General features: G+C 43.4%; 2 protein-coding genes across 8 annotated transcripts; both read left to right on the plus strand.

Moving 5' to 3' along the window:
• Positions 1–870: 870 nt before the first annotated feature.
• Positions 871–22,016, plus strand: LOC135537551 (CD276 antigen homolog). The gene is made up of 8 exons (XM_064963688.1): positions 871–995; positions 8,410–8,492; positions 8,703–9,050; positions 9,721–10,041; positions 16,313–16,438; positions 16,980–17,012; positions 18,189–18,227; positions 19,763–22,016. The coding sequence occupies exons 2-8, from the start codon at positions 8,420–8,422 to the stop codon at positions 19,783–19,785; spliced, it is 963 nt and encodes a 320-aa protein (XP_064819760.1). The 5' UTR covers positions 871–995; positions 8,410–8,419; the 3' UTR covers positions 19,786–22,016.
• Positions 22,017–22,969: 953 nt separating this feature from the next.
• Positions 22,970–53,197, plus strand: LOC135537512 (nectin-4-like). 7 transcript variants are annotated; one of them, XM_064963650.1, is made up of 9 exons: positions 22,970–23,910; positions 27,311–27,393; positions 27,629–27,958; positions 30,274–30,594; positions 31,659–31,781; positions 33,141–33,173; positions 38,007–38,039; positions 49,657–49,721; positions 50,006–53,197. In XM_064963650.1, the coding sequence occupies exons 2-9, from the start codon at positions 27,321–27,323 to the stop codon at positions 50,009–50,011; spliced, it is 984 nt and encodes a 327-aa protein (XP_064819722.1). In that variant the 5' UTR covers positions 22,970–23,910; positions 27,311–27,320; the 3' UTR covers positions 50,012–53,197. The 7 variants fall into 7 exon arrangements, 5 of the variants coding, with proteins under 5 accessions (XP_064819722.1, XP_064819735.1, XP_064819729.1 ...); XR_010455248.1 differs by lacking the exons at positions 33,141–33,173; positions 38,007–38,039 and adding an exon at positions 48,734–49,004 and having other exon boundaries at positions 50,006–50,030; XM_064963663.1 differs by lacking the exon at positions 38,007–38,039.
• The last annotated feature ends 18,892 nt before the right edge of the window (positions 53,198–72,089 follow it).

Raw genomic sequence — 72,089 nt, forward strand, 5'->3', positions numbered from 1 at the left:
AGCCTGGGCGCAAACCACCCTTAACCACTGCGCCACCCGGGAGGCCCGTGAAGGGATGATTGAGGGGGAACCAATTATCTCTTGGCTCCACAATGTCTGTGTGCGAGTCACTGTGTCTCCGTGAGCTTGTCAAGAATGGGAGTGTCTAAAATGAAAATTGATATATATCCTAATGTCTTGGTTCTATGTTGTACCAAGAACGAGAAGTAGAACCTCGTTTTAGGAGAGCAAACTGAACAATAATTTATAGCTAATGCTGTCTGGCTATGGAATACTCCTCTCTCAAGTAAAGTCTTCCTTTGTAATGTTCCTAAGATCTGTTATTCATCATGGGAGTTGTAATGGGTGTGTCTTGGCTATAAATGATACCAAGAACTGTTTTGTAAGGACTCTCAGAGAGTTCATTTATAGACACTGAATTGATCTGAGAGTCACAGGGTTGTGATGGAGCTCATATAATTAAAGATGGACTTGATGATAACTCTGACTTGTGTGTGGTTTGCTCTCATGATTTGGTAAATACAGGAAATTTCTACTACATGGCTAAGTCGCTTTATTTTTTTGCTGGGAATAAGGCAGTTGGCTGTGTAGTTAGTTGAAAACACAATACTTTACAATGACTATTTAATAATACTATGTATTAACCTTGTACTGCATTGGGCTAAATCAGGGTCACAGAGTGTTTATTGGTATTATTAAACAAATCCATGTCAGATATAGAGTTGAAATGTATTCCATTTTTAGTTTGCATCCCAATATTACACTTTACAGCGCATTCTAAACGTATTCAGACGGTGTTCTGGCGCCAGGCAGGTATTAACCATGCCGAAAGGAAAATAGTAGAATACTTTCTGAAGTCATGTACAATAACAGAGACGTCACCCTCGTAATAGCGAAACCGAAAGTAGCCAAACAGCCTGTTGCCGGACGATTTTGCGATCGTTATCAGATCTTTCGACACCTTCTAAACGTCTACAGCCTGTACTGTTTGCGAGGTAAGATTTTTACGTTTTCCGTGTCTGTAGACTATGTTATGTTTTTCTGAATAAATATTCTTAATTGTTGCTCATTGATCTTGTTTTATACATTTGAAAAATAAATGTTAGTGTCTTCGAGACACAATTATTTGTATGTGCAACATTTTAAAAGTTGACCCTGAGAAAAACTAGGTTGCCTGCATGCGGGTTGTTGTGTTATATGCAACTGACAGTGGCTACTCAAAACCATTATGGGTAACGTTAGGCTATGTTTCACGAGGGGTAGATTTGTGAGGTACCGTTACCAGTAATGTTTCTTTGCTTAGGGCTACCCTCAAAATACATGGTGGACTTTCCCTAGTCGAACAGGTTACACCACCTCTTATCTATTTGGATAGTAAAAGAGAAAGTTCGGAGTCCTTTTGTGTTATCATACATTTTAGCGCTTTCTCCACATGTCAAGTATACTATATGGAATTGCTTGTTCGTTTTTGTCCCCAAACCACAACCAGGTGAAATGCCGAGTCCATAAACTGAATTATAGTTATATAACCTCCTTTTCCTTTACTTCCCCTTTATCCGAGCTCTACTTCCCCTTTATCCGATTCTACTGCTAAATGTATTCATTAACTGGTTGATTTACTCCAGATAAAACATGTTTTCTATTAACATTACACCCATACAATGTCTCATTTATTAAAAAAGAAATTGATAATTGCATCACAACCATCTGGGAACGCAAAGGTGCAAGGCGGTACACTCTATATATATTTTTAAAATATATATACTATCAAAGACCAGGTGGAGTACAACGACTGCTAAAACAAAAAATTGAAGAGGAGGGTACTGCACATTTGTTTCTCGATTATTGCATACATTTTTAGCATCCGTAGGCCTATTTTATGCATTTTTCTGTGAAAGGTCCCTCCAGTAGCCCTCACTACGGCGAAAAGAAAATCCCCTATTCTCCCATTGCAGCTGTTTATCCCTATTCTTCAGCTGCATTGGCTCTAGAAGCAATGAGGATATTGTGGGGGACAATAATTCCAACAGCTTTAGTGGCAACTTTAATTAATTCTCCCACACATTGTTTCCTTAATAATATAATGTGTTTCCTTCAGTGAGTGTTATGCTCTTTTGTCTATTTGTATAATGTTCACATTTTATTGCATTTGTCTGTCGAAGAAATAGTTGAAACAGGCATGTTGACAATCCAGGTGGTAGGTGACAAATAGATAGCTTAATAGGGGACAGTTGTCTATGTGAGGCTCTTATTCACACTGAACTTAGTTAAGAGCAATGGTTAACTTGGGATGGGAGAAGTGCAGGAGCTGTCTTTTTACAAGTCGGTCCATTAGACTATGTTCACTGAAATTCACAAATTACATTATGCGATAGAGACCTCTGATCATTCACTGTTAACGGTTTATACACATTTCCCATGATTTCTCCATGACCTTTAACCACATTTCCAAGACTATTATTATAGCCTACATAAAAAAACAAGAAATATTGACACTGGAAAGCTGCTGTGTCTGATCCCATGTAGACCTACCACCTCCTGCCGTTGTGCCCTTGATCAAGGCACTTAGACCCCACATAGAACTGCACTGTCAATCACATGTCAACATGTGGTTAACCCTCCATCTGGAGAGCTCCTAGCTTTTTCAACATTACAACCAAATACTTTTGTCTTTATAAAATAATTCCCTCATTCAATAAATCAGGGATCAAATGGATAAGGTAGGCTACTTCAAAGGTATCTAACTAGACATGTTTATATATATGGCATAAATATTCATGTTTCGGGGGAGATCTATGCACAGCAAGTTATTCGTCAATTAGGCTATTCTTCAAATATTGTTTTACGTTGTCGCAATTACATGGCTACTGTTTAATAGAGGAGAATTCCCATTTTCCAACAGTGCAGATCTATTTAGGCTCTTTAGTGCGGGTGGAAAGGCAACAATGGAATTAATGCTTAGATAGTTATAGTTAACTAGCAAGATAACTGCTACAAGTTCTGTTTTAAATTGGTGATCTAGTTCATCTGTCATTATGTTATACCTGCTGCTGAAATGCTCTCTCTCCTCGGGCAATGGACCACTCACACTGGCACACACACAGCACCACAGACATGCACTGTAGGGTCAATCCGATAATGGATGATGTGTTGTTTTATAATTGATTGATCATATTTAAATGTGTGCTTTCATGAATTACGTTAACAACAATTATGAAACAAATTTCCATGACTTTTCATTTCCTTACAAACGGTTCTACATGGTGTGGCCAAGGCGGCTTCAGGAGGTCCATAGACCATGACAGAAAATGCGTGTGTAACCACAACCTGGCGTCAAAGGAGCATGAATGAATCCTATGATTTCTGGTTAGAGGTAGAAGTGATAATTCACTTCACCCAGAGTTCTTCAATGTGGCAGATAGTGTGGTCCAAAAGGGTTACTTCACTAGAATTCTTTAACATACTATGAATAGTCAGTGTCTCTACCTCAGAACTACAGCTCAATTTCTCTCTCTCTCTCTCTCTCTCTCTCTCTCTCTCTCTCTCTCTCTCTCTCTCTCTCTCTCTCTCTCCACACACTGTACTGTACTCACATGCTGGAGAGACTTGGGCCACTCTGTTTTCATTAATATATAATCTGGGCTTATAAGTGTTAAAACCTCTTAGAGCTACCCCATACTTTTTTCAATTTTCCGCCTGAATCTAACTTCCTGGAGCTTAGGCACAGAACCAAGGATATGCATATTCTTGGTACCATTTGAAAGAAAACACTGAAGTTTGTCTAAATGTGAATTGAATGTAGGATAATATAACACAATAGATCTGGTTTAGATAAAACATGTGTTTTTTTCATTGTATTTTCTTTTTATTGTTGTATCATAATCTTTAAAATGAACAAGACAAAACAAACATTCAGATAGGATGATGGGGACAATTTCAGTGAAAAACATAAGAGGGCAACAGTACTTGTGCAAAGTTTCAGAATGATAAGTTCCAAAATGAGTGTGCAACATGACATTTATCATGAAGTCACCCAGGTGTCCCACACAAGTAGCCCAAATGTACCCAAGTGGCCAAATTGGTGAAGTTATACATTTGAATGGAATAACTATATACATGTTACTGTAATTTAATTATACCAATGTGTTTTCATTAATTGAATTTGATTTGTTCAGTCATTTAATCATAATTTTCCTAACAATACAAAATACCAAAATGGTATTCCCCCCCCCCACACACACACAAAATGGAGAAAAAACATGGGGGAAAAATACACATTTACAAAATAACACTTTCAATATTTGGAAGACCCTCAGTCCTCTACACAATATTATGCTGCTGATGCCAGGTGCCATAGCACATCCATGCCTGAAGAAATACATTTGGGCAGATGAACACCACTTGTGGCAGGAGCTTAATGAACCAGCTTCAGTGGGGCATGGACACCTTGGCACTGGGGGCTCCCATTCGGAGTCAGTGTCACTGTGAAAGAAAATGTTAATTTAGAATAGTTTCACATATGAGCCCTGTATCAACAGGTATAATAAACAGATATATGTAGAGTACAGGGAACATAAGGTCAATCAACGAATCAGTCAATCAACGAAACAGCGGGCAAATCATTGGTGCACAATGATGTCATTACTTGTTGTCTTCAAATCGGTTTCTTTCAGTCAATACGTCCCGCGAAATGACCCATCACGTTTGATTGTGTTACAAACAAACCAGTTGATTGCAATGAAACCAAACATGACTGGAAAAGTCACGTTCTGTGTGTGTATTTACCTCGAATGTGTCTTCGAAAATTGAATGAGACGGAATTCACAACACAAGCGGTTCACAAAATGTTTCGTGTTAGGCTATAAAAATTGATTTTATCAAACAAAAAAACATTCATTGTGTAACAATGAGCATTGGGATTGCAAACAGAGGAAGATCGTCAAAGGTAAACTATTTATTTTATTGCAGTTTGTGATTTTGTTACGCCTGTGCTGGTTGAAATAGTCGTTTTTTTATGGGGCTCTATCCTCAGATAATCACATCGTATTCTTTCGCAGTAAATCCTTTTTTAAATCTGACAACGTTGGATTAGCAAGATTCTAGGCTTTCGAAACATGTGAGACACTTATATTTTCATGAATGTTTAATATGACTATTTATGTAGCGATCATCGTATTTTGTCGAATTTCATCCCGCTACCGGGTTCCGTGCGCAGAGAGGTTAAACATCCAAAATATTTTCAGAAAATAAAGCACCAAGGAGATAAGATAGCATTTGTGTTAAATAAATTGCATAGTTTATTTACAAAAAAAGGAAATTTATGAAAAAACACACTGCAATTTGACATACCAGGTATCAAGCAGAAATGGACTTGAAAAATGAAAATAATTTTGGTTTCCATCAATATTACAAACGTGCAGTATCATATTTATGCTAATATATATTATGTTAACTAATATCAAAGACACGTTTTGGAATTGGCCTAATCAGGACCAAATGATATCTCTGTGACATGATACCCTTTGGATTTATCATTTTAGAATGTCAGTATACTAGCCAGTACACAGTGCAGGTTTTAATCATGACCAGAGGGACCGCCTAAGTGCAAAATTATCCTAGGTAGATTTAAAACAGCATCATTTTGCGGTTCTGGTGAGAACTTGCAAAATGTTTCACAAACTTATCCATGTTGAGGGAGCGTGCCCTCCTTGACTCAACACTGAGAATTCCCGAGGTGACTTAACCTGTCATCAACCATTGTTGTCCCAAGGTGGGTTTTAATCCATTTTAAAGCTGAGAACCTTCTCTCGCAAGAAGCACTGCTGACTGGTGTAATAACAGAAATCTTACAAAGTCGAAATAGCTCATAGAAGGTTCTAGAAGGTTCTAGAAACACAACAAAGTCAAGGAGAGTAGACGGTCTCTCTCTTCCACTTTTCTCTCTCCTATCAAGAAGCCGCTTGGTTTGATGAACCTCATGTTTGAAGTCCTCTAAATCTGACTCAAAGGCAAACCGAGGCTCCTCATTCAGGAATGTTGTACTCTTTGGGTTGAGAGACTGGACCCCTTGCATTATCTTGCAATTCTTCTTTGAAAAACGCCTCTGCAGTTCAGCTGTGAGACTGTCGAGCACCTGATAAAAGATAGCCCTTTGGAAGCTCTCGCCATCACTTTGGTCACTATTGTCCTGTCATACGGTGCTCATCATCAATGAGTCGTGAAATCGTAAGCTTGTTTTAGGCTGTAGTTTATACACTGTTTGTACACTTATTTTGCAGTGCTCTGCAATCTCTTCAACCTCTTTCCATAGTTCTCCAAAATAACCCTCACTTCTGTAGTCCTGTAATGTGTCTGTAAGGGCACCTACTAGATCCACAGCCCTTGCTGGGTCAGGAGAGCTTGATTGGAGCATGTCAGAAAGACATTTGGCATCACCAAGCACTTTACAAAAGGAAACCAAAAGCTCTATGACATGTAAATCAATCTGAGAAAGAAGGCCCCTTGCCTCCAGTGATCTACCACCACTATTTTCAAGTGTGATATCCTGTAGCACTCTCAGAACTGCTGGAAGCCTGTCCCTCAGATTACGGCATGCCATGTATCTGCATGCCCACCTTACATCTGTAATTATCTGTAGTTCCTTGGGCTGCTGCTGTGGATAAAGCTCTTTCTGAACTGCAAGCCACTTGAGATGAACGTACGAGCCAAATACAAAGTTCTAAAGCTTCTGTAGGAGAGCAAAAACTAACTGCCTCAGGCACTGATTTTACAGCATTTACAAGAACCAAATGTAAACAATGTGCATTACAATGCACACAAAATGCAAATCTTGCACTGTTTCTAATCCGTGCAGACACACCAGAATGCTTTCCGCTCGTGACGGATGCACCGTCGTAGCCTTGCCCCACAAGATCATTTCTGTAGTCCAAACCATGTTTTTCAAGGCAATCAATGATCATTTCTGTAAGACCTGCTGCATCTAAGCTGTCAGCTGACTGAAAGTGTAAAGAGCTTTTGTGGATGGCCCCGTTGTAATAGAAAAATACATTTTTTTAATTTTTTTATTCAAATCTTTGATTTCATCTGCAGTTACACTAAAAACGTCACTTTCTTTTACTTCTCTTATTACTTCCCTTTGTACCATCTCAGCTCAGCCCCCAGGAACTTCCTTCTGGATTTGGTGGCTTGTGTACTTAGCATTGCCACATGCATTCATCCTTTTCTCTATGAGAGGGTCATGCTTTGCTATTTCTTCTAAGATTGTCAAAACATGACCCTTGTTGTGAGAGTCATCAGACTCTCGGTGACCTCTCTGCGCTATGTTTTGACTGGCAGTTAATAGGAGCACATCTGCAGTTGTTTTAATGTAAGTACAGTTTTCCTCCACTTTCTTTTTCCGGCCCTCATTTATGACATCTAGCATTGATGAGTTGCTGTCAATAGCCCTTTTATGCTGATTCCAAGCATACATAGCATTGATATGATGCTCTGCCTTCGAATGGAGCTTAAACCCAGGATCTTTAAACAGGGCCTTTTTCCAGTTACAAAGACCAGACTGTGATGTGAAGCCAGATTCAGGTGCATTGGGCAAAGAAAGACTGCCTACAGGCGAAACAATAAATAAAATCTTGATTTACAGAATATTCAATCCATGAATTGTCCTAAAACCAGGAGCTGTTGAAAGCCCTTTTCCTAGTACCATGCTGAGTTCTGGGAAATGTTTTCAAACACTGTACAGGACCCTCTTCTCTGGATCTTGAAATGTCTGAAATACACATGAAATAATGTCTCATGTCTCTATGGAAATGTATAATTAAGGGAGCCACAAGATGAGATACTAACAGCTGCTAGCTAAAATGCATAGTTTAAAGTATAGGCCTGGTCTACCGTTGGATCCTTTTTTGGAACAACATATCTGGTGTTTAATGCAGTAGGGAGGGGCTCGATACAGTAGGGAGGGGCTCGATGACACCTCCTGGCAGCTCTGGCTCACTGTCCTGCTCAGAGCCAGAGGTCTCTGTGTCCTTGATACATCTATTACATTAAAAGAACACAAGAACCATTAGTGTGTAATCACAATAAAAATGCCACAGCCATCAAAACAAGAACACATATGAATCAACAACCAACATTTTAAAGTCAGGCTTAATCTGACAAAATGATCTATTACAAGCTGAATTTAAACTTACATTCTGATGACTGACTGCCTGGTAGATGCTCTGCCCAGGTGGTGGTAGACTGGGTCCTTGTGAAGACTCTGACTAACCTCAGCTAGGGAGCTACTTTTTTTGCAGTCCGGAGTCATTTTGTGTGACAGACAGTGTATAAAGCTACCTCATGCGGTCTATAGACTTACCCCATACTGTTGTGACAAGTGTTGTCATTGTACATTTCTCTCTTCCTACTCAGGAATCCAAAGATGACTTCAGCTACCTCCTTGCTGTTTTTTGCGATCCATTTAGCCTATATCAGCACTGGAAATTCCTCTGAGTGTAAGTAGTGCCATGAATGCCATAATAATGGTTATATACAAAAATAGCTTTCAGCTGGTTACCTTTCTCTGTGGTTTGGGAGAACTGTATATTGTTTTTTTTTGTTTTTTACCAAAAGTTCAATAAGATTGGCCACATGATAAAATTGACTACTATAACATTAATTCTCTCTTGTATTAATGTCAATTTTTTTCTCTGGTATTTTACTAGCAGCATTTGTCAAACTGGAGTGTAAATCAGAATACCATGGGGTTTATGGTCAGCAGTTAATTCTAGGGTGCATTGTCAAACCTGTGGTTGTGGATGTGACCATCATAACGGTGACCTGGAAGAGAATGGGAGCTGCTGCTAAAGCTGATGCTAATTTGTTGGAATACCATAAAGGGAAAAGGGAGCTAACCCCTGGGTTTAAATTTGCTGAGCCATCCTGGAACAAGACGAATATGAATGTGTCCTTGTTGTTGACAAATACCAAGATGGCCGACAAGGGGGTGTATGAATGCATGGTGACCACAGATGTTGGGATTGCCACAGCTACAATCAGCCTCAGTGTCACAGGTGAGTCGTAGACTGTCAACAGTTCAACCAAGTGTGATTTTAGGAAAATATACACATTTGTCAACACAGATTCATGAAAGGAGCAAACTAAATATGTGAGATATTCAGCCAAGCTTGGAGGGCAATAGAAGAATAGACAACATGTTTTTTTAAATGTGTCTCGGCTCATAGGTTATGATGCCCATACGCTGAAAATGCTTTGGAAGGAAGTTTTATTCAACTTTCAATGATGTCACACACACACACACACACACACGCACAAACAAACAAACAAACAAACAGGAAAGAATGTACTAGAGGAGTTCAGATCAATTTGTAAGTGTGTGATTGGACAGCACAGCAGGATATTTGTTAACTTTTTGTTTCAGAATGACAGTGCTCAAATGGCAGCAGTGGAAATTTCCACAACTAGCCTCCACATTTTCTTTCTGCCCATGGTATGCAATCACAGTGTACACAGACCAAATTAGAACATGTCATAGAGATAGAAGAAAGGTAATTCCAGTTTATTAAAATCACTCCTACGGTAATCTCATTCCAAGTTAAAACCATTGGATTGACGTTGAAAAGGTGCAAAGTCCGTCTAGACAATGTTTACCCACTGAAGTTGTTTAACTAACTACTACTCAACCGCATGTATAATATATTGTTCCCTTCCTCCCTCTTCCAGCTAAGTACAAGACTCCAACCATGAGCTCCCTCCCTGAGACCAACATCAAAGAGAACACAGATGTGACCATTTTCTGCAACTCTACAGGCGGGCACCAGACAGGGCTGATCTGGTGGTTTGACGAGTTCGGCAGCAATTGGACGCGCAGTGCTGAACTGGTGGCCAAAGAGACGGATGATGGACTGTTCAGCCTCTCCAGTAAATTCACAGTGCTGAAGGCTACATCCAGTTACACAAACTACACGTGCAAAGTGCTCAATGTTAACGGTGCCGAGGAGGGGATGGCATCATTTGTGATCCAGTTTGCGTCGCGAGACTTAGGTACGTGCTGCCGTGCCTGCTACCTATGGGTATGAATATGTTGGTGATGTCATCCTTTGTAAAAGCAGGATCAAGTCCAAAACCTGCCAGTCTCTCGTAATTCCCTCATCCTGACCCTGATAATTGTAAAACAATTCAGCCTTAATCTAGTCTACTTTATTAACATAGGCCTTTTAACGGCATCTTTATCACATTTCTGAACGCAATAAAAGTCAGCCTTATAATGAGAGAACAACATGTCACTGAGGAGTGGAGTAGATCAGGCCATAACATGCTCCCATATCTGACTGAACATCTTCCTTGAAACTGGAAAAAATAAAAATGCTTGTCTTGATTTGTGTAAGAAAATATAGATAGCAATAGTAATGGCATCTTTTTGTAGTCACTAACTCCCCCAATGGTTTGTTGGACGAAGCCTATGGGGAAATGAATGGAGTTTTTGTAGAGTTTTTGGATAAACGCCAAAAATAAGGTCTGTGATAAGCATAGGCTTAGGAGATCTTATATGTTTTGTTCTACGAGAGAATCTTCATCAGTTAGCATAACTTTTTGTGAATTTTGAAGCCTTTATGTAATTTAATAAAGCACATAAAGGCTTCATAAATCACAAAGGCCATGTTAACTGACTGATAGTATCTCATAGAACAAAATGTATAAAATCTCCAAAACCTTTGTTAACCTCTGACCTTATTTTCGGCATTTATCTCAAAACCATATTCTTTCCCCATTCTTTTTCAACATAGGAATGGCTGAACGAACCAAGAGTAACTCCTTTTACGGTCCTCCAGCTGTTGTTCTTGTATCTAATGCCAAAACAAATTGTTCTTAGCAATGGCAAGTAAAGTAGCCCAGTCAATGACCAAAAGGGACCTCTGGTCTCATGGGTGGAATGTTATTTTCCTTTCTTTCTTTAAAAACAAACAAACCCAGTGTCTCTATGTCAAAAGGGTTTTGTTATATTTCAGTCTTCAAGATTTGTTTAAGACTAATAATCTCTCTGTGTGACCTTGATTTAGCCCACTGCAGTAAAAGGTTATTAAGATGCATGCAGATTTGAACAGAGCTCAAGTCTGTGTGTGTGAAATGCCCTGATACTGACATTGACCCAAGCACAACTAACCTTTTTGTCAGCGATTGGGTGCAGAGTGAAAGCGGAGTCAGGCGCAGGACACAGGTATGGAGCAATCCAACTGAATTTACTCAAAGAATAAAGCAAAATTCCAAAATGGAACATACAACAAAACTCTAACACGAACACAACCACTAATGACATAAACAATCACGGACAGAACAGAAATGTATGTCAGATGGTAAAACAGGGAATGTAATGAGCGAATGTAAAACCGGTGTGTATGTAATCAGACAAAACAAAACGAAACAGAAAAATGGATTGGTAGTGACTAGAAAGCCGGTGACGTCGACCACTGAACACCACCCGAACAAGGAGAAGGGCCGACAGTAACCCCCCCTTGATGCACGGCTCCAGCAGCGTGCCGACACCGGCCTCGGGGACGACCAGGAGGACGGGACGCAGGGCGATCAGGGTGGAGACGGTGAAACTCCTGTAGTAATGAGGGATCTAGGATGTCATCCACCGGTACCCATCATCTCTCCTCCGGGCCGTACCCCTACCACTCCACGAGGTACTGAGGCCCCTCGCCCGACGCCTTGAGTCCATGATGGCTCGCACGGTATATGCCGGGAACCCCTCGATGTCCAGAGGGGGCGTAGGAACCTCCCGCACCTCAGACTGCTGGAGCGGACCAGCCTCCACCGGCCTGAGGAGAGACATATGGAACGAGGGGTTAATGTGATAATCAGGGGGGGAGTTGTAACCTATAACAAACCTCGTTCAGTCTCCTCAGGACTTTAAATGGCCCCACAAACCACGGACCCAGAATCCGGCAGGGCAGGTGAAGGGGCAGGTTTCAGGTCGAGAGCCAGACCCGATCCTCCGGTGCATACACCGGGGCCTCACTGCGGTAGCGGTCAGCACTCGCCTTTTGCCTCCTGACGGTCCGTTGTAGCCGCACATGAGTGCCGAAACCATTCATCCACCGCAGGAGCCTCGATCTGGCTCTGATGCCATGGTGCCAGGACCGGCTGATAACCCAGCACACATTGAAATGGTGATAGGTTGGCGGAGGGAGTTTTGGGCCATCTCCGCCCAGGGGATGTAAACCGCCCACTCCCTCGGCCGGTCCCGGCAATAGGACCGCAGAAACCCACAACGACCAGAATCGTGGTGTTACCTCGCGACGGGGGAAGATCCATCACGAAATCCACCGATAGGTGTGACCATGGTTGTTGTTGTTACGGGAAGGGGTTGTAATTTCCCTCTGGGCAGGTGTCTAGGTGGCCTGCACTGTGCGCATACCGAACAGGAGGAAACATACACCCTCACGTCCTTAGCTAAAGTGGGCCACCAGTACTTCCCAGCAAGGCAGCGCACCGTCCGACCGATGCCAGGATGACCAGAGGAGGGTGACGTGTGAGCCCAACAGATCAAATGATCGCGGACATCAAACGGAAATGTATAGACGCCCAGCTGGACACTCGGGGGAGTGGGCTCTGCACGTGACGCCCGCTCGTTGTCCGCATCCACCTCCCATACCACCGGTGCCACCAGGTGAGAAGCTGGAATTATGGGAGTGGGATCCGTGGACCGCTCCTCTGTTTCATACATCTGGGGCAGTGCGTCTGCCTTAACGTTCTGGGATCCTGGTTTGTAGGAAAGGGTGTAAACAAAACGGGTGAAAAACATGCCTGACGAGGGTTCAGTCTCCTCGCTGCTCCAGATTGCGGTGGTCAGCCCAAATGAGAAAAGGGTGTCTAGCCCCCTCAAGCCAATGTCTCCACGCTTTCAGAGCCATGACAACAGCTAACAACTCCAGGTCCCCCCCATCATAGTTTCGCTCCGCCGGGCTGAGCTTCTTAGAAAATAATGCACAGGAGCTTTAGTGGCGTACCCGAACGCTGAGACAGCACAGTCCCTATCCCTGCCTCGGACGCGTCCACCTCAACTATGAACACTAAGGAGGAATCAGGATGAGCCAACACGGGAGCCGAGGTAAACAGAGCCTTCAGGTGACCAAAAGCCCTGTCCGCCCCAGCTGTCCACTGCAGTCACACCGGTCCCCCCTTCAGCAGTGAGGTAATGGGAGCCGCTACCTGACCAAAACCCCGGATAAATCTCCGGTAGTAGTTGGCAAACCCTAAAAACCGCTGCACCTCCTTTACCGTGGTTGGAGTCGGCCAATTACGCACGGCTGAAATGGGGTCATTCTCCATCTCCACCCCTGACGCTGAAAAGCGGTACCCTAGGAAGGAGACGGACTGTTGGAAGAACAGACATTTCTCAGCCTTGACGTACAGGTCATTCTCCATCTCCACCCCTGACGCTGAAAAGCGGTACCCTAGGAAGGAGACGGACTGTTGGAAGAACAGACATTTCTCAGCCTTGACGTACAGGTCATTCTCCATCTCCACCCCTGACGCTGACAGGCGGTACCCTAGGAAGGAGATGGACTGTTGGAAGAAAAGACATTTCTCAGCCTTGACGTACAGGTCATTCTCCATCTCCACCCCTGACGCTGACAGGCGGTACCCTAGGAAGGAGATGGACTGTTGGAAGAAAAGACATTTCTCAGCCTTGACGTACAGGTCATTCTCCATCTCCACCCCTGACGCTGAAAAGCGGTACCCTGGGAAGGAGATGGACTGTTGGAAGAAAAGACATTTCTCAGCCTTGACGTACAGGTCATTCTCCATCTCCACCCCTGACGCTGAAAAGCGGTACCCTAGGAAGGAGATGGACTGTTGGAAGAAAAGACATTTCTCAGCCTTGACGTACAGGTCATGTTCCAAAAGTCTACCAAGCACCCTGCGTACCAGGAACACATGCTCGGCGCGTGTAGCGGAGTATATTAGAATGTCATCTATATACACCACTTGACCCTACCCGTGCAGGTCCCTAAAAATCTCATCTACAAAGGATTGGAAGACTGATGGAGCATTCATCAACCCGTACGGCATGACGAGGTACTCACAATGCCCAGAAGTGGTGCTAAATGCTGTCTTCCACTCATCTCCCGCCCGGATACGCACCAGGTTGTAAGCGCTCCTGAGGTCCAATTTTGTGAAGAAACGTGCCCCGTGTAATGACTCTGTCATACTGGCTATGAGCGGTAGCGGGTAACTGTATTTTACCGTGATCTTATTTAAACCTCGCTAATCAATACATGGGCGCAAAACTCCATCCTTTTTCTTCACAAAAAAGAAACTTGAGGAGACAGGTGAGATGGAAGGTTGAATGTATCCCTGTCCCAGAGATTCAGTGACATATGTCTCCATAGCCACCGTCTCCTCCTGTGACAGAGGATACACATGACTCCTGGGAAGTGCAGCATCTACCAAGAGATCTATCGCACAATCCCCCTGTCAATGGGGTGGTAATTGAGTTGCCTTCTTTTTACAGAAGGCAAGTGCCAAATCGGCATATTCGGGAGGAATGTGCATGGTGGAAACCTGGTTTGGACTTTCCACCATAGTGGCACCGAAGGAAACACCTACACACCTCCCTGACCACTGACAGGACCATTCCTTGAGAGCCCTCTGTTGCCACGAAATAATAGGATCATGAGAGGCCAACCAAGGAACACCCAATACAACAGGAAACGCAGGATAGTCGTTCAGGAAGACACTAATTCTCTCCTCGTGATCCCCATGCGTTCTCATAGCAATGGGCACTTTGACCTCCCCAATTAGCCCCGACCCCAAAGGACGACTATCTAAGGCATATACAGGGAAGGGAACATCAACAGGAACAATAGAGATCCCTAATCTATGTGCTAAGGAGAGGTCAATAAAATTCCCAGCTGCACCTGAATCTACTAGCACCTTATGCTGGGAATGTGGGGAGAACTCAGGAAATTCTATAGGTAACCACATGTCTGCAACAGGGGGCTCTGGGTGAGTTGTGTGTGCCTACTCACCTGGGATGACCCACCAGTGCTCCGCCTGCTACCTCAACCTCCTGGAGAACCACCCCAGCACCGACCAGCAGTGTGCCCTCTGCGGCCACAGCTGGTGCAGGGAATGGTCCCCCCTCCGGTCCCCCTCATAGCAGCCCCTCCTAACTCCATAGGTGTGGCATCCAATGTGCTGGGTAATGGAACGGGCGGACCCCGATCCAGACGTCCACGGGAGGCCAACAGGTTATCCAGCCGGATAGACAAGTCCACCAGCTGGTCCAGGTTGAGAGTAGTGTCCCTGCAGGCTAGCTCCCTACGTACGTCCTCACGTAGACTACACCTGTAGTAGTCGATCAGGGCCCGCTCATTCCATCCCGCACCAGCTGCCAGAGTCCAGTGCGGAAGTCCAGTGCGAACTCTTGAGCGCTCCTCATCTCCTGTCTTAGATGAAAAACTCTCTCCCGCCGCTCTCCCTTCAGGTGGATGATCAAAAACTGCCCAGGAGCGGAGGGAGAAGTCCTCGTAGTCATCCAGAGTCGGACCTTCCCTTCCCCAGATGGTGTTGGCCCACTCCAGGGCTTTTCCAGTTAGGCAGGAGATGAGAGCGCCCACTCTCTCGCGTCCGGAAGGAGCTGGCTGAACAGCTGGAGTAGGATACCCTGGCTCCTGTGAGAAAGAGGCGAATTCAACTGGGACTTGACGACGGAGGGGTGGACATCAGTGTAGGTTGAGGCGCGGGTGGAGGTGTAGTAGCGTTGACAGGAAAGCCTCCTCTCCCATCTGTCCATAGTTTACAACACACGATCCATGGCTGACCCTAGCCGGTTTAACATGGTGCTGCTGAACTCGCTCCTCTACTGGGAGAGAAGGACTGGCTGTACCTGCTGACTCCATTTGAATGGTCTGTAATTCTGTCAGCGATTGGGTGCAGAGTGAAAGTGGAGTCAGGCGCAGGACACAGGTATGGAGTAATCCAACTGAATTTACTCAAAGAATAAAGCAAAATTCCAAAATGGAACATAAAACAAAACTCTAACACGAACACAACCACATAAACAGTCACAGACAGAACAGAAGGGGGGAATGTAAAACCGGTGTGTATGTAATCAGACAAAACAAAACGAAACAGAAAAATGGATCGGTAGTGACTAGAAAGCCGGTGACGTCGACCGCCGAACACCACCCGAACAAGGAGAAGGGCCGACTTCGGTAGAAGTCGTGACACTTTTTTACTTGACTTCATATGAATTGCCTATTTATTTTGTAACTCCTAATTTCTGTCCATTTTGTCTGTCCAGGTGTTAAAAGTGACCACTTGGATATTGCCTCCACCACCAAATGGCTAACCCCGGTTGCAGTCATAGGCTCTCTGATCATTGGACTCCTTGCTGCACTGCTGTTCTTTAAGAGGCGCTCTGCCCAACGTAAGTGCATTAATTGTCATACTCATGTATCTGATCATGTACCTGTTTGTCATGCTAGCTGGTGCTAGATTAACCTGTACAGTGGCCTGCCTCTGCCAAGTCTGCATGCTCTGGCAGTCATCCATTTTGGCCTTGCATGGGGGATTACACAACCTGTAATGTTGTCTGGTAACTCAGCCAATCAATTAATAAGGGATCATAGCTTTCACCTGGATTCACCTGGTCAGTCTATTTCATGGAAAGAGCAGGTGTTCATTGATGTTTTGTATACTCAGTGTATAATATTGTAATAAAACTATAATCTGTTAATGGATTAAGCATTAACCTCACTTGTAGGCTATTTATTGTTAATCTGTTAATGGATTAAGCATTAACCTCACTTGTAGGCTATTTATTGTTAATCTGTTAATGGATTAAGCATTAACCTCACTTGTAGGCTATTTATTGTTCATCAGCATCGCTTTTGGTTTAATGATGATCTTTTTGATTTAATTTGTTTTAAGCTAAATTGTAATCGTAGGTTTTATGTCCATTTTGACAGGAGCTCGAAGGCATTCCACCTTCCCATTAATGAGTATGTCCTTCAATATTCAGTATATGTCATTTTAATTTGTCACTTTGAGTTTATGGTTTCCCATCTTTCCTAGACAGTTCACAGAAGTCACTGTAAAAGCAATACATATACTTTATAATGACCAACATCATATTTTGAATATTTTATCAAAATTTTAACTCAACAAGTGAAAATGATTACATTTTCCAAGGCAAAAACAACACTCCGTAATGCATTCACATAGCCTGAGTGCCAGTCTGTTTGGGCTATCATGCCAACCCCTTGTCACTCATTGTCATGCCTACACCTCTTTGTCTTGACAATGAGCTAAGGAGTTGGCAAGAGTAGTACAAACAGATAGTTGACCAGGCTAGCATTCACATGCTTTTGGTTTGTGAAACTAGCCACTCAGCCTTGGACAGTAAAACTGTGAAACTGTGGCCACTCACCCCAGAACACGTCTGTCTGTTCTCACCCTTCCAAATCTCCTTACTAACCACATCCTCTATCAGTTCCTCTTTACTGTTGCTTCAGAGGGAGATACTTTCTTTACATTGTCTGATATGCTGTACATACAGGATCTGTCCTATCAGTCCAGGGCAGGTGTTGGGGCCTCCAGGGGCAAAAATGGGCCTGTGGGTTAGACATTATTGCCTGTTTGTTAGATTTCTGGTCCCAGTTCGTCCCGGTATCTGTCCCTGTATAATATCTGATATGCTGTACACACAGTATCTGACTTAGCTATCCTATTAAACATGACTACTCAGGTGATTTAATGTAGGTCAAAGGGTAGTGTTTCTTCCGTCACAAGTGGAGTAGAAAATGGAGGCCGGATGATTACTAATTGTTTACCAAACCAGTTGGCGATGATGATGGCTCTGCTTTACCATTGTTCTCATGAGGAAATCTTAAGAATTGACTTACCCCTTTTCTAATTAAGGTAGTTAAGCTGCATGGCTGTAGTGAAGGAAGATTATTTCTTTGGGTCATACTATTATGTAATGCTGGGTGAAATATGGGCCTACCTGCACTGAGAGGAAAGACTTGCTGTCTTGACTAACTTTTCTCTTTCTGCCCAACTCTTAATTCTACTGAACTTTGGAGAAGACAATGCTCCTCTGGAGACTTAAACGTTAGATGACATTCCTCCACAATATGTCACAGATTAGCTTCTCACTTAGTATTTTTCTTTTTTAGGTGGCCACCAACAGCATGATCAATATGTTGAGGCAGGAGGTACTGTATCCACGTGTTCAATCTACAATTAATATATTTATATTGTAAATCTAATGAATATACAGTGGGGCAAAAACATATTTAGTCAGCCACCAATTGTGCAAGTTCTCCCACTTAAAAAGATGAGAGAGGCCTGTAATTTTCATCATAGGTACACTTCAACTATGACAGACAAAATGAGAAAAAAAATCCAGAAAATCACATTGTAGGATTTTTTATGAATTTATTTGCAAATTATGGTGGAAAATAAGTAATTGGTCACCTACAAACAAGCAAGATTTCTGGCTCTCACAGACCTGTAACTTCTTCTTTAAGAGGCTCCTCTGTCCTCCACTCGTTACCTGTATTAATGGCACCTGTTTGAACTTATCAGTATAAAAGACACCTGTCCACAACCTCAAACAGTCACACTCCAAACTCCACTATGGCCAAGACCAAAGAGCTGTCAAAGTACACCAGAAACAAAATTATAGACCTGCACCAGACTGGGAAGACTGAATTGGTTTGAAGAAATCAACTGTGGGAGCAATTATTAGGAAATTGAAGATCTACAAGACCGCTGATAATCTCCCTCGATCTGGGGCTCCACGCAAGATCTCACCCCGTGGGGTCAAAATGATCACAAGAACGGTGAGCAAAATTCCCAGAACCACACGGGGGGACCTAGTGAATGACCTGCAGAGAGCTGGGACCAAAGTAACAAAGACTACCATCAGCAAGGGCATTGAAGATGAAACGTGGCTGGGTCTTTCTGCATGACAATGATCCCAAACACACCGCCCGGGCAATGAAGGAGTGGCTTCGTAAGAAGCATTTCAAGGTCCTGGAGTGGCCTAGCCAGTCTCCAGATCTCAACCCCATAGAAAATCTTTGGAGGGAGTTGAACGTCCATGTTGCCCAGCAACAGCCCCAAAACATCACTGCTCTAGAGGAGATCTGCATGGAGGAATGGGCAAAAATACCAGCAACAGTGTGTGAAAACCTTGTGAAGACTTACAGAAAACGTTTGACCTCTGTCATTGCCAACAAAGGGTATATAACAAAGTATTGAGAAACTTGTTATTGACCAAATACTTATTTTCCACCATAATTTGCAAATAAATTCATAAAAAATCGTACAATGTGATTTTCTGGATTTGTTTTTCTCATTTTGTCTGTCATAGTTGAAGTGTACCTATGATGAAGATTACAGGCCTCTCTCATCTTTTTAAGTGGGGGAACTTGCACAATTGGTGGCTGACAATACTTTTATGCCCCACTGTATCTATCTAAAACATATTGTATCAACATCTACTGTATTTATAATAGCTCTCTTGCTATTCAGCATCATAGCTTCATAGGGGACATGTTTTTTATTTTTTTATGATTGATTATCCTCTCGTTAACCTTGTAGTTATCTTGTAGTTTACATGCTGCTCTTGCTCCTTGTAATGATTAGTGAAGTGTCTCCTGTTTTTACTTTCTATTAATTTGTAACAATATGCTCCTTCTCTCTCTCTCGCCTTCTCTCTTTTGCTCTCTCTCCCTGTCGCCAGGTCTAAACAGCGACAGGAGCTGATTAGTCAACTGGCAGTCTCTGGAAGGGGCTGTTTCCTTGACGATCAATAAGGAGCTTGTCACCATCACTGTCCTATGATGGACTGTTTCCTGTTAAGTGTTCGGTGACAGTCACTTTGGCACTCAGGTCATTCTGATTTGAGGCATTTGTTTCTTCATAATCTACTGAGGATGCCAGCCTTTAAGCACTGTGGTTGATTACAAATTATATAACTCTTTAACAGCCTATGTTTAAAAGCCTAACATGAATGGTTATATACAGAGTTGCCATGGTGCAGGTAAACTGTAGATTCTACCAGCATGATTGTTATAACTCAGGTCTGCTAAGAGTACTGTGAAAATTCTTTGCAACTTCCGGTGCAGGTTTACAGGCTGTTCCTGCTTTAAGTTTTAACAGTGGTCAAGTAGGCTACTGTGGCTATTTGATCATAATGTAGGCCTACCAGAGTGGCCTACCGTAATAAACAATGGAGAAAATGCATCCCATAACATTATAACATGGAAATAGCTGTTCTGTCATTCAGCCAACAGTAGCAGCCAATGTGTGGTGTTTAATGTAAGTCTACATTCCATGAGACTTTTGAAAAAAACATGTAGGGCTTGACATGAACCTGTTTATCCACTTGTCCTTCAAACAAGGAGGTGATTGAAAATGTTGTGTTGTTTGATGCAAGAAACCACTTGCATCATTATTCCCATACCATTATTACAGAGAATGATACAAATTATGCTACCCTCTGCCTGTTGGCTACTTAGCGTATTCAAGGCTGAAATGCACACATTTTGTGTTCTTGTGGGAAGCAATCACCCCCCCCCCCCCAATTTCTGACTACAAATTATCAATAACTGGGCTAATAACTCACTAACTAGTGAACAAATGTGCACAAGTCGCTACATTTAGTTCTTGCTTTGATCTACTCACAACCGCTCATGCTGTAAAAACAGTCCAGTTCAAAGTGAATGGCACAGATCTATATATGGCAATGGTCTATTTGTATATAGGCCTACTGCAGCTCTGATTGGTTATGGCACACTGGTCTGTGTAGAATACAAGTCTGCCTGTCAATGCAATATAATCCTACTCTGCACATGCGCAGCTTAGAGGGAACATTGTTCACGAGTGTACACAGCACTTCAAAAAGATGAAGTGAAACTAATTTCGCCTCTGAGGGTTCGTAAGACTGTACAGTGCAATACGACATGTTTCATTTGACCAAATATTTGTTGATCATCAGGTTTCAATAGATACTGCTGTGCCTGCCACTGTCCTCCCTGGGCTTTCATTCTGCTACAATGTATATGAGAAGAAATGTTATGCTAAATAGTACATTACTTTTGCCATTTTGAAGTCATCCTTTGTCTTGGCTTTGTGTAATATCTGGAACTTATTGTAACATTAAACCAACCTTGTTACCAACAGCCAGCCTGTTGCTTCAACAGTGCTACCGCAGCAGGTTCTTTTGTTTTGTCCTTCCTCTTTCTGCTGCTGGAAAATTCAGATCTATGTCTATGTCTTGCCCAGGCCCGCCTCCATGAAGTCAGTTTAATGGAACGCAACAGTAAATATGAAAACCGATGGACTAGAGTCAATTATTAATCAGAGAGAATTGGTATCAGTTTCAAGGGGACGTAAACATCTTCACCTGGTGGTTGATTATGATCATTTTGGAAAAACATTTCAAAACATTTTGTGTTTTGCAAGGGGCAGCAATTGTCTTGTATTTATATAGTGATCGTTTCAGTTCACATTTTACTGCTATCATGTTGCTGGTGATGGCGTTACATATCGACTGAGAAATCTGTTGTTGTATTGAGGTAACTTGAGGTGAATGCCATCCACAGCAAGACTATACCTCCCACAATTCCTTCCAAGCCTTCTACAGTATCTGTTCCTTCTTGCTTAAGTGCATACTTGGCAGTTGGCACTGTAGATACAGATATGATTGACCTATCTCTATGCCAGCCTGCATGGAACTAGTCTGGGCTCTTTGATCTTTTTTGTTGTTGTTGATTTTTGCTCGGCTCTAATATGGTGGCTTGAGATGTTTGTGTGTAAAGTTATGACTATTTGCCAATTCTAACAAAATTAAGACATGTTATTTCATAGTGTAAGAGGCCAAGATGAGAGAGGACTCCTGTCTGTATATGAAGTGATTGTCAAGTGATTTGATAATAGGTACAAAAAAAGACAATATAATATTGTAATAAAACTATAATCTATTAATGCATCAACTGCACTTGTAGGCTATTTATTGTTCATCAGCATCGCTTTTGGTTTAATGATGATCTTTTTTATTTAATTTGTTTTAAGCTAAATTGTAATAGTAGGTTTTGTGTCCATTTTGACAGGAGCTCGAAGGCAGTCCTGTATGTCCTTCACTATTCAGTAAATGTCATTTTTAATTTGTCACTTTGAGTTTATGGTTTCCCATCTTTCCTAGACAGTTCACAGAAGTCACTGTAAAAGCAATACAATACATGTCTGCTTGAGGCCTATGTACCTTACCCCATATGTACCTTACCCCATATGTACCTTACTCCATATGTACCTTACTCCATATGTACCTTACCCCATATGTACCTTACCCCATATGTACCTTACTCCATATGTACCTTACCCCATATGTACCTTACTCCATATGTACCTTACCCCATATGTACCTTACCCCATATGTACCTTACTCCATATGTACCTTACCCCACATGTACCTTACCCCATATGTACCTTACCCCATATGTACCTTACCCCATATGTACCTTGCTCCATATGTACCTTACCCCATATGTACCTTACTCCATATGTACCTTACCCCATATGTACCTTACTCCATATGTACCTTACCCCATATGTAACTTACCCCATATGTACCTTACCCCATATGTACCTTACCCCATATGTACCTTACTCCATATGTACCTTACCCCATATGTAACTTACCCCATATGTACCTTACCCCATATGTACCTTACCCCATATGTAACTTACCCTATTTTGTATGTTTTTATATGCAACTTTGTTTATTATTAATGATATCATTGAGATTAAAGCGTTTTTACTTTGTCCAGATAAAACATGTCAAATGCAGAATATCATTGTGTGTGATATTTCTGGGTATATTTCGCACTGTGAAATTCCTGCTCAAATGGTGCACCTTGATACTGTTCATTAAACACAGGGCAGTGAGAAAGATGTTACATGGAAGGTTTTGTAAATATTTTCAATTGTTGTTTTTAAATACTACAATCTTTAAACAAATGAAAATCATAATTGATGGGGAGGCTAATCTGCATTCTTTCATGTTCTAAGATGTAAACTGTTTTCATAAGTTTTAAGGAACCAAAAGCAGTAAACCCATTGTGAGGAAAAAATGTCTAATTACTGCACAAAGAAAGAAAATAATCTTCATCATTATTTATTATATAAGTAGTTACAGTACCTGAAGACTGTATTTTTTCTGCCCAGCGACAGTTCATTAGTACACAGTAGCAAAACAATTCCCAATCGGCTTTCATTTGGTCCCTTGTGAATACAACCCTGGATTGATTGAACTGAAGTTAGACATGTGACACTGAACAGAAGCAACATGTCCACAAGAGGGAATTCTCTCCTCTCATTCAAATTCTGATGCAAAGCGTGAGAAGAGATATGAGCTGAGTTTGATTAACATTGAGAAAAATCGACATCTGGAAGGTGAATAACATGAACACAACATGATGGAACTTTGATATGCTTTTTTAACATGCCTGTTGTCGTGTGAATGCAGTGAAGTTAATTTACAGTTGGATATGTTGTTGTGGTTCTATAACAATACAATCCATCTAAACTCCCCACTCTACTCTCAACTCACCATATTTTTTGCCTAACACAATAAACTATTGCAATTATAATAACATATATATAGCATTTGATTCGATTAAGAATTCTAAATTAGACTGCAGTAATACATGCAGGTGTGGTTGACTGTGAGGGACTGTGATGTCAGATGTATCGTATTTCCTGTTCTTTATAAGTAGATGTCAGACAGAGACAGACAGCAGTACACAGCCAGCTGTGGTGATATGATGTCACTGCTGAGGTGTTTGCTCTTGTTCTACTTCTCATTCAACATATTGACCACAGCAGCAGGTAAGGCAATCTGTTTCTTCCCACCAATCAAGTTTGATTCTGTGTTAAATCATGTTAACTCGTTAAAGTGAGGGTTCTGAGTCCTGCTTGGATTCATTTAACAGTGCTGTCATCTCCCACACATTGTTTTCTTAATAACAGGATGTGTTTCCTTCAGTGTGAAAAAAAAAGCCTTTCACACTTGACATCTCCCTCCCTTACTAGCTCTAACTTTGCTGATAGCGATATGCGATATGTGGTTGACCCACCTAGCTAGACTACATTACCAAAGTATGTGGACGCCTGCTCGTTCAACATCTCATTCCAAAATCATGAGCATTAATATGGAGTTGGTCCCCCCTTTGCTGCTATAACAGCCTCCACTCTTCTTGGAAGGCTCTCCAGCAATGTTGGAACATTGTTGTGGGGACTTGCTTCCATTCAGCCACAAGAGCATTAGTGAGCTTGGGCACTGATTTTGGGCGATTAGGCATGGCTTGCAGTCGACATGCCAATTCATCCCAAAGGTGTTCAATGGGGTTGACGTCAGGGCTCTGTGCAGGCCAGTCAAGTTCTTCCACACCGATCTCAACAAACCATTTCTGTAATAACCTCGCTTTGTGTATGGGGGTATTGTCATGCTGAAACAGGAAAAGACCTTCCGCAAACTGTTGCCACAAAGTTGGAAGCACAGAATCATCTAAAATGTCATTGTGTGCTGTAGCATTAAGATTTCCCTTCACTGGAACTAAGGGGCCTATCCCGAACCATGAAAAACAACCCCAGAACATTATTCCTCCTCCACCAAACGTTATAGTTGGCACTATGCATTCATTCAGGTAGCGTTCTACTGGCATTCGCCAAACCCAGATTCGTCTGTCAGACTGACAGATTGTGAAGCATGATTTATCACTCCAGAGAGCACGTTTCCACTGCTCCAGAGTCCAATGCCGGCGAGCTTTACACCACTCCAGCCACAGCTTGGCATTGTGCATGGTGATCTTAGGCTTGTGTGCGGCTGCTTGGCCATGGAAACCCATTTCATGAAGTTCCTGACAAACAGTTATTGTGCTGACATTGCTTCCAGATGCAGTTTGGAACTCGGTAGTGAGTGTTGCAACCAAGGACAGACGATTTTGTGTGTCCTACCACTTCGCGGCTGAGCCGTTGTTGCTCCTAGACGTTTCCACTTCACAATAACAGCACTTACAGTTGACCGGTGCAGCTGTAGCAGGGCAGAAATTTGAAGAACTGACTTATTGGAAAGGTGGCATTCTATGACGGTGCCAAGTTGAAAGTCACTGGGTTCTTCCGTAAGGTCATTCTACTGCCAATGTTTGTCTATGGAGATTGCATGGGTGTGTGTTAAATTTTATACACCTGTCTTCAACGGGTGTGGCTGAAATAGCCGAATCCACTCATTTGAAGGGGTGTCCACATACCTTTGTACATGTAGTGCATCTTAAGATGAACACTTAAGTCACTTTGGATAAGTGTGTCTGCTAAATGACTAAAATGTAAATGCTCTTTTGTCTATTTGCATAATGTTCACATTTTATTGTGTTTGCCTGCCAAAGAAATAGTTAAAACAGGTATGTTGACAATCCAGGTGGGAGGTGACAAATAGATAGCTTAATAGGGGGCAGTTGCCTATGTTTGGCCCTCATTCACTATGCACTTACACTGAACAAACATATACATGCAACATGTAAAGTGTTGGTCCCATGTCTCATGAGCTGAAATAAAGATCCCAGAAATGTTCCATGCGCACAGTATTTTCTCAAATGTTGTGCACAAATTTGTTTACATCCCTGTTAATGAGTATTTCTCTTTTGCCAAGATAATCCATCCACCTGAGAGGTGTGGCATATCAAGAATCTGGTTAAACAGCATGATCATTACACAGGTGCACCTTGTGATGGGTACACTAAAAGGCCACTTTAAAATGTGCAGTTTTGTCATACCACACAATGCCACAGATGTCTCAAGTTTTGAGGGAGCGTGCAATTGGCATGCTGCCTGCAGGAATGTCCACCAGAGCTGTTGCCAGAGAATTTATTCTTCATTTCTATACCATATTTTTATTTTATTTCACCTTTATTTAACCAGGTAGGCTAGTTGAAAACAAGTTCTCATTTACAACTGCGACCTGGCCAAGATAAAGCATAGCAGCGTGAACAGGCAACAACACAGAGTTACACATGGAGTAAACAATAAACAAGTCAATAACACAGTGGAAAGAAAAAAATAGTCTATATACATTGTGTGCAAAAGGCATGAGGAGGAAGGCGGATAATTACAATTTAGCAGATTAACACTGGAGTGATAAATTATCAAATGGTCTTGTGTAGGTAGAGATACTGGTGTGCAAAAGAGCAGAAAAGTAAATAAATAAAAACAGTATGGGGATGAGGTAGGTAAATTGGGTGGGCTATTTACCGATGGACTATGTACAGCTGCAGCGATCGGTTAGCTGCTCAGATAGCAGATGTTTGAAGTTGGTGAGGGAGATGAAAGTCTCCAACTTCAACGATTTTTGCAATTCGTTCCAGTCACAGGCAGCAGAGAACTGGAAGGAAAGGCGGCCAAATGAGGTGTTGGCTTTAGGGATGATCAGTGAGATACACCTGCTGGAGCGCGTGCTACGGGTGGGTGTTGCCATCGTGACCAGTGAACTGAGATAAGGCGGAGCTTTACCTAGCATGGACTTGTAGATGACCTGGAGCCAGTGGGTCTGGCGACGAATATGTAGCGAGGGCCAGCCGACTAGAGCATACAGGTCGCAGTGGTGGGTGGTATAAGGTACTTTAGTAACAAAACGGATGGCACTGTGATAAACTGCATCCAGTTTCCTGAGTAGAGTATTGGAAGCTGTTTTGTAGATGACATTGTCGAAGTCGAGGATCGGTAGGATAGTCAGTTTTACTAGGGTAAGTTTGGCGGCGTGAGTGACGGACGCTTTGTTGCGGAATAGAAAGCCGACTCGAGATTTGATTTTAGATTGGAGATGTTTGATATGAGTCTGGAAGGAGAGTTTACAGTCTAGCCAGACACCTAGGTACTTATAGATGTCCACATAAACCACCTCCAGCGTCCTTTTAGGGAATTTGGCAGTACGTCCAATAGTGGCGGTGGGGTTATGGTATGGGCAGGCATAAGCTACGGACAATGAACACAATTGCATTTTAACGATGGCAATTTGAATGCACAGAAATACTGTGAGGCCTTTTTATTTTTAAATGTATCTGTGACCAACAGATGCATCTGTATTACCAGTGGTAATGACTGGTAATGTTAAATCCATAGATTAGGGCCTAATTGAGTGATAGGCAGTCTATAGACCTACCTCACGCAGTCTAGAGACTTATCTCAAACTGCTGTGACAAGTGTTGTCATTGTACATTTCTCTCTTCCTACTCAGGAATCCAAAGATGACTTCAGCTACCAGACTTCTGTTTTTTGCGATCCATTTAGCCTGTATCAGAGCTGGAAATTCTTCTGAGAGTAAGTTGTGCCATAAATTCCATAATAATGATTATAAAATGTTTTATACATAAATACAACAATTTATTTATTGTTTTCAGCAGATTATTAACATTGTGGTTTGGAAGAACTGTATATTATTTTTTACTAAAAGTTCAATAAGATTGGTGACATTATGATAAACCTGACTACTATAACAGTAATTATCTTCTGTATTTATGTGGTCTTTTTCTCTGAAATTATATTTTACTTACAGCATTTGTCAAACTGGAGTGTGACGAAGAGTACCATGGGGTTTATGGTCAGCAGTCATTGCTGGAGTGTATTGTCAAAGCTGTTCAGAACGTGACCATCTTGACGGTGACCTGGAAGAGGGTGGGAGGTGATGCACCTTTGTTGGAATACCATAAACATGCAAATGCCTCAACCCTTGGGTTTAACTTTGCTGAGCCATCCTGGAACAAGGATAATATGAATGTGTCCTTGTTGTTGACAAATACCAAGATGGCCGACGAGGGGGAGTATGAATGCATGGTGAGAACAGACAGTGGTGATGCTACAGCTTCAATCAGCCTCAGTGTCACAGGTGAGTCCTATACTGTCTACAGTTCAACCAAATGTGATTATAAAAGCACCTTTCAACACAGGTCCATGAAAGGAAAAAACTGGAACATGTGAGATATTCAGCCACACTTTAAGGGCAATAGAAGAATACAATACAATACAACACTTAATTTTTTAAAATGCGTCTCAGCTCATAGCCTCCATCGGGGTGTTATGATGCCCACATGTTGAAATGAAGTTCTATTCAACTTCCATTGTTGTCACACACACACACACACACCTGCCCATACAGGTATGATAATAGGTTGATAAGGATGTTTAGTCTGAAATGTGTTCAGGGGGAGTTCAGATCTATTGTGAGAGAGAGAGAGATTGGACAGCACAGCAGGAGCCAGAGTTACTTGACAGTGCTCAAATGGCACAGAGTAGTACCAGTGGGAATGTCCACAACTAGCCTCCATAATGCCATTCTACCCACGTCATGCAATCAGTGTTTACAAATAATGTACACAGACTCAATTAGAACATGTGAGTGATAAAAGAAAGGTAATTCCAGTTTATTAAAATCACTCCTCCAGTAATCTCATTCCAAGTTATAACCCTTTGATGGTTGTTGAAAAGGTGCAAAGTCTGTCTTAACGATGTTTACCCGCTGACATTGTTGCGAACTGCACCCACATGTACAGTTGAAGTCAGATGTTTACATACACTTAGGGTGGAGTCATTAAAAATAGTTTTCAACTACTCCACACATTTCGTGTTAACAAACTATAGTTTTGGCTAGTTGGTTAGGACATCTACTTTGTGCATGACACAAGTCATTTTTCCAACAATTGTTTACAGACAGATTATTTCACTTATAATTCACTGTATCACAATTCCAGTGGGTCAGAAGTTTACATACACTAAGTTGACTGTGCCTTTAAACAGCTTGAAAAATTTCAGGAAATGATGTCATGGCATTAGAAGCTTCTGATAGGCTCAAATTGACATCATTTGAGTCAATTAGAGGTGTACCTGTGTATTCATTTCAAGGCCTACCTTCAAACTCAGTGCCTCTTTGCTTGACATCATAGGAAAATCAAAAGAAATCAGCCAAGACCTCAGACCTCCACAAGTCTGGTTCATCCTTGGGAGCAATTTCCAAACACTTGAAGGTACCACGATCATCTGTACAAACAATCGTACTCAAGTATAAACACAATGGGATCATGCAGCCGTCATACCGCTCAGGAAGGAGACTCGTTCTGTCTCCTAGAGATGAACGTATTTTGGTGCGAAAAGTGAAAATCAATCCCAGAACAACAGTAAAGGACCTTGTGAAGATGCTGGAGGAAACAGGTACAAATGTATCTCTATCCCACAGTAAAACGAGTCCTATCTCAACATAACCTGAAAGGCTGCTCAGCAAGGAAGAAGCCACTGCTCCAAAACGGCCATTAAAAAAGCTAGACTACGGTTTGCAACTGCACATGGGGACAAAGATCAATCTTTTTGGAGAAATGTCCTCTGGTCTGATGAAACATAAATAGAACTGTTTGGCCATAATGACCATTGTTATGTTTGGAGGAAAAAGGGGGTGGCTTGCAAGCCGAAGAACACCATCCCAACCGTGAAGCACGGTGGTGGCAGCATCATGTTGTGAGGGTGCATTGCTGCAGGAGGGACTGGTGTACTTCACAAAATAGATGGCATCACGAGGATGGAAAATTATGTGGATAGATTGAAGCAACATCTCAAGACATCAGTCAGGAAGTTAAAGCTTGGTTGCCAATGGGTCTTCCAAATGAACAATGACCCCAAGCATACTTCCAAAGTTGTGGCAAAATGGCTTAAGGACAACAAAGTCAATGTATTGGAGTGGCCATCACAAAGCCCTGACCTCAATCCTATAGAACATTTGTGGGCAGAACTGAAAAAGCGTGTGCGAGCAAGGAGGCGGACAAACCTGACTCAGTTACACCAGCTCTGTCAGGAGGAATGGGCTAAAATTCACCCAACTTATTGTGGGAAGCTTGTGGAAGGCTTCCTGAAATGTTTGACCCAAGTTAAACAATTTAAAGACAACGCTACCAAATACCAATTGAGTGTATGTAAAGTTCTGACCCACTGGGAATGTGATGAATGAAATAAAAGCTGAAATGAATCATTCTCACTACTATTATTTTGACATTTCACATAATAAAGTGGTGATCCTAACAGACATAAGACAGGGAATTTTTACTAGTATTAAATGTCAGGAATTGTGAAAAACAGTTTAAATGTATTTGACTAAGGTGTATGAACTTTCAACTTCAACTGTATGTAATATAATGTATCTTTCTCTCTCTCGTGCAGCTATGTACAAATCACCAACCATGAGTTCCAGTCCTGAGAACTGCATAAAACAGAACACTGGTGTGACCATTTTCTGCAATTCTACAGGCGGGCACCAGAAAGGGTTGATCTGGTGGTTTGACGAGTTTGGCACCAACTGCACAGGCAGTGCTGAACTCGTGGCCAAAAAGACAGACGACACACTGTTTAGCCTCTCCAGTAAACTGACAGTTCTGAAGGCCACATACAGTGGTTCCACAAACTACTCATGCACAGTGCACAACACCAATGGAGTCCAGGAGGGGAAGGCATCATTTGAGATCCCGTTTGTATGTTCAGCAGGTACGTTCTGCCATCGTGGTCGGTATACACAGTGTCTATGAATGTTTGTGATGTCATCCTTTTTGAAAGCTGAGCCAAATCCAAAACATGCCAGTCTCCCTTATTCGCTCATCCTAACCCTGATCATTGTAAACAGTTCGGCCTCAATCTCGCCTACTTTTATTAGCATAGGCCTTTTTAACGACGTCTTTATCATGTGTGAGCACAATAAGTCAGCCTCATAATGAGAGAACATGTCACTGAGGAGTGGAGTAGATCAGGCCATAACATGCTCCCAAATCTGACTGAACATCTTCCTTGAAATTGAAAAAAAGAAAATGAATGTCTTGGTTTGGTTTGGTTCAGAAACATTACATGTTTCAGTATGATCCCAGAAGATCTTCAATGTTTGCTCAACCCAGTCTGCGTGTCATCTGGTGAGCCTGGAAGAAATAGTGGAGTTGTAAATACCTGCACTAGTTGCAAATTAGAGCTCATCGTCTCCAAAATGTCTCGAATGCTCCATCTTATCACGATTCTGTGCAGTCATAATACCTTCTTACCAGAACATTCCTTCTCTGCAGTTGTTTCTCACCTCTCGCAGCCATTTTGAATGTTTTTTCTGACCTGCCTGGCTGGGAATTTCCAAACACAAATTATCCATCTGATGCGAAAACGAATTAGTCTTTATAGCAATGGGGAGTAAATTAAGATTATATTTAGATTAGAAAAGAGCTCTAGTCTGTTTATTTTAAGATATCAAAATAATCAAATATTATTCTGCAGGAAATGAAGTTGACCTGATGCTGACTTTGACCAATCATAATTGACCTTTTCCTCTGGATTTGATATTTTAGAATAATATTGGAACTTCTTTTTAGTTGCCTTGAAATGACATTGAACTTTGGACTGAATCCTGGTCTGCTGGATTAGATTTGTAAAAATAATCAGATTTTATTTGTTCTCAATCATGGACTTTGTGCATCTATGTCTGGTCACAGAGTAGCACTACCTGTATTTAATTCAAATATCTGTGAATTTCCTATTTAATTTGCTAATTGTTTATTTTCCACCTGCATTTGAAGGTTCAAAAGATGATTTTGCTTCTGACTCCACTATCCAGTGGCTTGCCCCAGTTGGGGTCATAGGATCTCTGGTCATTGGACTCCTTGCTGCGCTGCTGATATTTAAGAGGCGCTCTGCCCAATGTAAGTACATGAATTGTCATACAGTACAGACTGATGACAGCTCTCAGACGGTGCTTACATGGGCCTGGCTGATATGTGTGATCTCTCTGTGTGTGTAACTCCTCCATGAACAGATATCATTGCATGAAGCTTTGTTGAGTATCATGGATCTCTGCTTGGCGTGCTAAATTAACCTGTATAGTGGGTCTGCATGCTTTAGCAGTTGGCAGCCACCCATTTTGACTCTGAATTGGGATGATTACCTTAAAGTTACACTGCCAAGAACCTCAGTAGTCAAACAACGTAGTGAAAATACCCAGCCTGTCGTCATGTACAGTAGTTAAACATCAGACATCTTTACTATACGATCAGTGGCTTTCAGCAATGTGTGGCATAGGCTTATATTAACCATGAAAAACAGTGTATTTGATGCTTGAAGTCAATAGTAATGGATTCAGCATGAACTGCACTAGTAGGCTATTTATTGTTCATCAACATCACTTTTGCTTTACTTATTAGCTTTTTTATCTATACTGTACGAAAATATAAACGCAACATGCAACAATTTCAACCATTTTACTGAGTTACAGTTCATATAAGGAAATCAGTCAATTTAAATAAATAAATTAGACCCTAATCTATGGATTTCACATGACTGGGCAGGGGTGCATCAATGGGTGAGCCTGGGAGGGCATAGGTCCACCCATTTCGGAGCCAGGACAGGCTAATTCATTTTTCCCCACAAAAGGGCTTTATTACAGACAGAAATACTCCTCAGTTTCATCAGCTGTCCGGTTAGTTGGTCTCAAATAATCCCGCAGGTGAAGAAGCCGGATGTGGAGAACCTGAGCTGGCGTGGTTACATGTGGTCTGCGGTTGTGTGGCCGGTTGGACGTAATGAAAAATTCTCTAAAACGACATTGGAGGCGGATTATGGTAGAGAAGTGAACATTAAATTATATGGCAACAGCTCTGATGGACGTTCCTGCAGTGAACATGCCAAATGCACACTCACTCAAAACTTGACACATCTGTGGCATTGTGATGTGTGACAAAATTGCACATTTTTAGTGGCCTTTATTTTCCCCAGCACAAGGTGCACCTGTGTAACGATGCTGTTTAATCAGCTTCTTGACAAGCCACACATCTCAGTGGATGGATTATTTTTGCAAAGGGTAAATGCTCACTAACAGGGATGCATTTGTGCACAAAATTTGAGAGAAATGTGTTTTTTGTGCATATGGAACATTTCTGGGATTTTTAATTCAGGACATTAAACATAGGACCAAGACTTTACATGTTGCATTTATATTTTTGTTCAGTATAGTTTGTTTTAAGGTAAATTGTAATAGTAGGTTTTATGTCATTTCTTTTTCACAGTGGCTCGAAGGCAGCCCACCTTACCATTAATGAGTAAGTCCTTCAATATTCAGTATTTTTTTTAAATAAAAAATGGTTTCCCATCTTTCCTAGACAGTTCACATACTTCCCTGTAAAAGCAATACACATACTTTATAATGACCAGCATCTTCATTTGGAAAACTTGATAATTATAGCTCAACAAATTAAAATGATTACATTTTCCAAGGCAAAAAACAACACTCCGTAATGCATTCACATACAGTGCCTTGCGAAAGTATTCGGCCCCCTTGAACTTTGCGACCTTTTGCCACATTTCAGGCTTCAAACATAAAGATAAAACTGTATTTTTTTGTGAAGAATCAACAAGTGGGACACTATCATGAAGTGGAGTGACATTTATTGGATATTTCAAACTTTTTTAACAAATCAAAAACTGAAAAATTGGGCGTGCAAAATTATTTAGCCCCCTTAAGTTAATACTATGTAGCGCCACCTTTTGCTGCGATTACAGCTGTAAGTCGCTTGGGGTATGTCTCTATCAGTTTTGCACATCGAGAGACTGAATTTTTTTCCCATTCCTCCTTGCAAAACAGCTCGAGCTCAGTGAGGTTGGATGGAGAGCATTTGTGAACAGCAGTTTTCAGTTCTTTCCACAGATTCTCGATTGGATTCAGGTCTGGACTTTGACTTGGCCATTCTAACACCTGGATATGTTTATTTTTTAACCATTCCATTGTAGATTTTGCTTTATGTTTTGGATCATTGTCTTGTTGGAAGACAAATCTCCGTCCCAGTCTCAGGTCTTTTGCAGACTCCATCAGGTTTTCTTCCAGAATGGTCCTGTATTTGGCTCCATCCATCTTCCCATCAATTTTAACCATCTTCCCTGTCCCTGCTGAAGAAAAGCAGGCCCAAACCATGATGCTGCCACCACCATGTTTGACAGTGGGGATGGTGTGTTCAGGGTGATGAGCTGTGTTGCTTTTACGCCAAACATAACGTTTTGCATTGTTGTCAAAAAGTTCGATTTTGGTTTCATCTGACCAGAGCACCTTCTTCCACATGTTTGGTGTGTCTCTCAGGTGGCTTGTGGCAAACTTTAAACAACACTTTTTATGGATATCTTTAAGAAATGGCTTTCTTCTTGCCACTCTTCCATAAAGGCCAGATATGTGCAATATACGACTGATTGTTGTCCTTTGGACAGAGTCTCCCACCTCAGCTGTAGATCTCTGCAGTTCATCCAGAGTGATCATGGGCCTCTTGGCTGCATCTCTGATCAGTCTTCTCCTTGTATGAGCTGAAAGTTTAGAGGGACGGCCAGGTCTTGGTAGATTTGCAGTGGTCTGATACTCCTTCCATTTCAATATTATCGCTTGCACAGTGCTCCTTGGGATGTTTAAAGCTTGGGAAATCTTTTTGTATCCAAATCCGGCTTTAAACTTCTTCACAACAGTATCTCGGACCTGCCTGGTGTGTTCCTTGTTCTTCATGATGCTCTCTGCGCTTTTAAATGGACCTCTGAGACTATGACAGTGCAGGTGCATTTATACGGAGACTTGATTACACACAGGTGGATTGTATTTATCATCATTAGTCATTTAGGTCAACATTGGATCATTCAGAGATCCTCACTGAACTTCTGGTGAGAGTTTGCTGCACTGAAAGTAAAGGGGCTGAATAATTTTGCACGCCCAATATTTCAGTTTTTGATTTGTTAAAAAAGTTTGAAATATCCAATAAATGTCGTTCCACTTCATGATTGTGTCCCACTTGTTGATTCTTCACAAAAAAATACAGTTTTATATCTTTATGTTTGAAGCCTGAAATGTGGCAAAAGGTCGCAAAGTTCAAGGGGGCCGAATACTTTCGCAAGGCACTGTAGCCTGAGTGCCAGTCTGTTTGGGCTATCATGCCAACCCCTTGTCACTCATTGTCATGCCTACACCTCTTTGTCTTGACAATGAGATATGGAGTTGGCAAGAGTAGTACAAACAAATATTTGACCAGGCTAGCATTCACATGGTTTTGGTTTGTGAAACTAGCCACTCAGCCGGAACACTGTTCTCTCCCTTTGAATTGAATGACTTATTTGATTGAATGTAGGTCAAAGGGTAGTGTTTCATCCATCACAAGTGGAGTATAAAATGGAGGCCAGATGATTACTAATTGTTTACCAAAACAGTTGGCGATGAAGATAGCTCCGCATTTGTATTGTTCTCATGGGGAAATCTTAAGAAATGACTCACTCACCCCTGTTCTAATTTCGGTAGTTTAGCTGCATGGCTGTGGTGAAGGGAGATTATTTATTACTAAAGAAAACGCCCTCTCACTGTCAACTTTATTTTCAGCAAACCTAACATGTGTAAATATTTGTATGAACATAAGATTTAACAACTGAGAAATAAAATGAACGAATTCCAGACGTGACTAACATAAATCCCTGAACAATCCTTGAACAAAAAGGGCACAGAATCAAAAGTAATAGTCAGTATCTGGTGTGGCCACGAGCTGCATGTGCTTCTCATGGGCCTTCTCGTGGACTGCACCAGATTTGCCAGTTCTTGCTGTGAGTTCTTGCTGTGAGATGTTACCCCACTCTTCCACCAAGGCACCTGCAAGTTCCCGGACATTTCTGGGGGGAATGGCCTTAGCCCTCAATGTCCGATCCAACAGGTCCCAGATGTGCTCAATGGGATTGATATCTGGACTCTTTGCTGGCCATGGCCAGTCCCGCAGGTGTGATGTTTGGATGTACCGATCCTGTGCAGGTGTTTTTACACGTGGTCTGCCACTGCGAGAACGATCAGCTGTCCGTCCTGTCTCCCTGTACTGCTGTCTTAAGCGTCTCACGGTACGGACATTGCAATTTATTGCCCTGGACATCATACCTCCTTGCAGCATGCCTAAGGCACGTTCATGCAGATGAGCAGGGACCCTGGGCATCTTTCTCTTGGTGTTTTTCAGATTCAGTTGAAAGGCCTCTTTAGTGTCCTAAGTTTTCATAACTGTGACTTTAATTGCCTACCGTCTGTAAGCTGTTAGTGTCTTAGCGACCGTTCTACAGGTGCAAGTTCATTGTTTATGGTTCATTGAACAAGCATGGGAAACAGTGTTTAAACCCTTAACAATGAAGATCTGTGAAGTTATTTGAATTTTACGAATTATCTTTGAATGACAGTTTTTTTGTTGTTGCAGAGTTTATTTTGTAATGCTGGGTTAAATATGGGCCTGTCTGCACTGTGAGGGAAGACCTGCTGTCTTGCAAGTAGGGCTGGGCGATCAAGTGTTTTTCGATATACTCGAGTTTGTTTTAACACGATATGGAAATTGTCTATCGCAAGAATTGAGGTTCTGTTATAATGTTGTAACGTTTGACAAATGCAGCTTCTCACTGTCTCTTCGCTGTCAGGCCAATGTCGAATCATGTGCCAACGCGTGCACAGAGGTTATCCACCAATCACAACTGTAGACAGCTTTTCACTAATTGTAACCACGCTGACAAAGTGCAGCGATGGTAAGAGTTCCACCAAAATGGAAAGTGGGGAAACCAACTCAGCCTCTCATGAGGATGAAATCATCCCCGAAAAGGGCTGCAATGTTTTTTCAATAATATTGTAGCGACCCGCACAGACAGCTGTGTGTTATGTGTTAGGCTAGGAGGTGGTTGTGTTGTACTGACCAGTACCCGGTGTTCGCGGGGTCCGACATGTCAATCAACCTGCTATCTGCCAATCACGGGAATGCCTGGAATGTTCTGATGCCGGGCATCCTGGTGGTTGGCGGAGTGGCGGGAGGGGGTTGGGCAGGGGGTGGAGCATTGGAAGTTAAGACCAGGTTCAGCTTTTTGTTCTCTCTCTCTACGCCTGGGCTTCCCAAGAGAAGGTCACGATTGGCTTGTGGGTTATCTGTCATCTTTTTGGCGTGTGCTACGGCCCAAACAGTAGCCTGTGTAAAGTTGGTTTAATAAACCGTCAATTTGCAAACTCAAGCCTCTGTCTGGACAATTGTTCATTTATGATCTAGTCAGGTCATTACATTGGTGTCAGAAGTAAAAACGTTGATACAAGTTAGCCAGCTAGCTAGCTGACTTATGTGGCTAGCTACCGTAGGTGAGAACGGGATTGAAAATGCGTCGAGGGAATCCGAAAGTGAAGGTGGAGGTAGGGGACGATTATGGCCAAGGAGGTGCGTGTGAATGGACGTCGGGGGTTCTGTCTGAGGAGATCGCCAGGGCGTCGGAGCGCAGAGGCCGCTTGAGGGAGGACGTTAGAGCGATGGCGGCTGAAGCGGGCATGAGTGCTTCGCCGACTGTATTTCGCGCGGATTCTGGTGGGCGGACCGGAGTGGCGACGTCGATGCGGCGTGACGAGGAATCTGGGGCTCAGGATGTAAACAAACATGGCGGCGCCCAGTAAAACGACATTGGAGGCGGATTATGGTAGAGAAGTGAACATTAAATTATATGGCAACAGCTCTGATGGACGTTCCTGCAGTGAACATGCCAAATGCACACTCACTCAAAACTTGACACATCTGTGGCATTGTGATGTGTGACAAAAGTGCACATTTTAGTGGCCTTTATTGTCCCCAGCACAAGGTGCACCTGTGTAACGATGCTGTTTAATCAGCTTCTTGACAAGCCACACATCTCAGTGGATGGATTATTTTTGCAAAGGATAAATGCTCACTAACAGGGATGCATTTGTGCACAAAATTTGAGAGAAATGTGTTTTTTGTGCATATGGAACATTTCTGGGATTTTTAATTCAGGACATTAAACATAGGACCAAGACTTTACATGTTGCATTTATATTTTTATTCAGTATAGTTTGTTTTAAGGTAAATTGTAATAGTAGGTTTTATGTCATTTCTTTTTCACAGGGGCTCGAAGGCAGTCCACCTTACCATTAATGAGTAAGTCCTTCAATATTAAGTATTTTTTTTAAATAAAAAATGGTTTCCCATCTTTCCTAGACAGTTCACATACTTCCCTGTAAAAGAAATACACATACTTTATAATGACCAGCATCTTCATTTGGAAAACTTGATAATTATAGCTCAACAAATTAAAATGATTACATTTTCCAAGGCAAAAAACAACACTCCATAATGCATTCACATACAGTGCCTTGCGAAAGTATTCGGCCCCCTTGAACTTTGCGACCTTTTGCCACATTTCAGGCTTCAAACATAAAGATAAAACTGTATTTTTGGGACACAATCATGAAGTGGAGCGACATTTATTGGATATTTCAAACTTTTTTAACAAATCAAAAACTGAAAAATTGGGCGTGCAAAATTATTTAGCCCCCTTAAGTTAATACTTTGTAGCGCCACCTTTTGCTGTGATTACAGCTGTAAGTCGCTTGGGGTATGTCTCTATCAGTTTTGCACATCGAGAGACTGAATTTTTTTCCCATTCCTCCTTGCAAAACAGCTCGAGCTCAGTGAGGTTGGATGGAGAGCATTTGTGAACAGCAGTTTTCAGTTCTTTCCACAGATTCTCGATTGGATTCAGGTCTGGACTTTGACTTGGCCATTCTAACACCTGGATATGTTTATTTTTTAACCATTCCATTGTAGATTTTGCTTTATGTTTTGGATCATTGTCTTGTTGGAAGACAAATCTCCGTCCCAGTCTCAGGTCTTTTGCAGACTCCATCAGGTTTTCTTCCAGAATGGTCCTGTATTTGGCTCCATCCATCTTCCCATCAATTTTAACCATCTTCCCTGTCCCTGCTGAAGAAAAGCAGGCCCAAACCATGATGCTGCCACCACCATGTTTGACAGTGGGGATGGTGTGTTCAGGGTGATGAGCTGTGTTGCTTTTACGCCAAACATAACGTTTTGCATTGTTGCCAAAAAGTTTGATTTTGGTTTCATCTGACCAGAGCACCTTCTTCCACATGTTTGGTGTGTCTCCCAGGTGGCTTGTGGCAAACTTTAAACAACACTTTTTATGGATATCTTTAAGAAATGGCTTTCTTCTTGCCACTCTTCCATAAAGGCCAGATATGTGCAATATACGACTGATTGTTGTCCTATGGACAGAGTCTCCCACCTCAGCTGTAGATCTCTGCAGTTCATCCAGAGTGATCATGGGCCTCTTGGCTGCATCTCTGATCAGTCTTCTCCTTGTATGAGCTGAAAGTTTAGAGGGACGGCCAGGTCTTGGTAGATTTGCAGTGGTCTGATACTCCTTCCATTTCAATATTATCGCTTGCACAGTGCTCCTTGGGATGTTTAAAGCTTGGGAAATCTTTTGTATCCAAATCCGGCTTTAAACTTCTTCACAACAGTATCTCGGACCTGCCTGGTGTGTTCCTTGTTCTTCATGATGCTCTCTGCGCTTTTAAATGGACCTCTGAGACTATGACAGTGCAGGTGCATTTATACGGAGACTTGATTACACACAGGTGGATTGTATTTATCATCATTAGTCATTTAGGTCAACATTGGATCATTCAGAGATCCTCACTGAACTTCTGGTGAGAGTTTGCTGCACTGAAAGTAAAGGGGCTGAATAATTTTGCACGCCCAATATTTCAGTTTTTGATTTGTTAAAAAAGTTTGAAATATCCAATAAATGTCGTTCCACTTCATGATTGTGTCCCACTTGTTGATTCTTCACAAAAAAATACAGTTTTATATCTTTATGTTTGAAGCCTGAAATGTGGCAAAAGGTCGCAAAGTTCAAGGGGGCCGAATACTTTCGCAAGGCACTGTAGTGCCAGTCTGTTTGGGCTATCATGCCAACCCCTTGTCACTCATTGTCATGCCTACACCTCTTTGTCTTGACAATGAGATATGGAGTAGGCAAGAGTAGTACAAACAGATATTTGACCAGGCTAGCATTCACATGGTTTTGGTTTGTGAAACTAGCCACTCAGCCGGAACACTGTGCTCTCCCTTTGAATTGAATGACTTATTTGATTGAATGTAGGTCAAAGGGTAGTGTTTCATCCGTCACAAGTGGAGTATAAAATGGAGGCCAGATGATTACTAATTGTTTACCAAAACAGTTGGCGATGAAGATAGCTCCGCATTTGTATTGTTCTCATGGGGAAATCTTAAGAAATGACTCACTCACCCCTGTTCTAATTTCGGTAGTTTAGCTGCATGGCTGTGGTGAAGGGAGATTATTTATTACTAAAGAAAACGCCCTCTCACTGTCAACTTTATTTTCAGCAAACCTAACATGTGTAAATATTTGTATGAACATAAGATTTAACAACTGAGAAATAAACTGAACGAATTCCAGACGTGACTAACATAAATCCCTGAACAATCCTTGAACAAAAAGGGCACAGAATCAAAAGTAATAGTCAGTATCTGGTGTGGCCACGAGCTGCATGTGCTTCTCATGGGCCTTCTCGTGGACTGCACCAGATTTGCCAGTTCTTGCTGTGAGTTCTTGCTGTGAGATGTTACCCCACTCTTCCACCAAGGCACCTGCAAGTTCCCGGACATTTCTGGGGGGAATGGCCCTAGCCCTCAATGTCCGATCCAACAGGTCCCAGATGTGCTCAATGGGATTGAGATCCGGACTCTTTGCTGGCCATGGCCAGTCCCGCAGGTGTGATGTTTGGATGTACCGATCCTGTGCAGGTGTTTTTACACGTGGTCTGCCACTGCGAGAACGATCAGCTGTCCGTCCTGTCTCCCTGTACTGCTGTCTTAAGCGTCTCACGGTACGGACATTGCAATTTATTGCCCTGGACACATCTGCAGTCCTCATACCTCCTTGCAGCATGCCTAAGGCACGTTCATGCAGATGAGCAGGGACCCTGGGCATCTTTCTCTTGGTGTTTTTCAGATTCAGTTGAAAGGCCTCTTTAGTGTCCTAAGTTTTCATAACTGTGACTTTAATTGCCTACCGTCTGTAAGCTGTTAGTGTCTTAGCGACCGTTCTACAGGTGCAAGTTCATTGTTTATGGTTCATTGAACAAGCATGGGAAACAGTGTTTAAACCCTTAACAATGAAGATCTGTGAAGTTATTTGAATTTTACGAATTATCTTTGAATGACAGTTTTTTTGTTGTTGCAGAGTTTATTTTGTAATGCTGGGTTAAATATGGGCCTGTCTGCACTGTGAGGGAAGACCTGCTGTCTTGCAAGTAGGGCTGGGCGATCAAGTGTTTTTCGATATACTGAGTTTGTTTTAACACGATATGGAAATTGTCTATCGCAAGAATTGAGGTTCTGTTATAATGTTGTAACGTTTGACAAATGCAGCTTCTCACTGTCTCTTCGCTGTCAGGCCAATGTCGAATCATGTGCCAACGCGTGCACAGAGGTTATCCACCAATCACAACTGTAGACAGCTTTTCACTAATTGTAACCACGCTGACAAAGTGCAGCGATGGTAAGAGTTCCACCAAAATGGAAAGTGGGGAAACCAACTCAGCCTCTCATGAGGATGAAATCATCCCCTCGAAAAGGGCTGCAATGTTTTTTCAATAATATTGTAGCGACCCGCAAAGACAGCTGTGTGTTATGTGTTAGGCTAGGAGGTGGTTGTGTTGTACTGACCAGTACCCGGTGTTCGCGGGGTCCGACATGTCAATCAACCTGCTATCTGCCAATCACGGGAATGCCTGGAATGTTCTGATGCCGGGCATCCTGGTGGTTGGCGGAGTGGCGTGGAGGGGGGTTGGGCAGGGGGGTGGAGCATTGGAAGTTAAGACCAGGTTCAGCTTTTTGTTCTCTCTCTCTTACGCCTGGGCTTCCCAAGAGAAGGTCACGATTGGCTTGTGGGTTATCTGTCATCTTTTTGGCGTGTGCTACGGCCCAAACAGTAGCCTGTGTAAAGTTGGTTTAATAAACCGTCAATTTGCAAACTCAAGCCTCTGTCTGGACAATTGTTCATTTATGATCTAGTCAGGTCATTACATTGGTGTCAGAAGTAAAAACGTTGATACAAGTTAGCCAGCTAGCTAGCTGACTTATGTGGCTAGCTACCGTAGGTGAGAACGGGATTGAAAATGCGTCGAGGGAATCCGAAAGTGAAGGTGGAGGTAGGGGACGATTATGGCCAAGGAGGTGCGTGTGAATGGACGTCGGGGGTTCTGTCTGAGGAGATCGCCAGGGCGTCGGAGCGCAGAGGCCGCTTGAGGGAGGACGTTAGGAGCGATGGCGGCTGAAGCGGGCATGAGTGCTTCGGCCGACTGTATTTCGCGCGGATTCTGGTGGGCGGACCGAGTGGCGACGCGATGCGGCGTGACGAGGAATCTGGGGCTCAGGATGTAAACAAACATGGCGGCGCCCAGTTCCCAGCTGCGTCCGTATCTGTTAAGACCCCGAAGTATTCCGGTAAGGCGGATTGGGAAGCTTTTCATGCTCAGTTTGAACTGTTAGCTCATTTTAGGGGGTGAAAGGGCACTGAAGAAATGAAGAAAGGGCACTGCAGTTGGCTTTATGCCTCACGGATGAAGCTCTGGCCTGTTTGATATTGATTAGCCCCGAGGACAGGCATGATTATGGTGCTTTAGTGGGAGCACTGAGGAGGCGCTATGGACAGTGTGTACAGCCCGGGCTACTGCGCTCCGAACTGAGTAATAGACGCAGGCAGCCTGGAGAGCCTCTACGGGTGCTAGCTAATGACATTGAGAGCCTCTCTCGGCGGGCATATGCTCACATGCCCCCCTCCGTGCAGAGCGAACTAGCACGGGACCAGTTCATACAGGCGCTCTCTCCTACGGAGCTGCGCATACAGACCCAGCTGGCTCATCCTGAGTCATTGCAGACAGCCTTGGAGATGGCTTTGGAGAGGGAGCTGGTGTGGGCTGGGGCTTCAGCTGGGGCTTTGGTGGGGGTGCAGGGAGACTCACCCTCTGTGCGAGCTGGGGGGCAGAGCAGCCGGAGCCAGAAAAGCCTGCTTGGGTGGCCGAAATGACAAAACTCATTCGGGCTGTGTCGCTACAGGCGGCACGAAACACAAGCCCTGGTCCCAGGGTCTGCTGGGGTTGTGGCCAGCCAGGCCATCTGCGCCGGGATTGCCCCATGTCCCCCAGAGCTCAGGGAAACGGCTCGGGGTCCGCATAGACCGGGTAGTGCGGACCCCTGGCTTTCTATCCCAACCACCATCATCTTCAGGAGGAGCCCACCGGCACAGACGGGGAAGCAAGGCTCCACTTCCCCCAGAAGCAGACGAGGGCAAGCGGATGGAGCCTGTTGTTGTGGTGGGCCGGACCTGTGTTGGGGACTTTGTCATGTCCCTGTCACTGTGGAGGGGGTGCCCTGCTCCGCCCTGGTGGACACTGGGTCCACAGTAACCCTGGTGAGGCCAGATATTGTGCCAGGTTGGACTCAGTGTGAGCTTACAACTGTGCAGCTCCGCACAGTCACAGGTGAGCTGGCACCCATGAAAGGGAAGGGAATAATGACTCTGACAGTAGGGGGCAGGACTGTGCGTCATCCTGTGTGGGTGGCGGCTGTGCAGGACCCTTGTATCCTGGGGTTGGACTTTCTTAGGAGCACAGGCTGCCAGTTAGACCTAAATAGGGGCACACTGAGCTTCCAGGGAGGGACGGAAGTCACCATGGCCCCCCCTAATGTCGCATTCACTCAACCCAACAAACCCTCTACTCCAACATTTAAAGCAGCAGAGACTCATGGCTGCGCCCCCTCCCCCACAGCTGTGTGTGACTTTTCCCCAGTCCCCCTGTCACCTACGGCGGTGTGTTACATTCCCCCAGCTACCTCCATGACACAGCCCTCTGTGAGCCCGGGCCGCAACCCCCAGCCCAGCTACCCCAGATGGGAGAGGAGAGGACACTGTCTGCAGTGAGGGAGATATGGGGGAGGAACTGTGTTGGTCTTGACCCCGAGCAGCAGGAACGGTTGTGGCAGTTGCTGTTTGAATTCAGAGACAGCTTTGCGTTGAGTGAGGAAGAGGTGGGTCAGACTCATCTGGTGCAGCATGAGATCGACACAGGTGATGCTCGACCCATCAAGATGCGTCCCCGCCGTATCCCGCTGGCACGCCAGGAGGCGGCAGACAAGGCTGTGTTGGAGATGCAGCGGGCAGACTTCATTGAGCCCTCAGACAGCCCCTGGGCGGCGCCAGTCGTCATGGTTCCGAAGAAGGGGGGCAAGCTGAGGTTCTGTGCGGACTACAGGCGACTGAATGAGGTAACCAGGAAGGACTCATACCCCATACCACGTATCGATGAGTCGCTGGACCTGGTTAGGGGGTCCTCCTGGTTCTCCTCACTAGACCTCCGCAGTGGCTACTGGCAAGTGCCCCTCTCCTCAGAGGCCAGAGCCAAAACTGCGTTCTCCACTAACAGAGGACACTGGCAGTTCAAGATCCTGTGCTTTGGCCTGTGCAACGCTCCAGCTACTTTTGAGCGTTTGATGGACAGGGTGCTGGATGGCATCCCCCGACAGCAGTGTCTGGTATACCTCGATGACATCCTGGCCCATGGCAGCTCCTTCCAGTCAGCCCTGGGGGCGCTACGGCGTGTGCTGGAGAGGGTGGCTGCCGCAGGTCTGAAGCTCCACCCCGAGAAGTGCCACTTCATGAGGAGAGAGGTGTCCTTCTTGGGCCACCGAGTGGGGAAGGAGGGGATCAGCACCATGGAGGACAAGGTAGGGGCTGTCAGAGACTGGCCCACCCCCACCGACCAGCGTCAGCTGAAGAGCTTCCTGGGCCTGGCCTCGTACTACAGGAGGTTTGTACGGGGCTTCTCAAGCGTTGCTGCTCCACTGAACCGCCTGCTGCCGAAGGACAAGGCTTTCACTTGGACAGTGGAGTGTGAGGAGGCGTTCAACACCCTCAAACGTGCACTGATCGAGGCCCCGTGCTCGCCCCCTGACCTCACCTTGCCCTTTATCCTGGACACAGACGCGAGCAATGTGGGCATGGGTGGGGTGCTGGCCCAGGTGGGGCCAGAGGGGAGAGAGTGGTGGCGTACTTCAGCAAAACATTTGACAAACATGAGCGCCGCTACTGTGTCACCCGGCGGGAGCTCTTGGCTGTTGTGGCTTCCGTCAAACACTTCAAGTACTACCTGGGTGGTCTGCCCTTTACTGTAAGGACTGACCACTCTGCTCTCCAGTGGCTCATGTCTTTCAGAGAGCCAGAAGGGCAGGTGGCACGCTGGTTGGAGGAGCTTCAGCCGTATGACTTCATGGTGGTGCACAGGGCAGGGGCACGCCACTCCAACGCCGACGCCATGTCCCGTCGGCCCTGTACTGCAGACGGCTGCCGCCACTGTGAACGGAGAGAGGAACGGGAGAGAGAGCTGCGGGCAGAGGAGGGTGTCTGTGCCACAGTGTGTCGGGCGAGCGGGCCTGTCTGCTGCGAGCTGCAGACTGTCGACGTGGCTGAATGGCGGCAGCAGCAGGGACGGGACACAGACCTACAGCCAGTGCTACAGTGGGTAGAGGCACAGGTGAGGCCACCATGGGAAGAGGTGACAGCGCTCTCACTCGCGACCAAAGGGTTGTGGTCGAAGTTTGAGAGACTGCGGCTGGCTGATGGCGTGCTACAGCGGGCATGGAAGGAGTCAGCTACGGGAGAGGAGAGGTGGCAGGTGGTGGTCCCAAAAGCATTGCGGGAGGCTGTGCTCCAGAGTACTCATGGGGGTGGGGACTGGACACTTTGGGGTCAAAAAACACTGCGCTGTCTCCGTCAGGGCTTCTACTGGGTGCAGCACAAGAGGGATGTGGAGGACTTTGTCGCCGCTGTGACAACTGCACAGCGAGAAAGGGCCCCCAGGCCGCTCTCATGCTCAGCTCCAACAGTTCCCAGTGGGGGCTCCCATGGAGAGGGTGGGAGTGGATGTAGTTGGGCCGTTCCCCACCACAGACAGTGGAAACCGCTGGGTGCTCACGGCCATGGACTATTTCACAAAATGGCCCGAGGCCTATGCTCTGCCTGACCAGGAGGCAGAGACCATCGTCGACGCCCTGACAGCGGGGATGTTCAGCAGGTTTGGAGCTGCAGAGTCCATCCACAGCGACCAAGGCAGAAACTTTGAGTCCCGTGTGTTCGCCACCATGTGTGAGAGGCTGGGTATGCACAAGACCCGCACTACTCCTCTCCATCCTCAAAGTGATGGCCTTGTGGAGCGCTTCAACAAAACGCTTGGACAGCAGCTGGCCATCGTCTCTTCCAAACATCAGCGTGACTGGGACAAGCACCTGCCTATGGTCCTCATGGCATGCCGCTCCGCTGTCCAAGACTCCACCTCCTGCACGCCTGCCCTCCTCATGCTGGGGAGAGAGATCCGCACCCCCTGCGGAGATGGCGTTTGGTCGGCCCCTGGATAGCCCTCATGTTCCTCCGGGGCCGGAGTATGCCCGGAGACTCCAGGACCGCCTGGAGACAGCCCACACCTTTGCCAGAGAGCAGCTGGTGAATGCAGGTGTGAGGCAGAAAAGGAACTATGACGTGCACACCCGGGGAAGGCACTTTGTGGCTGGGGAGCTGGTCTGGGTCTACAGCCCCCTAAGGAAAAAAGGCAGATGCCCCAAGTTGGACAGTCACTGGGTGGGACCCTGCAGTGTCCTGGAGAGGGTAGGGGAGGTTGTGTACCGGGTGCAGCTTCCTCCCAGGGGGAGAAAGGTGGCACTGCACCGGGACAGGTTAGCCCCATACAGAGGGGCCTCTTTTCCCCAAACCCCAGGAACCCCCACAATTCCCCTCTCTGGCAATGACATTCTCCAGGCACCCACCCTCAGGTGCCGCAGACAAGGCTCCAGACAGCCCACTCCCCCTGTCTCCCCCCCTGTGTCACCGCGTGGTTCCCCAGAGCCACGGACTGTATTACCCGTTCCCGCTTCCTTGTCCCCCATATCCCTGCCTTCATCCCCTGGTTCCCAGAGGGCACTCTGCGACCATCACGGACACGCAGGCAAAGGAGACCTCCGGGTCGCTTCAGAGACTTTGTTTGTTCCCTCGGGGACGAGGGACATTGTGGTGGGGGGGCTGTGTAGCGACCCGCACAGACAGCTGTGTGTTATGTGTTAGGCTAGGAGGTGGTTGTGTTGTACTGACCAGTACCCGGTGTTCGCATCTTTCTCTTGGTGTTTTTCAGATTCAGTTGAAAGGCCTCTTTAGTGTCCTAAGTTTTCATAACTGTGACTTTAATTGCCTACCGTCTGTAAGCTGTTAGTGTCTTAGCGACCGTTCTACAGGTGCAAGTTCATTGTTTATGGTTCATTGAACAAGCATGGGAAACAGTGTTTAAACCCTTAACAATGAAGATCTGTGAAGTTATTTGAATTTTACGAATTATCTTTGAATGACAGTTTTTTTGTTGTTGCAGAGTTTATTTTGTAATGCTGGGTTAAATATGGGCCTGTCTGCACTGTGAGGGAAGACCTGCTGTCTTGCAAGTAGGGCTGGGCGATCAAGTGTTTTTCGATATACTCGAGTTTGTTTTAACACGATATGGAAATTGTCTATCGCAAGAATTGAGGTTCTGTTATAATGTTGTAACGTTTGACAAATGCAGCTTCTCACTGTCTCTTCGCTGTCAGGCCAATGTCGAATCATGTGCCAACGCGTGCACAGAGGTTATCCACCAATCACAACTGTAGACAGCTTTTCACTAATTGTAACCACGCTGACAAAGTGCAGCGATGGTAAGAGTTCCACCAAAATGGAAAGTGGGGAAACCAACTCAGCCTCTCATGAGGATGAAATCATCCCCGAAAAGGGCTGCAATGTTTTTTCAATAATATTGTAGCGACCCGCACAGACAGCTGTGTGTTATGTGTTAGGCTAGGAGGTGGTTGTGTTGTACTGACCAGTACCCGGTGTTCGCGGGGTCCGACATGTCAATCAACCTGCTATCTGCCAATCACGGGAATGCCTGGAATGTTCTGATGCCGGGCATCCTGGTGGTTGGCGGAGTGGCGTGGAGGGGGGTTGGGCAGGGGGGTGGAGCATTGGAAGTTAAGACCAGGTTCAGCTTTTTGTTCTCTCTCTCTTACGCCTGGGCTTCCCAAGAGAAGGTCACGATTGGCTTGTGGGTTATCTGTCATCTTTTTGGCGTGTGCTACGGCCCAAACAGTAGCCTGTGTAAAGTTGGTTTAATAAACCGTCAATTCGCAAACTCAAGCCTCTGTCTGGACAATTGTTCATTTATGATCTAGTCAGGTCATTACAATATGGAAGTGGTTTGGGTTGAAGAGGTCTGTTGTTCAGCAAAGGAATGTCTTGTGCAAAATGTGTCGAAAGACAATTGCTACGAAAAGCAGTAGTACAACCAACCCCTTCCATCAACTGCAACTGAAACACGTGGTGGAATGGGAGGAATTCGTGAGACTATGCAATGCCGATTCCAGTCGCCCAATTTCCAAAATGTCAGCTAAAAGACAAATTACCATAGTCGCTTCCTTTTCAAACGTAATCCCTTATGACAAAAGTTTGAGGTGGAAGGAGATAACGGATGCAGTGACCTATTACATGGCGAAATATATGGTTCCAATCTTTACAGTAGAAAAGTCAGCATTTAAAAATCTGCTAGGTACAGGTGACCACAAATCAGCTGCCAAGCCGCAAGTATTTCACAGAAGAAGCCGCGATTATACACTGCTACCCCACGAAAGAGTCGCAGAGAACCTGGCTAGTGTTTCTTATTTTTCCTCCACAGCCGATCTATGGTCGAGCAGAACGTCAGAGCCATACCTAAATTTGACAGTCCACTACATAAATGAAGACTGGAAATTGTAAAACGTCTGCCTACAGACGTCTTACATCCCCGATGATCATACGGGTCTCAAAGACTCTGGCATTGTGGAAGATGAGTGAAGACCGACAGGTGTGCATGACAACTGACAGCGGGAGCAACATGATAAAAGCATTGCGCTTGAACAACTGGACCCGCCTGCAGTGCTTTGGGCACAGGCTTCACCTCGCCATCGGTAAGTGTGACATTGGATAATTAAAGTGCATTCAAAAAAGTTATGTTCAGGCCAGCTGTAGGCTAATGTGTTAGTAGTTCAGGCCAATCCAATAGCAGATAACCACAGGCTGTTTTAATTATAAAAGCAAATTAACTAAATCAATGCATTTTCAATCAAAATGATTATATAAATGACATATTCAAACAGCGAGCGGTCAAACATTCCTAAATGATAGAATAGACGTGTGGATGTGTGTTCATTTGTTTTGCACAAATTAGGCCTTGAGGCCTTGTATATTTGTTTATTTTAATAAAGAAAATTCTGTTTAGAATTAAGTCTTGTCCTTTTTTAATTTGTTTATAGAAAAACAAGAAATCGAGGTGTATGTGTGTGTGTGTGTGTATATATATATATTATATATATAATATATATTATATATATTGTGAATCGTCCAAACCTCTGGGGGGGGGATGGAGCCATTACTTTTAGGCCATATCGCCCAACCCTACTTGCAAGTCTCTTGACTTTAACTTTTTTTTTTTTAATTCTGCCCTACTGTTATTTTCACTGACATTTGAAGGAGGCAATGCTCCTCTGGAGATTGAAACGTTACATGACATTCGTCCACCATGTCACAGATCGGCTTCTGACTTGTCCTTGTCGGTTATAGGTCACAGTGGCCACCCAACTGACAGGCACCACGATGATGAGGCAGAAGGAAACGCTATCCTTACTGTATGTTGTATCTACATCTAATATGTCTATATCTCTATTGTACATCTAAAATGAATATATCTAAAACATATTGTAGCTACGTCTACTGTATTTATAATAGCTCTCATTCTATTCAGCATCATAGCTTCATAGGGGACATGTTTTTTTGTGTGTTTTTTTTTATGATTGTAGTTTACATGCTGGCCGTACTCCTTATAATGATTAGTGAAAAGTCTCTCCTGTTTTTACTTTCTATTATTGTATAACAATATGCTCTTTCTCTCTCCCTCTCTCTGTCTCTCCAGGTCTAAATAGTGACAGTACACAGGACCAGCATTCCGGTCTTTAGTAACTGATTCGTTAACTGGCAGTCTCTGGAAGGGACTGTTTCCTTGACGATCAATAAGGGGCTTGCCACTATCCTTTGATGGACTGTTTCCTGTTAAGTGTTCGGTGACAGTCACTTTGGCACTCAGGTCATTCTGATTTGAGGCATTTGTTTCTTCACAATCTACTGCTGATGGCAGCCTTTAAAGTCTGTGGTTGATTACAAATGATATGTTTCTATACAGGGTTGCCATGGTGTCACTATACTCTAGATTCTACCACTGTAGAACATTGGTATACTGTAATACCAGGTAATCTAATCACTGTACACACTATACTACAAGATGCATGGTTTAACATTCCACATTTCCTCTACTGTAGATTCTACCATATTGGTAGTTATTACTATACTGTAACACCATACCATCTAATCACTAATGTTACACGTCGTTCTATACTAAGGTTGTGCGAACATTCAATTTGAACACTGTACTTTTCTGAAAACATGTAGTAAAACAGGTTTCCCTTCTGAAAGTGGGTTTCACAAGACTGCACAACAACCACTCTTATAACCAAAAGCCAGCCGGTTGCTCCTACCACAGATTTAGTTTTAGGCCTTCCTCTTTTTCCTTGTCTTGCTCGATCTGCTAGTGTAAAATGCAGATTTATATCTTGCTCAGAGCGCACGTCCAGGAAATGCAATGGAATGAAACTGTAAACATGTTGATCATCAGGTTTCAAGAGATACTCCTGCATCTGCCAGTATTCTCCCTGGGCTTTGATTCTGCTAAATATCTCTTGGGAGAATGTGAAAATGTGGCACCCAATTCCCTATATAGTGCATTACTTTTGACCAGAGAGAATAGGGTGCCATTTGGAATGCAACCTTTGACTTGACTTTGTGTTTTATCATTTTTGTCACTGAATGTAACATATAACCATTATCAGAAGTCAGTCTGTCACTCCTCCCACAGCTGTTTGTTTTTGGCCTTCCTCTTTCTCCTTTCTTGTTTGGCGCCATCTGCTGGTGCAAAATTCAGATCTACATTTATATCTTGCCCAGGGCTTTCCTCCATGAAGGCAGTGCAATGGAACGCAACTGTAAACCTGAATAACGAGAGTCAATTAGTAATCTGAGAGAATTAGTTATCAGTTTCAAGTTGAACATGTAAATGTTTACCTGGTGGTTGATTATGATACTTTTGTAAATGCCACAATTGTTTTATGTTATGCAAGAGGCTGCTATTGTCTTAATATTGTAGTTATAGAATGACTGTTTGAGTTCCCATTATGTTTTACTGCTATCATGTTGCTGATGGCATTACGTATAGACAGACTAATCTGTTGTATTGTGGCAGCTTGAGGTGAATGGTGTCCACGACAAGACTCCACCTCCCATAATTCCTGAAAAATCTTGTATCAGTTCCTTCTTACTTCAGTACATGATTGGAAGTTGGCACTATAGATACAGCTAGAATGATTAATCACTGTATATGCTACCCTGCTTGGCACTGGTCAGGGCTCTTTCAAAGAAGCTTTTGGTTTAGCTCTACTATGGTGGTTTGAGTTGTTCATGTGTAAAGTTTTGTTTATTTCGCAGTTCAACAAAATGTTGTTTTCTTCTCTGTATGAAGTGTATATCAAGCGATTTGTTGATGTGCCTGCTTGAGGCCGACTCCACTTACTTTTTTGTTGTCCCCCTCTTTTTTTGTATATTTCACACTTTGAAATTCCTTTTCAAATCTCACACCTTGACACTGTTCAGGTTTTGTAAATAGGATGAAGAGTTTAATTGTAGTTTTGAATTACTACAATCTTCTTTTTTTAATGAAAATCATAATTGATGGGGAGGCTAATCTGAAATGTTCTTATGTTCTAAGGTCTAAACTGTTTTAATATGTTTTAAGGAACCAAAAGCAGTAAACCATTGTGAGAAAAATGTATATAATTACTGCACAAAGATTTTTTTATATTTTTATCCATCATTAGGCATTATATAAGTAGTTATAGTACCTAAAGACAATTATTTTTTTGCCCAGCGACAGTACATCGTTGCATTCATTAGTGCACACCGTAGCAAAACAATTTGCAATGGAAAACAAATGTTTCTTATTGGACAAGTTCAGGTGGTCCCCCCACATTTTGGTCAATCTATCATTTCGTTCCTTGTGAATACAACCCTGGTTTGATTGAATCCAGAGATGTGACACTGAACAGTAGTTGTCCATTAGATTAGGGTTCCCCAAATGGGGCCCATGGGCCGGTGGTTTATTTTGCCCCCCAAAAATATACAGTTTTATTTTTTACTACTTTTACTCAACTATACCGTTCAAAAGTTTGAGGTCACTTAGGAATGTCCTTGTTTTTGAAAGAAAAGCACTCAAAAAATTGACCATTAAAACATCAAATTGATCAGAAATACAGTGTAGACATTGTTAATGTTGTAAATGACTATTGTAGCTGGGAACTGCTTTTTGTTAGAATATCTACATAGGCGTACAGAGGCCCATTATCAGCAACCATCACTCCTGTGTTCCAATGGCACGTTGTGTTAGCTAATCCAAGTTAATCATTTTAAAAGGTTAATTGATCATTAGAAAATCCTTTTGCAATTATGTTAGCACAGCTGAAAACTGTTCTGATTAAAGAAGCAATAAAACTGGCCGCCTTTAGACTAGTTGAGTATCTGGAGCATCAGCATTTGTGGGTTTAAATGGCCAGAAACAAATAACTTTCTTCTGAAACTCGACAGCCTTTATTTCTCAGAACAAGAATAGACTTTTCCATGCTAGAAATTGCCAAGAAACTGAAGATCTCGTACAGTGTGGGAGGCCCCGGTGCACAACTGAGCAAGAGGAGAAGTACATTAGAGTATCTAGTTTGAGAAACAGACTCCTCACAAAAAAAAATGTTTTAGTTGCATGTCAGCAAAGCCACAACACAATACATAAATGGCACTAGAACGGTGGCAAACGGTGCCCACAAACTCTTAGGGCCTACATAAAATGTACATGCTAAAATCGCCACTGGAATGCAATAGTTGATTTACAGGTGGGTATTTTGTGTTTTTATAACAATGCAATCCATCTAAATTCTCCACTTAACATATGTTATTTGTCTAACACAATAAACCATTTAAATTATAATAATTTAATATATATGTAACATATACAATTAAATGACAAACTCAGAATTAGATTGTATATAGTATTCAGTAATACATGCAGGTGTGGTTGACTGTGTGGGACTGTGATATCAGATGTGTCCTATTTCATGTGTCGTTATAAGCAGATATAAGACAGAGACAGCAGTACACAGCCAGCTGTGGTGATGGTGATGCCACTTCTGATGTGTTTTCTGTTGTCCCACTTGTCACTCAATGAATTGACCTCAGCAGCAGGTAAGGCAAGCTGTTTCTTCCCACGTTTAGGTTCTATATATCAGAGTAAGAACTCGACGGACACTATGAAAGCTTAAACCAAGTATCTTCACCCCAAAGGATTGAACAGCTGGACAGACAGAAGACATATTCCCACAAGCGCTGATTAACCCTTTCTCCTATGCTGAGTCTCCTCCTACACATCTGAACAGCCAATGCATCTCTGTTGCTAGACAGAACCTTAGTGATATCTGTTCTTCCTCACTTCATCTGACCTGACCTCTGCCCCAAAGTGCTCACTCCTCCCCAATCACGGCTGTCATGGTGACTCGTACCAGACCCTGTCTTTTCTCCTCCCATAGGATCCCTGATCGCTAACGATAACATATCCAGACAGAATGTGAACGTTATACATTCCCCTCTCCCTCAGTGACATGAATAAGTATATTTCATATTCTCAGAATCCAAATCCACCAATCAAGGTTGACTCTGTATTAAATCATCAGTTTGGGACATATTTATCCTCTTTGACTCTCACAACCATGGTTCCTCTTTCTTCCCAGTCTTTTCTATAGAAGCCATTCTCTGGGTGAAGACGGGGGAGAAGTTTACCATGAAGTGCTCCACTTTTTTAAAAGAACAAGAAGGAATATACCTGTATGTCAGAGGCTGGTGGGAGGAGCTATAGGAGGAAGTGCTCATTGTAATAGCTGGAATCCATGGTACGGTATCAAACGTATAGAAACTACTTGTTTGACTCCGTTCCATTTATTGTTTCCAGCCATTACAATGAGCCCGTCCTCCTATAGCTCCTCCCACCTGCCGCCAATGCTCTGTTGGGCTGGACAGGGGCGTAGAGGTGCGATATTTTTACCAGTGTAACACCTAGCTGACCCACAGTTGGCTGGACCATTTTTGATACTCACAGGAAACAGTTTAGCGTGAAACTCAGCAGCGTTGCATTTCTTGACAGAAACCGGTCCGCCTGTCACCTACCCCGTTCAAAGGCACTTAAATATTTTTTCTTGCCCATTCACCTTCTAAATGGCACACATACAAAATCCATGTCTCAAATGTCTCAAGGTCTAAAACTCCTTATTTCACCTATCTCCTCCCCTTCATCTACACAAATGTAAGTGGATTTAACAAGTGACATCATTAAGGGATCATAGCTTTCACCTGGATTCACCTTGTCAGTTTATGTAATGGAAAGAGCAGGTGTTAATGTTTTGTATACTCAGTGTATAGTCTTCATCAGGGTGTTATGATGGCCACATGTTGAAATGCATTGGAATGCAGCTGTATCCAATTTCCATTGTCATCCAAGAGTGGCTGAATATCCTGCATTGTGATTGAACAGCACAGCATGAGCCAGAATTACTTTGTTTTGGAATGACAGTGCTCGAATGGCTGAGCCATCCTGGAAAAACAAGAATATGAATGTCTTCATGTTGTTGACAAATACCAAGACGGCAGACACCGGGGAGTATGAATTCTGTCTTACTATCCAGGTCTGTGCCCAAACAATTTGAGCGTATACTTTTAAAAATCCGCCTCTCCAGAAACAAGTCTCTTACCGTTGCAGCTTGCTATAAACCACCCTCTGCCCCCAGCTGTGCCCTGGACTCCATATGCGAATTGATTGCCCCCCATCTATCTTCAGAGCTTGTGCTGTTAGGTGACCTAAACTGGGACATGCTTAACACCCCAGCCATCCTACAATCTAAGCTTGATGCTCTCAATCACACAAATTATCAATGAACCCACCAGGTACAACCCAAAATCTGTAAACACGGACACCCTCATAGATATCATCCTAACCAACTGGCCCTCTAACTACACCTCTGCTGTCTTCAACCAGGATCTCAGCGACCACTGCCTCATTGCCTGCGTCCGTAATGGGTCTGCGGTCAAGCGACCTCCACTCATCATTGTCAAACGCTCTCTAAAACACTTCAGCGAGCAGGCCTTTCTAATCGACCTGGCCCGGATATCCTGGAAGGATATTGACCTCATTCCATCAGTAAAGGATGCCTGGTTGTTCTTTAAAAGTGCTTTCCTCACCATCTTAAATAAGCATTCCACATTCAAAAAATGTAGAACCAGGAACAGATATAGCCCTTGGTTCACTCCTGGCCTGACTGCCCTTGACCAGTACAAAACATCCTGTGACGTACTGCGTTAGCATCAAATAGCCTCTGCGATATACAACTCTTCAAGGAAGTTAGGGACCAATATACTCAGTCAGTTAGAAAAGCAAAGGCTAACTTTTTCAAACAGAAATTTGCATCCTGTAGCACTAACTCAAAGTTCTGGGACACTAAAGTGAAAGGAGAATAAGAGCACCTCCTCCCAGCTGCCCACTGCACTGAGGCTTGGAAACACTGTCACCACCGATAAATCTACGATAATTGAGAACTTCAATAAACATTTCTCTACGGCTGGTTATGCTTTCCACCTGGCTACCCCTAACCCGGTCAACAGCCCTGCACCCTCACTGCAACTTTCCCAAGCCTCCCCCATTTCTCCTTCACCCAAATCCAGATTGCTGATGTTCTGAAAGAGCTGCAAAATCTGAACCCCTACAAATCAGTGGACCCTCTCTTCCTAAAATTATCTGCCGAAATTGTTGCAACCCCTATTACTAGCTTGTTCAACCTCTTTCGTATCGTCTGAGATCCCCAAAGACTGGAATGCTGCAGCGGTCATCCCCCTCTTCAAAGGGGGAGACACTATAGATCCAAACTGCTACAGACCTATATCTATCCTACCCTGTCTTTCTAAGGTCTTCGCAAGCCAAGTTTACAAACAGATCACCGACCATTTCGAATACCACCGTACCTTCTCCACTATGCAATCAGGTTTCCGAGCAGGTCATGCTCAAGGTCCTAAATGATATCATAACTGCCATCGATAAGACACAATACTGTGCAGCTGTATTCATTGGAATCTGTCAATCACCACATTCTTATCGGCAGACTCAACAGCCTTAGTTTCTCAAATGACTGCCTCGCCTGGTTCACCAACTACTTCTCTGACAGACTTCAGTGTGTCAAATCGGAGGGCCTGGACCTCTGCCCGTCTCTATGTGGGTGCCACAGGGTTCAATCCTCAGGCTGAATCTTTTCTCTGTATACATCAATGTATCAATCGGGGCGGCAGGGTAGCCTAGTGGTTAGAGCGTTGGACTAGTAACCGAAAGGTTGCAAGTTCTAATCCCCGAGCTAACGAGGTACAAATCTGTCGTTCTGCCCCTGAACAGGCAGTTAACCCACTGTTCCTAGGCCGTCATTGAAAATAAGAATTTGTTCTTAACTGACTTGCCTAGTAAAATAAAGGTTAAAAAAAATGCTGCTCTTGATGCTGGTGATTCTCTGATCCACCTCTACGCAGACGACACCATTCTGTATACTACTGGTCCCTCCTTGGACACTGTGTTAACAAACCTCCAGACGAGCTTCAATGCCATACAACTCTCCTTCCGTGGCCTACAACTGCTCTTAAATGCAAGCAAAACTAAATGCATGCTCTTCAACCGATCGCTGTCCACACCTGTCCAGCATGGTTCTTACTTAGAATATGTGGACAACTACAAATACCTAGGTGTCTGGCTAGACTGTAAACTCTCCTTCCAGACTCACATTAAGCATCTCCAATCCAAAATGAAATCTAGAATCAGCTTTCTATTTCGCAACAAGGCATCCTTCACTCATGCTGCCAAACATACCCTAGTAAAACTGACTATCCTACCAATCCTCGACTTCGGCGATGTCATTTACAAAATAGCCTCCAACACTCTACTCAGCAAATTGGATGCAGTCAATCAGTGTCATTTGTTTTGTCACCAAAGCCCCATATACTACCCACCACTGCGACCTGTATGCTCTTGTTGGCTGGCCCTTGCTTCATATCCGTTGCCAAACACACTCGCTCCAGATCATCTATAAGTCGTTGCTAGGTAAAGCCCTGCCTTATCTCAGCTCACTGGTCACCATAGCAGCACGTGCTCCAGCAGGTATATTTCACTGGTCACCCCCAAAGCCAGTTCCTCCTTCGGCTGCCTTTCCTTCCAGTTCTCTGCTGCCAATGACTGGAACGAACTGCAAAAATCACTGAAACTGGAGACTCATATCTCCCTCACTAACTTTAAGAACCAGCTGTCCGAGCAGATCACTGCACCTGTACATATTCAATCTGTAAATAGCCCATCCAACTACCTCATCGTTGTTATTTATTTTGCTCCTTTGCACCCCAGTACCGCTACTTGCACACTCATCTTCTGCACATCTATCACCCCAGTGTTTAATTTGCCATACTGTATTTCATTTTGCCGCTATGGCCTATTTATTTCCTCACCCCCCTTATCCTACAGCAGACCAAGGTGATGCCATAGTCACAGGTGAGTTCATCCAAGGGGTAAACAACAGAATGGTGAAATTGGATTGGCTGTATGCAACCTCCGGAAGTAGCATTAACCACCCTAGCATGGTGTTAGCACATTTTATTGTGTTTCGGTCGGTACCGTATTTTCCCTGGTTTTTAGGCCTGGTTGCCATTGAAGCTAGTTTAGGAGGAAACCAATGCCTTTACAGCCTGAATGGAGGATGTTTTATGTACCTGCTCGTTGCGGGAAGCACGAGTGTATCACCCGCTGGGCTGACTGCCTTGGGACACCAGGGATCAGACAACGTCTGGAATAATGGAGCCCTCTGGCGGTCCTTGGGGCTGGACTTGACTATAGTTTTACACGTGCAACAGGGATTTATTTAAACCCGATAGCAGTCAGAGTTGAATCTGACTGCTATGGAAAATGATATAGCGAGTTTAATTTGGTTGAATACATTTTTATCTTGTGACGAATGAAAATTCCTTTTATTAGGCTACATCATGCAACGTCATGTCAGCTTGCAAGAATAATTCTCACTCGTCACTCCATATTATGTCAACATTCTTTGTTAATTCACTATGTGGGGAATCATAGATTACTTATTTCTTGATACAATCTCTTGTTCTGTGTTTTGACTCTTTTCACATCTATGTTTAATATGTCAAAAAATTGCTAGGTAACCAGAAAATGGAACATATACAGTGGGATCAAAAAAGTATTTAGTCAGCCACCAATTGTGCAAGTTCTCCCGCTTAAAAAAACTGAGAGAGGCCTGTAATTTTCATCATACAGTGCCTTGCGAAAGTATTCGGCCCCCTTGAACTTTGCGACCTTTTGCCACATTTCAGGCTTCAAACATAAAGATATAAACAAGTGGGACACAATCATGAAGTGGAACGACATTTATTGGATATTTCAAACTTTTTTAACAAATCAAAAACTGAAAAATTGGGCATGCAAAATTATTCAGCCCCCTTAAGTTAATACTTTGTAGCGCCACCTTTTGCTGCGATTACAGCTGTAAGCCGCTTGGGGTATGTCTCTATCAGTTTTGCACATCGAGAGACTGAATTTTTTTCCCATTCCTCCTTGCAAAACAGCTCGAGCTCAGTGAGGTTGGATGGAGAGCATTTGTGAACAGCAGTTTTCAGTTCTTTCCACAGATTCTCGATTGGATTCAGGTCTGGACTTTGACTTGGCCATTCTAACACCTGGATATGTTTATTTTTGTACCATTCCATTGTAGATTTTGCTTTATGTTTTGGATCATTGTCTTGTTGGAAGACAAATCTCCGTCCCAGTCTCAGGTCTTTTGCAGACTCCATCAGGTTTTCTTCCAGAATGGTCCTGTATTTGGCTCCATCCACCTTCCCATCAATTTTAACCATCTTACCTGTCCCTGCTGAAGAAAAGCAGGCCCAAACCATGATGCTGCCACCACCATGTTTGACAGTGGGGATGGTGTGTTCAGGGTGATGAGCTGTGTTGCTTTTACGCCAAACATAACGTTTTGCATTGTTGCCAAAAAGTTCAATTTTGGTTTCATCTGACCAGAGCACCTTCTTCCACATGTTTGGTGTGTCTCCCAGGTGGCTTGTGGCAAACTTTAAACAACACTTTTTATGGATATCTTTAAGAAATGGCTTTCTTCTTGCCACTCTTCCATAAAGGCCAGATTTGAGCAATATACGACTGATTGTTGTTCTATGGACAGTCTCCCACCTCAGCTGTAGATCTCTGCAGTTCATCCAGAGTGATCATGGGCCTCTTGGCTGCATCTCTGATCAGTCTTCTCCTTGTATGAGCTGAAAGTTTAGAAGGACGGCCAGGTCTTGGTAGATTTGCAGTGGTCTGATACTCCTTTCATTTCAATATTATCGCTTGCACAGTGCTCCTTGGGATGTTTAAAGCTTGGGAAATCTTTTTGTATCCAAATCTGTCTTTAAACTTCTTCACAACAGTATCTCGGACCTGCCTGGTGTGTTCCTTGTTCTTCATGATGCTCTCTGCGCTTTTAACGGACCTCTGAGACTATCACAGTGCAGGTGCATTTATACGGAGACTTGATTACACACAGGTGGATTGTATTTATCATCATTAGTCATTTAGGTCAACATTGGATCATTCAGAGATCCTCACTGAACTTCTGGAGAGAGTTTGCTGCACTGAAAGTAAAGGGGCTGAATAATTTTGCACGCCCAATTTGTCAGTTTTTGATTTGTTAAAAAAGTTTGAAATATCCAATAAATGTCGGTCCACTTCATGATTGTGTCCCACTTGTTGTTGATTCTTTACAAAAATACAGTTTTATATCATTATGTTTGAAGCCTGAAATGTGGCAAAAGGTCGCAAAGTTCAAGGGGGCCGAATACTTTCGCAAGGCACTGTACGTACACTTCAACTATGACAGACAAAATGAGAAAGAAATCCAGAAAATCACATTGTAGGATTTTTTATGAATTTATTTGCAAAATATGGTGGAAAATAAGTATTTGGTCACCTACAAACAAGCAAGATTTCTGGCTCTCACAGACCTGTAACTTCTTCTTTAAGAGGCTCCTCTGTCCTCCACTCGTTACCTGTATTAATGGCACCTGTTTGAACTTGTTATCAGTATAAAAGACACCTGTCCACAACCTCAAACAGTCACACTCCAAACTCCACTATGGCCAAGACCAAAGAGCTGTCAAAGGACACCAGAAACAAAATTGTAGACCTGCATCAGACTGGGAAGACTGATTCTGCAATAGGTAAGCAGCTTGGTTTGAAGAAATCAACTGTGGGAGCAATTATTAGGAAATGGAAGACATACAAGACCACTGATAATCTCCCTCAATCTGGGGCTCCACGCAAGATCTCACCCCGTGGGGTCAAAATGATCACAAGAACGGTGAGCAAAAATCTCAGAATTACACGGGGGGACCTAGTGAATGACCTGCAGAGAGCTGGGACCAAAGTAACAAAGCCTACCATCAGTAACACACTATGCCGCCAGGGACTCAAATCCTGCAGTGCCAGACATGTCCCCCTGCTTTAGCCAGTACATGTCCAGGCCCATCTGAAGTTTGCTTGAGAGCATTTGGATGATCCAGAAGAAGATTGGGAGAATATCATATTGTCAGATGAAACCAAAAAAAAACTTTCAACAAAGTACTGAGTAAAGGATCTCAATACTTATGTAAATGCAATATTTCAGTTAGTTTTATATATATATATAAAAATGTTTAAAAACTTGTTTTTGTTTTGTCGTTATGGTGTATTGTGTGTAGATTGATGAGGGGTAAAACAGTGTAATCTGTTAGAATAAGGCTGTAATGTAATAAAATGTGGAAAAAGTCATGGGGTCTGAATACTTTCCGAATGCACTGTGTGTATATATACTGCATTTATTTTCTTTTTAATTCTCAAAACTTGGGGGGCCAAATAAAACCACCCGCATGCCAAAATCATCCCACGGACCACCAGTTGGGGAACCATGCCCTAGACCCACTCCAATTTTCATACCGCCCCAACAGATCTACAGACTACAAGTTTGGGACCCTTGGACTGAACAACTCCCTCTGCAAATGGATCCTGGCTGCCCCCAGGTGGTGATAGTAGGCAACAACACCTAGGCCATGCAAACTATCAACACAAATGTTATTCTGCAACAACAACAAAAATGAAATACTGTAACACTTGAACCATGAAGTATCAATTTTGTTGAACATCTTTTCGGAAAGTGATTAGCTCAATTAAAAGTGCCAGTCACATATATTACTTCCCAACCAAAGTAAAAATATATAATAGTCCTTGCTTTTAGAAGGTGTTTAAACCTTTCCGGGGGAGAAACGGGTGCAGGCGTTAAAGTTAAACTATGAAGTTTTGTTTTTAGTAAGAAGTCTATGTGTTATATTGCACCAAATCATGGTTTCTGTTTCTTCCACCTATTTTCAATAGAAACCATTCTCCGGGTAAAGACAGCGGAGCAGGTTACCATGAAGTGCTCCACCACTCTAAAAGACCAGGATGGAATGTACCTGTATGTTGGGCTGGACAGGGACTGGGAGGTGCTGTATTACTACCAGCGTGACTCCAAGCTGACCCCCAGGAAACGCTATTGGGACTGAGTGAAGACTGAAGGACCAACTGACCATTACCATCACAGGTATCTGCTGGTGTGTTTACGCAAAAGTCAATGAAAATTATATCAACCAAGGAAGACGCTCCACTCTGGTAGTAGTGAATGGTAGGTGTATGTTTATAATAGTAGATAGAACTATTTACCTCAAAGGTTTAAGGAAAGGTGGCACAAAGACAATTGGGTAAAACATGCCAATGATCGTTTTGAAGGACTAACACAGTTGGAAAGCCTTCAACCTAAAGTTAAAGAAAAAGCAGAACATGTCCCCTCATGCATCACCCAATAATCACCATTGGGGACGGCATTTAAGAACATTCCCAGGAAGCATTGGTAGTGACCCACAATTGAAACCCATTTTTAAATATACTTTGTTGTCCTTAAGCCATTTTGCCACAACTTTGGAAGTGTGCTTGGGGTCATTGTCCATTTGTAAGACCCATTTGTGACCAAGCTTTAACTTCCTGACTGATGTCTTGAGATGTTGCTTCAATCTATCCACGTAATTTTCCTCTCCTCATGATGCCATCTATTTTGTGAAGTGCACCAGTCCCTCCTGCAGCAAAGTACCCCCACAACATGATGCTGCCACCCCCGAGCTCAATGGTTGGGATGGTTTTCTTTGGCTTGCAAGCTTCCCCCTTTTTCCTCCAAACATTACGATAGTCATTATGGCCAAACGGTTTCATCAGACCAGAAGACATTTCTCCAAAAAGTACGATCTTTGTCCCCATTTGCAGTTGCAAACCGTAGTCTGGCTTTTTTAATGGCGGTTTTGGAGTAGTGGCTTCTTCATTGACGAGCTGCCTTTCAGGTTATGTTGAAATAGGACTTGTTTTACTGTGGATATAGATACTTTTGTACCTGCTTCCTCCAGCATCTTCACAAGGTCCTTTGCTGTTGTTCTGGGATTGATTTTCACTTTTCGCATCAAAATACATTCATCTCTAGGAGACAGAAGGAGTCTCCTTCCTGAGCGTTATGATGGCTGCGTGGAACCATGGTGTTTATACTTGAGTACAATTGTTTGTACAGATGTTCGTGGTACCTTCAAGTGTTTGGAAATTGCTCCCAAGGATGAACCAGACTTGTGGAGGTTTGATTGAGTGTGTGGACAGGTGTCTTTTATACAGGTAATGAGTTCAAACAGGTGCAGTTAATACAGGTAATGAGTGGAGAACAGGAGGGCTTCTTAAAGAAAAACTAACAGGTCTGTGAGAGCCGGAATTCTTACTGGTTGGTAGGTGATCAAATACTGATGTCATGCAATAAAATGCAAATTAATTAGTTAAAAATCATACAATGTGATTTTCTGGATTTTTGTTTTAGATTCTGTCTCTCACAGTTGAAGTGTACCTATGATAAAAAATACAGACCTCTACATGCATTGTAAGTATGAAGACCTGCAGAATCGGAAGTGTATCAAATACTTGTTCTCCCCACTGTAACAGTATGGGGATGAGGTAGATGGATGGGCTATTTACAGATGTGCTATGTACAGGTGCAGTGATCTGTGAGCTGCTCTGACAGCTGGTGCTTAAAGCAAGTGAGGGAGATACGAGTCTCCAGCTTCAGTGATTTTTGCAGTTCGTTCCAGTCATTGGCAGCAGAGAACTGGAGGGAAAGGCGGCCGAAGGAGGAATTGGCTTTGGGGATGACCAGTGAAATATACCTGCTAGAGCACGTGCTTCAGGTGGGTGCTGCTATGCTGACCAGTGAGCTGAGAAAAAGCGGGGCTAGCAAAAACTTATAGGTGACATGGAGAGTTTACAGTCTAGCCAGACACCTAGGTATTTGAAGTTGTCCACATATTCTAAGTCAGAACCGTCCAGAGTAGTGATGCTGGACAGGCGCGCAACGATTGGTTGAAGAGCATGCATTTAGTTTTGCTTAGAGGTGGATCAGAGAATCACCCGCAGCAAGAGTGAGTGACATCATTGATGTATACAGTGAAAAGAGTCGGCCCGAGGATTGAACCCTGTGGCACCCCCATAGAGACTGCCAGAGGTCCGGACAACAGGCCCTCCGATTTGACACACTGAACTCTGTCTGAGAAGTAGTTGGTGTACCAGGCGAGGCAGTCATTTGAGAAATCAAGGCTGTTGAGTCTGCTGATAAGAATGTGATGATTGACAAAGTCGAAAGCCTTGGCCAGGTCAATAAATACAGCTGCACAGTATTGGAACTAAGGGGCCTAGCCCGAACCATGAAAAACAGCCCCAGACCATTATTCCTCCTCCACCCACTACGCATTGGAGCAGGTAGCATTGGCTTGGCAGATGGTTATTTTAGGATTGTGTGCTGCTGCTCGTCCATGAAGTTCCCGACGAACAGTTGTTTTGCTGACATTGTTTCCAGAAGCAGTTTGGAACTCCGTATTGAGAATTGCAACAAAGGAAAGACTTTATGTGCTACGCGCTTCAATACACGGCGATTCCGTTTTGTGGGCTTGTGTAACCTACCACTTCGCTCACAAAAGTTTCCACTTCACAATAACAGCACTTAAAGTTGACCGGGCAGCTCTACCAGAACAGAAATTTTACAAACTGACTTGTTGGAAAAGTGGAATCCAATGACAGTGCCATGTTAAGTCACTGACCTCTACAGTAAGGCCATTCTACTGCCAATGTTTGTCTATGGAGACTGCATGGCTGTGTGCTCGATTTTATACACCTGTCAGCAACAGATATGGCCTAAATAGCCAAATACACTCATTTGAAAGGGTGTCCACATACTTTGTATTTATACAGTGCATTCTGTACGTATTCAGACCCATTGACGTTTTCAACATTTCGTTACGTTACACCCTTATTCTAAAATGTATTTAAAAAAATTCAATAACAGTTTTCCATAATGACAAAACTAAAACAGGTTTTTAGACATTTTTGCAAATGTATCAAAGATAAATAACTGAAATATCACATTTGCATAAGTATTCAGACCCTTTACTCAGTACTCGAGTCTTCTTGGGTATGACGCTACAAGCTTGGCACACCTGCATTTGGGGAGTTTCTCCCATTCTTCACTACAGATCATCTCAAGCTCTGTCAAGTTGGATGGGATGCATTGCTGCACCGCCATTTTTTAGTCTCTCCGGAGATGTTCGATCGGGTTCAAGTCTGGGCTCTGGCTGGGTCACTCAAGGACATTCAGAGACTTGTCCCGAAGCCACTCCTGAGTTGTCTTGGCTGTGTGCTTAGGGTCATTGGTTTGTTGGAAGGTGTACCTTCACCCCAGTCTAAGGTCCTGAGCATTCTGGAGCAAGTTTTCATCAAGGATATCTCTGTACTTTGCTCTGTTCATCTTTTCCTCGATCCTGACTAGTCTCCCAGTCCCTGCCACTGAAAAACATTCCCACAGCATTATACTGCCACCACCTTGATTCAACGTAGGGATGGTGCCAGGTTTCCTCCCGACGTGACGCTTGGCATTCAGGCCAAAGAGTTCAATATTGGTGTCATCAGACCAGAGAATCTTGTTTCTCAGGATCTGAGAGTCTTTAGGGGCCTTTCGGCAAACTCCGAGCGGGCTGTCATTTGTATTTTACTGGGGAGTGACTTCCGTCTAGCGCTCTACCATAAAGGCCTGATGGGTGGAGTTCTGCAGAGATGGCTGTCCATCTGGAAGGTTCTCACATCTCCACAGAGGAACTCTAGAGCTCTGTCAGAGTGACCAGCGGGTTCTTGGTCACATTCCTGACCAAGGCCCTTCTGACCATTGCTCAATTTTGGGAGGGTAGCCAGCTCTAGGAAAAGTCTTTGTGGTTTCAAACTTCTTCCATTTAAGAATTATGATGGTCCTGTGTTCTTGGGGGCCTTCAATGCTGCAGAATTTTTGAAAATCCTGTCTCTGAGCTCTATGGACAATTCCTTCAACCTCATGGCTTGGTTTCTTGCTCTGACAGGCACTGTCAACTCTGGACCTTATATAGACAGGTGTGTGCCTTTCCAAATCATGTCCAATCACTTGAATTTACCACAGGTGGACTCCAATCAAGATGATCAATGGAAACAGGATGCACCTGAGCTCAATTTTGAGTCTCATAGCAAAGGGTCTGAATACTTATGTAAATAAGATATATTAATTACATTTTTTGATCCATTTTAGAATAAGGCTGTAATGTAACGAAATATGGAAAAAGTCAAGGGGTCTGAATACTTTCCAAAGGCACTGTATGTATATACACTGCTGAAAAAAATAAAGGGAACACTAAAATAACACATCCTAGATCTGAATGAATTAAATATTCTTATTAAATACTTTTTCTTTACATTGTTGAATGTGCTGACAACAAAATCACACACAAATTATCAATGGAAATCAAATGTATCAACCCATGGAGGTCTGGATTTGGAGTCACACTCAAAATTAAAGTGGAAAACCACATTACAGGCTGATCCAACTTTGATGTAATGTCCTTAAAACAAGTCAAAATGAGGCTCAATAGTGGTGTGACCTCCACGTGCCTGTATGACCTCCCTACAATGCCTGGGCATGCTCCTGATGAGGTGGCGGATGGTCTCCTGAGGGATCTCCTCCCAGACCTGGATTAAAGCATCCGCCATCTCCTGGACAGTCTGTGGTGCAACGTGGCGTTGGTGGATGGAGCGAGACATGATGTCCCAGATGTGCTCAATTGGATTCAGGTCTGGGGAACGGACGGGCCAGTCCATAGCATCAATGCCTTCCTATTGCAGGAACTGCTGACACACTCCAGCCACATGTGGTCGAGCATTGTCTTGCATTAGGAGGAACCCAGGGCCAACCGCATCAGCATATGGTCTCACAAGGGGTCTGAGGATCTCATCTCGGTACCTTATGGCAGTCAGGCTACCTCTGGCGAGCACATGGAGGGCTGTGCGGCCCCCCAAAGAAATGCCACCCCACACCATGACTGACCCACCGCCAAACCGGTCATGCTGGAGAATGTTGCAGGCAGCAGAACGTTCTCCACGGCGTCTCCAGACTCTGTCACGTCTGTCACATGTGCTCAGTGTGAACCTGCTTCCATCTGTGAAGAGCACAGGGCACCAGTGGCGAATTTGCCAACCTTGGTGTTCTCTGGCAAATGCCAAACGTCCTGCATGGTGTTGGGCTGTAAGCACAACCCCCACCTGTGGACGTCGGGCCCTCATACCACCCTCATGGAGTCTGTTTCTGACCGTTTGAGCAGACACATGCACATTTGTGGTCTGCTGGAGGTAATTTTGCATGGCTCTGGCAGTGCTCCTCCTGCTCCTCCTTGCACAAAGGCGGAGGTAGCGGTCCTGCTGCTGGGTTGTTGCCCTCCTACGGCCTCCTCCACATCTCCTGATGTACTGGCCTGTCGCCTGGTAGCGCCTCCATGCTCTGGACACTACGCTGACAGACACAGCAAACCTTCTTGCCACAGCTCACATTGATGTGCCATTCAGGATGAGCTGCACTACCTGAGCCACTTGCGTGGGTTGTAGACTCCGTCTCATGCTACCACTAGAGTGAAAGCACCGCCAACATTCAAAAGTGACCAAAACATCAGCCAGGAAGCATAGGAACTGAGAAGTGGTCTGTGGTCACCACCTGCAGAACCACTCCTTTATTGGGGGTGTCTTGCTAATTGCCTATAATTTCCACCTGTTGTCTATTCCATTTGCACAACAGCATGTGAAATTTATTGTCAATCAGTGTTGCTTCCTAAGTGGACAGTTTGATTTCACAGAAGTGTGATTGACTTGGAGTTACTTTGTGTTGTTTAAGTATTCCATTTATTTTTTTGAGCAGTGTATATATATATATATATATATATATGTGTATGTATGTATGTATGTGTATATATATATTTGCATTCAAGTTGAGCTGCATCACTCAAGCTTGTAAACGTCTTTGGTGAAATCAAGATTAAACTGAGGCCTACATTTTGCAATGTGCAACTTATTATAATTATTTTCCAGCCCCACTGACATTATCTCCGACAAACATCGCCCTGCAGCTGAGTCTATTTGCCTACCCCTGACGTATGTGTTAATACAGTCAAAGTATGTTTATATCAACTGTGTGAAAAGTGTGGTGAAGCAGCCCTGTCGTTTGTGAGACTTTACGTCTATATTCTTAGCTGTTGTTTTCTTGTTAATTCTGTTGTCTTGCAAACATGGCCTGTACACCTTTTGTTATTCTATGTTGAAGATACCCATTAACTTCAACCTATATGTAAATAGTGAGAAACTTAAAAGGCAGGTTTGCTATTTAGAATGCGCTGGGTAAGGTAGGAGGAGATACTTGGATCAGGTGTTCCATCCGGTAAGAGGACAGGAAAGATAGGGCAGGAATCCAGTTAGAGAGTTTGTGCTCCCATTTCCTTTCCACTTTCAAGGCATGGAAGAAAACCTGTACAAATATTTCCCATTCCTCTGAATATACAGTACACCTGCACAAAAACACAGTACTAATGAACTCATTTATCTATTCATAACTAGAAAGACATCAAATCTACATATTAACCTACAGCAAGTCTCTCTCTCAACCCTGAAAACATATGCAGCTGAGTGAAACTAACACCTAAGACGTTTTGGAGAGATTGTGGTTTGCCTTACTGACAAAGAGACAGCAAATAGAGCAAGCAGCTAGAAAATGACAGGTTGTAGAATAGCAGGTCCATAGTAACCAAGGGAGGTGATGGGTGGGAATGGACCTGTGGTTGCAGAAAAGCAATACTTGAATTTATTGCAGAGTTCAGGATACATGGCTTGACTTGAAAAACAGTTGTCTGTAGCAGTAACATTCAGGATACAAAAACGCACAAGAATGGCAGCAAGACTAAGGTTCAGCCCCTCGACAGGGTTCCTATTGCAGCTAAGACTGTGCCTGAATCGTTCCATGTGCCGAGTGTCTGCAGTTTAAAAAAACAACTTTTAGTTTAAACCTAGAGTACCAGGTGTGGGAAGTTATTTACTAATTTGTGAACTTAATTAATCAAGTTAAGAGAGGAGCGAAAACCCACAGATACTCAGCCTTCTGTAGAATGAGTTTGACAGGTGATCTCGTCAAGGGGGGGTCCCAAACTCAACCCTGGGATTCCCCACAGGATCGGCAATACTATGAAACAAATGACCATAATTAGTCATGTAGACTTTAGTTTAAAAGACATAGAGCTGCATCAAGTAGAACATGATTAGAACTACTCCTCAGAGACTGAAAGCATGTGAGCTGCTTGCTAATTACATAGCTCACCACACCTGGCTTCAACCTGAGCATTCAACTTGGTGGCAAACAATTAAGGTCAGGCCCACCTAAAACGGCAGCAAGCTATGCATGGCAATGGACTAGTTCACTTTATCCAAACCACACATGTATATGCTTTCAATCATTTTAGATATTAACTTCATGAAATGCCTTTTAAAATGGTGATAAGGACCGGCTTAGGCTGCCTCATCACACAGGTATAAGATGTGTTTAAAGTTTACAGTGATAGATGCTCTGCTGTGGCCTCTCCCTTGTAAACCAGAAAAGATGTGACTGTCATTTTGCAGACAGTACCCGAAACTGTAGTTGTTAAATGTATGTTCATGAGAGGGCAACAAAACCATGATAATGTAGGCCTATACGGGGTATGAGGAGATGCCATTTGCTACGTCCGAGAGAATCAAATCCATGAGGCATTGTGGGTAAATGGTGACTGACTGACTGATCTGCAAATATTGATGAGTAATTATTTAAGATGCAAGGTGATTTGTAGATCAGTCCTTCGGCAGTTGCCAACAATGTCGAACAAGTCCAATGGTCTCATTCCCCGCTCTGACGTTGCTTGAATTAACCGATGGATGCATGCCTCGTCATCAACTGACAAATTGCTAACAGAAGCCTACACACTGGGCACACACTGGTTGAATCAACGTTGTTCCACTTATTTCAATGAAATAAAGTGAACCAAATTTGAATAGACGTCTGTGCCCAGGGGGTATTTTGTCACAGCCTTTTGTTTTAAACCTTCGCAGCTGTTTTACGTTTAAAACCAGCAGGCTAATCAATTCTGATTGGCTGCTTGAGGCCTGTATGGCATTTTGTTTTGGACAATCAGGTCAATAGGTCAATATCATTCATATAAAAAAATGGACTACCAGAGGAGGTTGGTGGGAGGAGCTATAGGAGGACGGGCTAACTGCAATGCTTGGAATGGAATAAGTGGAATGGTATCAAACACAAACATATGGAAACCACATTTGACTCTGTTCCATAAACTCCATTCCAGCCACTAAAATGAGCCTGTCCTTCTATAACTCCGCCCACCAGCCTTCTCTGCAGACCAAGTATGGGCAGCCTGGATCAAAATGTTGTTGTTTTAAAAGGTCAGAGTTGGAACTAACCATTTTAAATGAATAAGTACTGTATTTCTTCAAGGTATGTTTATTTTAGGCTTCTCAAGAGGAGCCCAAATCATGTCTTAACCTTGAGCTCGTGTGGGTTTAGCCCTTATCATTACACCAATTCAATTGCACTAGATTGGGGCATTGGTCGTCTCCTTCAGCCTTGTCAGGGAAATGCCCCGACTCTTAGAAGCTGCCCAAATGCTCTGTCTAATCGCAAATACACCTCGCATTCGAAACAGGTTTGGAAACATTTGTAACTTAACTTTAATATGAATGACAACATTTTTCAAACACAAAAGATACACTTACTGTATACGTTACACAGTATAGCAAAGTTGCAGCCAGCTGTGTTTTGATTAACACCTGCTTCTGACCGGAAATGTGGAATGGAAGGGTCCAATGGAAATGTGAGTGCAGGGTGAGAGGATGTGTCATTCCATGGCTGAAGGCTGTTATAGCTGGGTGCAACTTTCTAAACTGCTTACAGTAAGAGTATCTTATATTCTTACTCACTGGTACAAAAGTTCAGTTCCAAACGTTTCCAAAACCGTATTGCGAGCTAGGATTATGAACGTTTCTAAACATTAAAACAGAGTGTTGGGATTGTAGTTCACATAGAGCCAGTTGTGGTCCATACCTTCAGCTGACAACCCAAAAGGCTATAAGCCCCCTTTGGTTCTTGAGAGCGAGTGTGGATATAGATAAGGCCCAGACAATAGGAGCTCACCTGCCTATTTCAAGTGAAATGTGAAACTTAAGCTATAAGTATAAAATATTAAGCGAGTGACTAATCTCATCCATATCAAATTCTCATTTTTCATGTGCTATAATAAAAAGTTTGGAGCTAAAGTTTTTGTCAGTGGCCTAAAGAAATGATAACACATTGTATTTGGGGGGGAAATACATTTCAGCGAGACAAAGGCCAACATTTTTAGGTCTATGCCCTCACTGAATTAGTTTCATTATTGCTACAACTTTACAGAACAAAAATAAAAACGCAACATGTAAAGCTTTGGTCCCATGTTTCATGACCTGAAATAAAATACACCAGAATTGTTCCATACCCTCAAAAAGCTTATTTATCTAAAATGTTGTGTACAAATTTGTTAACATCCCTGTTAGTGAACATTTCTCCTTTGCCAAGATAATCCATCCACCTGACAGGTGTGGCACATAAAGAAGCTGATTAAACAGCATGATCATTACACAGGTGCACCTTGTGCTGGAGACAATAAAAGGCCACTAACGTGCAGTTTTGTCACAAAATAATGCCACAGATGTCTCTAGTTTTGAGGCAGCATTCCATTTAAAAATGTATATATATATATTATTTGACCCCTTTTTCTCCCCAATTTCGTGGTATCCAATTGTTTAGTAGCTACTATATTATCTCATCGCTACAACTCCCGTAAGGGCTCGCGAGAGACAAAGTTTGAAAGACATGCATCCTCCGATACACAACCCAACCAAGCCGCACTGTCATTAGAGCCTATACTTTAACACAGGGAGCAGTATAGGTCAGTCACCTCTATTCCCTTTCTCTCCTTTTTAGTGAGAATCTCTCCTTTTATTTATTTGATCTTTCTGACTCTTTTTACATTTTTCTTCTCTCCCCTCTGACCAGTGTGTGTATGCAGACTGAGTGTTCTCCATCTAGAGGAGAGCCTCCTGGACTTCTCTAGCCATTAAGGCCTCTGTCTGTCCCATTATGCTTCATGCCTTTGTCCTTCTCCTTCCTGCTCTCTATGGCTGTGATGTGCTGGCCCTCTCTAGGCTGTGCTCTATTAATACACATAGTGGTGTTTGTGTGTTTCACAGCATACCTCTGCCTCAC

The sequence above is a fragment of the Oncorhynchus masou genome, chromosome 5 (assembly GCF_036934945.1).
Source record: "Oncorhynchus masou masou isolate Uvic2021 chromosome 5, UVic_Omas_1.1, whole genome shotgun sequence".
Classification (NCBI taxonomy): Eukaryota; Metazoa; Chordata; class Actinopteri; order Salmoniformes; family Salmonidae; genus Oncorhynchus; species Oncorhynchus masou.

Coding starts and splice junctions, on each gene's coding strand:
- LOC135537551 (XM_064963688.1), top strand. CDS start 8,420: ATGACTTCAGCTACCTCCTTGCTGTTTTTTGCGATCCATTTAGCCTAT. Junction 10,042..16,312: donor GTTTGCGTCGCGAGACTTAG/GTACGTGCTGCC, acceptor TTGTCTGTCCAG/GTGTTAAAAGTGACCACTTG. Junction 17,013..18,188: donor TTCCACCTTCCCATTAATGA/GTATGTCCTTCA, acceptor TTTCTTTTTTAG/GTGGCCACCAACAGCATGAT.
- LOC135537512 (XM_064963650.1), top strand. CDS start 27,321: ATGACTTCAGCTACCAGACTTCTGTTTTTTGCGATCCATTTAGCCTGT. Junction 27,394..27,628: donor AGCTGGAAATTCTTCTGAGA/GTAAGTTGTGCC, acceptor TTTTACTTACAG/CATTTGTCAAACTGGAGTGT. Junction 27,959..30,273: donor AATCAGCCTCAGTGTCACAG/GTGAGTCCTATA, acceptor TCTCTCGTGCAG/CTATGTACAAATCACCAACC.